This window comes from Urocitellus parryii, chromosome 1 (genome assembly GCF_045843805.1).
Source record: "Urocitellus parryii isolate mUroPar1 chromosome 1, mUroPar1.hap1, whole genome shotgun sequence".
NCBI lineage: Eukaryota > Metazoa > Chordata > Mammalia > Rodentia > Sciuridae > Urocitellus > Urocitellus parryii.
The window spans coordinates 42,587,601-42,659,689 of record NC_135531.1 but is presented as its reverse complement, the minus strand read 5'-3'; the positions used below and the strand labels follow the sequence as shown (position 1 = coordinate 42,659,689).

Sequence of the window (72,089 nt, the reverse complement as noted above, 5' to 3'; positions counted from 1 at the left end):
TTCACTGAGCTCACAGCCATTGTCTCAAAGACATTGGCTTCAACTCAAACATTTGTTAATGAGTCTGGGAGTAGGGTAGGGAGAATTCTTAGCATTTCTGGACAGACCTCTTACCATGGCGAATACAAATCCCCATCCATAACTCAGATCTATGTGAATGATAACATTATTTTCAACAATCAATCTGATGACTCTATGCCTTGTTCTGCTGAGTGTCTACACCTTCATCTTGGTCTCCTCAGTGTTTCCCCTTCTCATCTTCCAACAGGCTGAAAAGTAAAGGATTTCCTGGGTTGGGGGACGGGACAACTTGGGTTCAGCGATGACAGGCCCTAAAGAAAGTCAGAGCTCATGAAAGTAACCCAAATCCCCACATCTAGATTAATGAGCTCCAGGAAGACAGTAAGACCCAGAAGAGAAAACACCTCTGTGGTGAGTGTTGGTATCCAGGCTCAGAGAGTGTTCCCATGTTGGGGTGGGATTCAAAGGTTAGGGTTAGAGTTAGCATTTAAAGTGGTTTGAGAGAAGTGGAAAAGGTCACTCAGAGAGCGATGAGGCTGTCTCTACAGAGTCTGCATGGACAGACTCTCAAAGACCAAATGGGCGAGGGATATCTCATTGGGTACCTGAGGGTGAATGTGTCCTACAGCAGAGAATTGGCACATCCCTTCTCCAGTCCCCCCTAATGTCTTGACACCACCTAAATTCCACTGAATTTCAACATAACTTGGCAGAGGGGATGCAGGAGAGAAACCCTCAGTTGACTGGCATGTAGATTTGTATTCACAGCAGATTTAGAGAAATCAAGTTGAGTTTTGGAAAAACAGAGAAAGTCATACTTTGTGCACACCTGAATCTGTACACTAGAGTTGCATACCAACTCTAGTAAAGTGTGGTTATTGAAAGAACCCAAAAGAATCTCAAGGAAACAAATTTGTAAGGCGCATCTGAGAATGAGAGCCAACAAGAAGCTCCTGTCTGCTGCTCTGTCTCTTGCAATCAGTTTTTCTCTCAGATGTGGTGCCAATCTCCTCTTGCTAAAGGCCGAGACAGTAGCCAGTAGATTTCTTTGCTGATGCATGGTCCTTGGTGGACATGGGTCTCAGCTGGTGCTCATGAAGGGGTCATCTCCACCTCACTTATTGGTCCTGTGACTACCACCAAATAATGCCATTCCTTGATCTTTGGTTGAAAGTTTTGAGAAGGGATCAACTTTGACACTCTTGATCTGCAGAGTCATGCTCCTTTAGATCTAGAATCCACATTGGCCTGATCATGTAGGACCAGAGAGTGGGAGGTCATGTAAATCTGATGTGATTGCTCAAGTTGGTGACATTCATCAATGTACATGTTTTGGATAGTTCCGTGACAGAGTTTTGGGCTTAAAGACATGACTTGATTTCTAAATCACCTTTGGTAAAATTACTCTTGTACCTGGCTTATACTCCTCTACATATTGTAATTCTTTGAAAGCAGAGGATTTAATTGATCTCTGTATGCACTGTGACATCTTTTGTGTACCTTTTGCACTTAGAATAGTTCAATGAGAATTTGTGGAATAATGAACATCCTTATTTTGTTCTGTGTTCTCACCATTTCTGGGGTGAACAGTAATTCAGGCCAGTAGCTAAACAGAATAATTGCTTTTGTTAGTGCCAGTCAAAATGACTAGAGTGTGATCATTATGTGGGTGGGTTTCCTGACCAGACATTATAAAAAAAAGCCTTGAAGTCACCATGAACAAAGGATTTTATTAACAAGTGAGCATCTTAATTTCTCATTTATTCTACAGTCATCTTAAATGCCATGGAAAATGACCAGAGACCACATTCAATCTTTGAAGCATTTACATGATAAATTAGAAGTAATTTTAAAAAAAGGAGAAAATGGTGCTCCACAGGGCGATAATTCCTAGTCTTCTCTTTTTGACACTTTGAACAATTTTTCTAATTAAAAACTTCAAGTATATTAGCAATCACTGCCTTGGTTTATGTAAAGAAATCCAAACATTTAAAATCTCCCTATGTGCTAATTAAAAGGGCACTTTTAAAATGGGGGAGTTATCCTAATACCAATGATAATTAAAATCATAAAATGTTGAGTCTGAAATGAATTTATGCATCATCTCATCCATCCCTTTCATTTTACAGGGCAAAAAACAGGCTAGTGCAGGGTGTGTAACTCATACATCTAGGACCAGAACAACAGCTCCCTCCTAGCTCTAACCCCAGAAAACCAACACTACTGTGGGCAGCTGGAGGATGCTACAGATTACTAACACGGATAACTTGATAAGTTTCGGTAGGTATGGCTAAGTCCATGAAAGGAAAATAAAACAGTTCTTCTCTGTCCTTCAGGATAGAGAAGAACCTGGCCACTGGCTTTGCATCTCAGACTTACCTCAGTGTCTGAGGTGAGGTCAAGTCCCTTAGCTTCTCTGGGCCTCAATACCATGCCTGCTGCACAATTTCTTTTCTTTTTTTTCAAAATGGACATAATGACGGCTCCATCCTCAAAGGTTGGGGGGGTTAGTTAAGATTTTTTTTTGAATGGAGCCCAAAAGATAACCAAAAGGGTACAGAAACTTCATTTTTAGAAGGGTGTGTCTAAGGATGTCTAGGGTGTCTAGGGAAGCTGAGAGGCTGGCAGAGGATCCCCATAGGCCTGTCAGGGCTCTCAGGTACAATAGTGCCCAGAACATTCTTTTCCATGAGTCAGGTACCACGTTCAATACTTAATCCTCATGAGTTTGCTAAACCACATAACCCACATTATGAAGTTAGCACAATTTTCTTCATTCATAGAGAATAATTGGGACATTTAAGTGATATGTGCAAGGTCATATACCAGTGTCACTTGTTAGGATCTGCACTAGGATTTGAGATAGGATTTGCACTAGGTTTTTTAGGACACTAAGCCCATTTTCTTAGCCCTAGATGATATTTGAATAGAAGCCCCTTTGGGAGACATTGGTGACAGGCTGGGCCTCTCCAGGAATCTTGTTCTATGTTGCCTGTGCTTTTAGATTTATGTGGACACCTGATCTTGCCAGGAGGAATTCCTCATGCCTAGATTAGCATGAGCTGAACTGGTCTCTTTTCCCTGGGCTGACCTTATCACAATCTGTACCTCTAGCGATTGGTAGGACAGAGTCAGCCTGGGGTGGGGCCAGCTTCTGTGCTTAATTCTAAATATAAACTTTAAAATGCTAAAACTGGAAGGACTCTAGAGATCTGGTGTGATCACTATGTTTTAAGAAGGAAGAAACAGAAGCTCAGTTTGTGTTTGATCTATGTTGAGCTATAAATGGTGGGAAACCACAGTAGCTAAGAGTAACAGATTTGCATGGAGCCTGGAAAATCTAATTTGTCTTGCGTGGTGGTTCTCCTTTTAACTGCTTATTGGCCAGCTGATTACTCATTTCTTGCCTTTTGGTCAAGAAATGAGTAATCAGCTGGCCAATAAGATGACACTGATAAAGTACACAACCTTTGGAGGTAGGGGAAAGGACTCAAAGGAATTAGAAGACAAGAGCGAGCATGGGAAGGATAGGGTAGAATTCCAGCTGTCCTGAAAGTATTAAGGATTCTTACCAGGGGTCTAGGGACCCCTAGGTAGACTCTTTAATAAAGTTACTCTGAAATCCTGTTATACTTTGGTTTGAAGCTCTTTAGCTGCTATGACTGTCCTTGAAACCCAGAGAAGAAAATGGAGTTATATAATTTGAGGGAGCTGGACTTACCTACATTAGACACAAAATCATCAAAGATCTTAATAGGATTTCTCTACCTTTTTGGGTCCATTCAAAAAAATCTTAACTAATCCTCACAACTTTTGAGGAAAGAGCCATCATTATGTCCATTTTGAAAAAAGAAAAGAAATCTTGTGGTAAGCATGGTATTGAGGCCCAGAGAAGCCAAGGGACTTGACCTCACCTTAGGAACTGAGTATGTGTGGGATGCAAAGCCAGGGGCCAGGTTCTTAATCACCACACTGCTGCTTCCAGATCAGTCCCAGAGGCTCCTTCCAAACACAATGTTTTCTGGTTTGTTGACTGAGTAAGGAAGTGATTCCGCTATGCACCCACATTGATAAGCAGATTACTGCTATGGGCAATTAGAGCTCCATCCTCTAAGAGACTGTTTAGAATCCACTTTGGAGTTGTCCAATCCCAGGGTGAGGAAGCTTAGATATTTATGCATCAACTCTCTTCACTGGTAGTCAGGGGCTGCTCCTGTATTTATTTCTGCTATGCATTGGGTATATATGGGTCAAGCAAGCCTTGCAGGGAACTGAAGTTGCTTGCAGGAGAAAGTAAACAACATGTAAGTGCCACAGGGGTCTGGACTAGGGATACAGTGTCCACAACATGCACGCTACAGTCTTCAGATTCAACATCTGTTCCTTTGTTTCAGGGCTTGCAAATGTGTGGCCTGCAGAACACAAATCAGAGTGAGCAAAATTTAAATCATGCTTGGATTAAAGTTGAGAGGGTTCTTTGGAGACACATAGGGAACCCAATCTGAATTAGCTTAGGTTAAGAGGTAACTTGACTGACTCATGTAAACAATCCCAGAAAAGATGAGGGTACATGAGGTCTCTGGGATGAATGGAGATGATAGATCCCAGGCCCATACTGCAAACTTGTATTTCTGCTCTCTTCTAATTGTGTGTTAACTTCTTTGAAAAGGCAGAGAGCTTGCATACTATAGCTTCCCTGCACCTTCTCCAGACAGGAGTGGATCCTATTCCCTTAGAAGCCTTTTCTGAAATTCTTCAGGTTGGAACTGACTGGCCCTGCTTGGGTCAATTGTATACTCCCTGACCCGCCACTGTGACTGGAAAGGTCATGAAGGAGGATGCCAGCCTCCATTTCCCCCATATGGTGGGGTTGGGAGTGTTTCCCAAAAGAGGAAGGGTGAGGTTCCCATGAGAATAGAGGGCTGCTGGGTAGAAAAAAAACACATCTGCTCAGAACTAAAACAGTGGTTTGCAGATTATCTGCAGGGGAAAAGTTGAATATATGATTATGTGCTTAAAGAGCACTTTATTACAGAACTGAAAAAAGAAATGAAGGGAAATGAAGTCAACACTTATTTTATTAGGAACTAAGTACCACTAGCAGTGATTGTCTTGGTAGCATATTAATTGATATTTTGACTAAGACCAAAGTTGCAGAGAATAGAGCTGAAGAAATGTAGCTGGGGAAGATAGTTTTAGACAGTCCTGGGTTTCTCTTCCTAAAACTACCTCTTTAGGCCCTGCTTAAGTCAGTTTTTACCAGAAGTCCAGGATATGGGTAAAGGCTTTTCTTCTCCATGATCTGTGGTCATGCATCCAAAAGCAGGAGGTGACAGCCACCACCCTTTGATTCTTAGGACTTGATTAATTCTTCCCATACATAGTTCAAAAACTCAGTGATCTAATCTTTAGGGACTGTATTTTTTTTTTTTTTAAGTTTCACATTTAAGAAGGAATGATTAGGTTGCCCTCTCCTCTCCCATTCTCATTCATCTAACACATTTACAAACGTTTGTGTACAAGGCATACCCTGGGGAAAACAGCAAACAGGAAAGCCACCCTCTCTCCTCCTGTAGCACAACCTGCTCAAGGGAACCAGCTCCTTCAAGGCTGGGCTAGGATCCCACCTCCCACAGGAATCCTTCTCCCTCCCACTAACTCCTCCAGCTGGCGCCTCCTCCTCACTCTGTCACCTGTTGACACAAGCACACTTAACTCCGTGGCAGAACCGCGGGCAGGGCGAGGGGCCACCTACTCCCTGCCCCCTTTGCCATGGATCCCACCCCAGCCGCGGTAGATTTAACCAATCGTGGAGGGGGGAGGACCGGGGAGGACCCCTGCCGCCCCGCGGAGCCTGGAGTTGGGGCCTGCGCTCTGATGGGGCCCAGCAGCTGAGGGTTGCAGGAGGCTCTCCCCGCCCCCGTCCAGCCCCCGCGCGGTAGGAGGCGGGTCCCCAGCCAGGCTCCGCTCGCAGGGGCCGGCGGGGAGGGGTCGTGCAGGTAGCTTGGCCTCTGCCTGGGAGTGAGCGCCGGCCGCCGCGGCGGGATGGGGCGGCTCGGGGCCCGCCGCCTTGTCCTGCTCGCCGCCTGCCTGGGGCTCTGCGGGGCGCGCGGGGCGCTCGGAGGTACGCGCCCCCACTTCCCTTCCCGGCCCGCTGCGCGCGTGAGCCCGTGCGGAGAGGGTGGCCGAGCAGGGGCGGCGCGGGGCGGAGAGCCCGTTGCGGTGCTCGGGAGCCCCGGGAAGTCCCTCAGCAACCCCGACTTCGACTCTGGGGCCGCATTCCAGAGCTGGGCGGCTCGGGGAGGAGACGGCTGGGCCCCGCTTTGTGGCCTCGGCGCCACCGCGGAAAACTTTCAGCTCTGCGCCCCTCACTGCTGGGCGGGTTCAGGGCGATCCCAGTCGGGGTCTGTTCCTCACCTCCCCGAGGTCGACCCCTAGGATTTGGGTTTTAGAGTGGGCCTCCGGGTGCACTTGAACAAGCAGAAGGAGCGACTCCTGCATTTCTCCTTTGATCCTTTTTAGTTCTGCCCTTCCCCAGCGCTGGCCAGAGTGACTGGGCTGCACGTGACCCTCGGGGCTTTGTGGGCCTTGAAACTTCCCAGAATTCTTTGTTCACTGGGTCATTGTCCCAGAAGCCCCCCCCACCCCCATATAGAGATTAAACTTTGGGGGCCAATGAGGTAGACCGGCCTTATATTTCTATGGCGCTTCTAATAAGAACATATTTAGATTTTTTTTTTTTTATGTGATTGCGCCTCTGTACTTGGGCCTTCTTGCCCTCCACGAATCTTTGAAATCGAATTCAGTTCAACAAAAGACTCTGGACTTTTTATTTAAAGAGAACACTTTCAAAAAAAAAAAAAAAGAAAAAGAAAAAAAGACTTGTATCTCTGTAGTATTTGGATTAAAACCTGAAGACTTACACTCTATTTTAGGCTTAGCCAAATAGTATCCTTGCTGCCCACAATTGCTTGATAGTTTTCTAAGTAGCTTTAGAGAAGTGTTCCAGCCATGACCCAAGTAGAGGACTCCTCACCCTTCTTGTTGAGGGACGATTCTTTCCCCAGTTCTGCTCCTTCCTTTCTAGGTCTCCTTTTCCCCTTCTTCTGCTCTTTCCTGCCTGGTTCCCAGGGTAGATAGGCCAAGGGACTTGGGGCTGATGTGACTGTGGCTTTGGTGGGAAAGATTTGGTTATAGGAAATCCTATAGGAGATCCTGGAGGGCAGTTAGTGACCTCTGGGGACAGATTGGTGGTGGGTGGGCAGTGTAGGGTGATGGGAAGGCCATGGTGTTGGAGTCATATGGTCTAGGATTTTAATCCTGGTGTTGTCTTATATTTTTGGTGACTTTGGGCGAGTTACTGTACTTCTCCCGGTCTTGATTTTGCCTCTATAAAATTGAGATGATAATAGCTTCTTGAGAGAGGCTTGAATATAATACTGTGAAAGACGGACTGACAGCCTGAGAACATTCAATAAACACTCATTTCCATTCTTTCTTACTCATTAGCCTCCATTCCTGCCTTTCCATGCAATTAAACTGAGGAAGAGCCAATAGGTTAGAGATCCAGTTAGAGGGAAAGAATGTAGATTAGGAGCTTTACTGAATAAAGAATTTCACAGTATAAACTTTAGCATATATATTCTTCATCTATGGCTCTGATCACGTGACAAATATATGCCAAAGTCTTACCAACGTCTGCTTTGGGGTACTTGGAAGAATATTTTCTTGAGTAGGCAGATGTGTGGTCTGAATTTAGTTTTCTTGCTTATTCCACAGCTTTGATGAGCTCTGCTCTCAGTCTTTGAAGGACACAAACTGCTCTATCTTCAGCTTGGCAAGTCTCTATGTCAGGAAGCCACCTGTCTGGCAAATAGATGTCTCAGTAAAAATATCTGTATCACAAACCCACTGTATGTCTGTTTGTAAATCAATACATTGTCACTAGCCACTTTCTGAAGGTACAGTATACACAGAGTGCTGGATCCATATTACCAGTAGTTCAGTAATTTCTGATTTTGACTACTTTCCTATCAGATCTCATTAGGATATTACTACTTTTGCTTTGTAACAGGCTGAAAAGGATTTTGACCAGGAAGAAAACTGCCAGCACTGCCCATTCTTTTGCATTACTGTTCCTTATGTTATTTGAATATATCTTAAGATTTGTATGCAGGAATTTTAAAAGCACCTTGTATTAGTCTGTTTTTGCTATAACAGAATATACAAGGCTGGATACTTTATAAAGAAAAGAGATTTGTTTAGCTCACAGTTTTGGAGGCTGAAATTTCAAAGATTGTGGTGCTGACTCTGATGAGGGCTTCATGGCAGTTGGCATCATGGGAGAGCATGTCGGAGAGTAAGAGATTATATGGTGAGAGAGGAAATCAGAGAGAAATTGGTGAGGGGCCTGTCTTGTTCTTTCATAACAATTTTCTGTCCACAACTAACTGGGGTCCCACAAAGACTACCTTTATCTCTTCAGATGGTCATGCCTTCAATGACCTAATGACCTCTTTTTAGGCCCCACTTCTGAGGACACAGCTTCTAAACCATGAAACCTTGGGGACAAATACACCCAGACCATAGCAAACCTGAGCATTTTTGTGCAGAGTGGTTTAGTCACAGGGAGATAATGTAGTTGTGAGTCCCAGTTAACCAGGCAAGCATGCAGGTTTTGTGTCACCTTGCTTTGTGGAGCTCCATCTTCCCTTGGGAGACTTGCATTACTGCAGGTGAGACAGATGGTCACTTCACATGCCAGACTAGCTGGGACACTAATTTGTTTGTAAATTAGAGATTAAAAAAACTTAAGTTCTTGGTTATTTATTTATTTATTGAACTCAGAGGCACTTTATAACTGAGCTACATCCCCAGCCCTTTTTAATTTATTTTTAATTTTTTCGTATTTTTTATTTTTTTTAGTCAGGGTCTCTTCTAGTTGCTGAAGATCTCACTAAGTTGCTGAAGCTGGCCTTGAACTTGTGATCCTTCTACCTCAGCTTCCTGAGATACTGGGATGACAGATGTGCACCACTGTGCCTGGCCAAGTTCTTGTGTTTGTTTGTTGTTTGTTTGTTTTTTTAGAAGTCCTAATGATTTCTTTTGGCTCTGAAGTAAATATATCATCACCTCCTTTATCATCTGTGCCCTAAAGCTGTGAGTGCCCAAATCCAAATGCTTGCAGGAGCCAGTGAGTCATAGTGAGCCATGTGAGCTGGTGTGGCAGAGGTGACACAGAGGGGTGGGGACTTGTGGTTAGAGCATCCACAGCACATGTGTGGCTGCTGTGCCTTGAAGCTTAATGAGTCCTAGAGTGGCCTGACTGATTTTTCTAGCCAAAATGTTCAGATTTTTATTTTAAATATGGTTTAATTATTTTCCTTTTAAACAGGGTTGTATAGGGCATACAAAACAGAAAACCCCACAACCTTTGGTCCTGTGGCCCTTTACCAACAATCCTGCCCTACTGATATCTGTATTCCCAGCACTTACTCCAGTAACCTACAAAAAACAGTAACCTCAATAAAATAGGTGACTGGCAGAATGCCTCTAGGGAGTGTGGGAGGCCCAAACCTCCCTGCCCTGCCACAGATGTTCATTTCCTAATTCCCAAAGTGTGTGAATGTGCTGTATTATGTGGCAAAGGGACTTTGCATATGTAAATGAAATACAGATTCTGAGATGGAGAGATTTTCGTAGGATTATCTGGAAGGGACTTAAATGTAATTAGAGGAGTGGAGACAAGGAAAGCGGAGGTTGGAGGTTGGACTGGTGTGATTGCTAATGGGAGGCTGCAAACCAAGACATGCAGGTGCCTTCTAGGAGCTGGAAAAGAGGAAACAACAGATTCTCCTCAAGAGCTTTCAGAAGGAAGGCAGACTGCTTAGTGAGACCTATCCCAGACTTTAGGACCTTGTACAATTGTAAATGTGTACTTTTTTTTAAAACTTTTATTTATTTATTTATTTATTTATTTATTTATTTATTTATTTATTTTTATGTGGTGCTGAGGCTTGAATGCAGCACCTTGCGCATGCTAGGCAAGCACTCTACTGCTGAGCCACAACCCCAGCCCCATAAATATGTATTCTTTTGAATTACTAAATTTGCAGTTATTTGTTATAGCAATAGCAATAGGAAACTTACTCAGGGAGTTTTTGTACTAGTCAAAGATAATATAGGGGCCATGTAACTCTGACAGGGGCCTACGATGGCAGCTGCCATCAGAAATGAATCAGGGGTGGGAATATTTGTCATCTTCAGTCTGAGTACTTCAGGGAAGTTTCTCTCCCTAAAGAGTCTGGCTCCAGCACTGACATCCATGCTTGAGCCTGGAACCTGAAAAACTCCCATCCTATCAGGGGAATCAACATAGAGACATACAAACACTGCACATGGAGCATCCAGGAGAGGACACTGGCTCTGCAGCTCTAAGGGAGAAGTTGTCAGTTCAAGCAGGACAGGCTGGGCACCAGGACTGCTTCCCTGACAACCCCAGGGGGTGCTGCTAGCATCAGACTATAGTAATAGCGCCCCCTGGAGTTGTGCTGGGAACAGTCTGCATGGCCATTCACAGTGCTCTGGGGAATCCTCCATTGAGAGAGGGTAAGGAATGGGTGACTGCTACTTTTACAACCTGAGGTCCTAACCCAGAGCAGTTGGGTGGAGGTTTTTATTTGGATAATGAAGGGATAATTGAGAGCCTGGTGGGTTGTTCTTTAGTAGCAGGAAGTCCAGGGCTATAGATTGCTCTGGTTCTATCTGGAAACTCAAGATTTGCATCCTCAAAGTGGGCCTTGGCCTGCTATCCTCCACATTCTGCCCTCCTTCAGTAAAGGGATGTAGTGCCAGAGCTGCCCCTCACTCCAGCCCACTGAACCTCCGGCCAACTACTTGCCCTGGGGCATGGAGCAAATGTATCTTGGTTCATTGACTTTCTACCCTGACTTAAATGTAAAGGACCTAAGTTTTGGGGCAAGGACTTTTAGAAATTTTCTTTTTGCAGTTAACTTTTGATGAATAAAGGAGGGTGAGTCTCCCAGAGCATATTGAATGTTTGTGCTAAGTTATTTCTTCCATGTAGGTTTCTACTTTCTTGGAGGTTCAGGATAATGTTAATGATCTCTTGAGTAAATACTCAACTTCAGTTGGTTAGCATACAATCCTGACACCATAATAAAATACTCTGCCAAGCCTTAAGAATATATTTGTAGGGCAAAATGTGATTTTCTTTTCCAAGTGACATTGTGAATCTCAACTGCTTGTGTGAGAGCTGTTTTCTAAGTAAGTTCTCTTAAAACTTTGCATAATGCAAATAGTGTAGCAGAGAAGTTTTGTGCTTGTTCTTTTTGATTTTAAAAATAAGCTTTTATACTTGTAATATCCCTATAACATATTTGGAAGATTGAGAATGCATAAAGAGGCACAATATAAATTTTATAATATAAATATTATATTATCTTTTTCCATAAAAGCAAATTGTTCTGAAATATTTTTCAAAAAAAACTTCCTGAATTGTTTTCTTCCCACTCCTTTTTTTTTCCCCTTGAGCAACCACCAGACAGATTTTTCTAAAACCTACAACTGACTTGTCTCTCTCCAGTTGAAAGCTATTTAATGCTTTCAGTTATGTGCATAGCAGGATTCAGCCTCCTTAAGGCCCTCTGTGAGTAGCCCTCTGCCCATAGGAATCTTGTTGGTGAATGAGTAGGTAGTTTCCCAAACTTTCATTGAGAATTTCTTGTCATATATGCATTGAAAATCAAATAAAAACAGAACCAAAGCTTCTCTTCCCAGCTTCCCCATCTTGTAAGTGGATATCAAGCCTGAAATTTGGAAATCAGTTTGGATTGCCCCCTTTCCCTCCTCTACAGTCCTACTTTCTACATATCTCTTGATCTTACCCTGTTCTGCTCTGTTTCCTTGCAACCTGTCATTCCTTTGAGTCTGGTTTTAGCCACAGTCATCTCCTAACTTGCGATCTGATTGTGGCATTTACCTGTTGGTTCCTTCCTGGACCTCTTTGCAGAGTCCACACTCTTTCACCTAGTTTCCAAGGCCATATTTATTGACATGTGCAGAACACTGTTCTAGACAGAGAATTAAGTGGTGACCAAGACTGGCGAGATCCTGCCGACCTCGGGATCTTACATTCACTTTGGGGTGAGGTGGTACTGAGGCTGGATATTAAACAAGAAAGCCAATAAAGAAAACAGGGATTATAAGGGGTGTGAATTGAGTAGCCAGCTGCTGCATTTGTGTGTGTGTGTGTGTGTGTGTGTGTGTGTGTATGTGTGTGTGTGTAAGCGCCCCCTCCTCATACTGTGTTCTGTGGACCAGACCTTCAGTTCCTCCTGTTCACCTGTCTCTCTTCTCTCTTTTCTCTCTCCTCTCTTATCGGCTCCACCCACCTAGGTCTTCTCAGTAGCCACTGTCCTGCTGACATCCCCTCATTCCACCCCGCTTGACTAGGTAGGCCTAGTACTTCTGCTGCTGTCTACATTTCCCAATTAATTACCAAGCAGCTGTAATTGCTGGATTAACAGTCTCTTGTGTTCACTTTTAAACCCTTAGTACAAACTGCTCAGCCTCATTTGTGGACAAAATAACCTGTACCTGGGAGGGAGTACTTCAGCCTGCCTGGGAGAGCTGCTAGACATTTCCATTGCTCCCTGCCTGATACCCTAGCTGGCCCCAAATGAGCTCCTCTTATCAACTCCCTGACTTTACTTAGGTGCACTCTTCTTTATGAGCAGTGTTCTCTGATAGAAAGCAAGCCTCTTTGTTTGATTAATTCTGTACCTGAGTTCCTGACAATACCTACACATAGTAAGTGCTCAATGAATAGTAAATCAAAAGCCAAAACAAATGTAAAACTCGAATAAAACAAAAACCCAGAGAGATCTAGTTTGGAAGAAGGAATGAGAACCAATTCTAAGGTGAATATAATGAACAAAAGAACCACCCTCCTGGGAGAAACTGTAGGTCAATATGAACGTTCACCTTCCTGTAAAAGTATTTTACCTACCTTGCTACAAACTCTAGTTTCCATCCAGCCATTCCACCTTTTGTTTCAGCACTGTACCAGGATGCCATCTCTGATTTCTGTTCAGCCTGATTTGTTCCACTGGTACTGAAGCCACACTCTTTCCTTCATTGGAGGTGGGGATCACCTTTCTTTTCCCAGGAGCCAATTTCACCTGTGTTTGTATTTCTCCTTTATTGTTATTTTGAGATACATATTAGAGGCTGCAAATTAGGGTCAACTTGGAAGTATTGTGAGTGGAGTGACTTCAGGCTGTCAAACCAGAAGTTTTTAATCTACTTCCTTGTTTTTCTCCTGAAGCAATGGAAATTTCTGGCCACCAGCTGGGACTGGAGTTGATTTAGTGCCAGAGAGGTGAAACGTGGGAAAATATAGGGATATTGTTTGTTAATGTTACTTATTCATTCTCAGCAGTAGGTTTTATGATTTAGAAAACATTTCCTGGTTTTGAACACTTAACAATACAGTCTCTAAGCATGTCAAACATTGAGGTGGGGAGATTTGCTATGGGAAGGCCAAGAGGATAAACTCAGATGGTGGGTTTGTAATTGCTTGCTTTTTTCTTTAATGATCTTAGCTTTTCATTCTAACTTTAATGAGCTTAATCGTTAATGGCTTTATTTATTAAGATTGACTTTTAAATTTTTGTTGACTATTCTAGGTTAATTGCACATTAATAGGGTTCAATATATTTTAATACATGCATACAGCATGCACTGATGAAATTCAGCCTCCTTCATCCACCCTCCTCCCCTCTTTTGAGTGTCTAGTCATCATTATTCTACATTCAGGTTGACTTTTTTTTTTTTTAACTTCTATATATGAGAGAGAACATGTGATACTTATCTTTCTGTGTCTTCCTTCACATGATGTCCTCCAATTCCACCCATTTTGCTGCAAAATAATATTCCATCCTTTCTGTCTGAATAATACTTCACATTTTTCTTTATCCATCTGTTGATGAGCACCTAGGTTGATTCCATATCTTAGCTATTGTGAACAATGCTGCAATATGTGTGATGTGCAGGTATCTCTTTGGTGTGCCCATTTCGTTTTCTTTCTATATAAGTGGGATAGTTGGATAACATGGTAGATCTATTTTTAGTTTTTTTTGAGGAATTTCATACTGTTCTTCATAATGGTTGTACTAATTTATATCCCCACTAACAGTCCTCACCAGCATTTGTTAGTTTTTGATAATAACCTTTCTAACTGGGATGAGATAAGGTATATCATTGTAATTTTGATTTGCATTTCCCTGTTGGTTAATGATTTTGAGAATTTTTTCATCTATTTATTGGCCATTTGTATTTCTTCTGAATAATAGAATAAAGTGTCTATTCAGATCATTTGCTCATTTTTGGGTTACTAGTTGTTTCGTTGCTAAGGTTTTTGAGTTTCTTGTATTCTGGATAGTAATTCTTGGTCAGATTGCCAAATAGTTGGCAAATATTTTTTCCCAATCTGTGGATTGTCTCTTCCTTCTGTTAATTGTTTCCTTTGTACAGAAGCTTTTTAGTTTGGTATAATCCTACTAGTCTATTTTTGTTTTGGTTTCCTATGATTTGGGGGTCAAAATTTTATATCAATGTCTTGAAGAAGTGTTTCCCCAATGTTTTCTTCTAGTACTTTCAGATTTACATTTAGGTCTTTTATCCATATAAGCTTATTTTTCTACAGGGTGAGAGATAGGGGGTCAAATCTCAATCTTCTGTGTATGGGCATCCAGTTTCTCCAGCACCTTTCCTCAGAGACTGTCCTTTGTCCAACGTATGATTCTGGTGATTTTTTAAAAAATCAGTTGGTTGTAGATGCCTACATTTAGTCCTGGGTTCTCCTTTCTGTTCCACTGAGTCTGTGTCATGGTATTTATGTGAATACTATAGACCATAGTATGTTTTGAAATCAGGTATGGTAGCACCTCTAGATTTTTTCTTTTTGTTCAAGATTGCTTTGGCTATTTGGGATCTTTTTTGCTCCCTTATGAATTTCAAGACTTCTTCTTTTTTTAGTTCTGTGAAGAATATCATTGGTATTTTGAAGGAGATTGTATTGAATTGGTAAATAGCTTTGGATAGTATGGACATTTTAACAATATGGTTTATTCCAATCCATTAACATGGGAGATGATTTCTTTCCTCTTCAACTTCTCACATTAGTGTTTTGTGGTTAAAATTACAGGGGTCTTTCACTCCCTTAGTTAAAGTCATTCATAGTGTGTGTGTGTGGGGGGGTAGCTATTTTGAGTGGGATGGCTTTCATGATTTCTTTCTTAGAAAATTTGTTGTTGTTTTACAAAAATGCTACTGAATTTCTTTGTATGTTGATTTTGTATCCTGCAACATTACTGAGTTCATTTGTCAATTCTAATACTCTATATTTTTAAATATATAATATAATATCATTTGCAAACAAGATTGTTTGAATTCCTCTTTTCCCAATCATATGCCCTTTAATTCTCTCTCTTATCTAATTGCTCTGGTTAAAACTTCCATCACTATATTGAATAAGAGCAGTGAGAGTGCATGCCTTTAGCTTATTCTAGATCTTAGAGAAAACACATCCAGTTTTCCCCATTCTGTATGATGTTGACTGTGGATTTGTTATATATAGCATTTATTATATGGGGTGTGGTCCTCTATACCTAATCTGTTCAGGATTTTTATCATGAAGGAATGTGAACCTTATCAAATGCTTTTACTGCATCTAAAGATGGTGATTGTATGATTCTCATCTTTTATTTTGTGATATGATGTATTACATTTGTTGGTTTGAATATGTTGAATAATCCTTGCAGCCTGGGATAAACAGCTGGGTCATGGTGAATGATCATTTTGATGTGTTACTGGATCTGGCTTGCTAGTACTTTGTTGAGATTTTTTTGCATTATTGTTCTTGGGATATTGATTTATAGTTTTCTTTTGCTGCTGTTGTTATATCCTTACCTGGTGTGATATCAGGGTAATGCTTGCCTTATAGAATAAGTGTGGAAGGCTCCCCTCCTTTCAATGCTTTGAATAGAAAGGCAAACATATACCTAGGATATGTGTCTGTTTTTGTCAAAATGAACCACTGGCCATGCCAAGGAGAAAGGTTTGATTGCAGTGAACTTGCCACCCAGTGAACAATTGATCTCCTCAAGAACTGGAGACATCTTGGGAACTCAGTGTTAGTCTTTGTGGAGGTACATTGGATATTCAGCAGTAGCAGTAGGTAGGAAAGCTTTGACAAGAGGGAGCCCATAAAGCAGGGTGCATATATAGACCCCACTCTTGCCTCCACTATTTCATTATGCATCCATTGCACCTACTTTGGGGTGGCATAATGGCTGGGTGATGTCGACAGGCCAGGTCACTTTTTCTGCCTGGTTGTTCAATACAAATTGTGTAGTAGGCATTTTCTGGTGGGCATTACCATGCAATATAAAACTCTTCCTGCATCATGCTCATATCTATTTCAGCCCTTCTTGTTCCTGATCTTTCACTCTTTCTCATTTTAGGCTCCTGACCATGTGGCTGGTTCAGTTGCCACTATTGATGAGTCTGTATATTCTAACTTCTGAACATTTCTTGTTCCATAGTAAATGGACACTTAGGTGTACCATTCACTTCTATTTATTTGGAGGAATTTTCCTACTAGAATTTTTCATGGCTGCTCTGAAAGGAGCTGTAGTGCAGCTAGAGCCCATTTTTTTTTTTTTTTGCTTTTGTCTGTAAGATGAAGCTGACTCATTCAAAGCCAAGTGTTTTGCTCCTTCGTTAGCTGGTAGTGAGGAATCTTTCTATGCAGCTATGTGAGCGGAGAGAAGGGTACAGGCACAAAACTGGTGGATGACATAAGATCTGGGGAACCATCTGGTGTGATTTGCTTATGACTTCTGGTCCTCTACATGCTTGATCTAGGATGCACCACTTTCATCCCTATAATCTCTTCTCCCACCATATGCCCTGACAATGCTATGTCTATCTCATTTATAATGGTCCACTGCATTTTTCATGCTTCTAGGAGCCATCTTAGCATGAGTTCACATCATTTCAAGGAGACTTTGCCAGGGTGTTATATGTTGTACCTCATGTCTGTCAAGAGTGCTTCAAAATCTAAAAACTTTCCCTTATCAACCTTATACTCCTGTTCCTTGTCAGATACATTCAGCCCCATGTGTATTCCACCCTCCTCTACTCCTACCCCCATACTAGAAGTTCATTTTGAGTAGGTCTTGCATCTCCTTTAGGAGCTCACCTATTGTGCATCAAGTCTAACATGTCCCCACCCAGGTTGCATTGCAAATTCACCACCTATCCCTGGTGTTTGGTCTAGTGGCCAGGAGGAGAGAAATAGGTTATTATCTTTGCAGGTCACATGTTGTTTTGTGAAGAGAGTCTTCTGCATCCTCTTTAAGTGGGGAGTACTGGCCCCAATAGGGAAATGGGCCACTTCTTCAGACTCAAAGGGTACAAGAGGGCCTAGGGACTCAAAATGATTGAATGCAGCAACCCATATGTTCCCATTCCTTGTGTCAGGGTCCCATTTCTTCCTAACTAGTGACTTGCCTTGTCAGAACAAGCCTGTCCCATTTGGGACTTTAACTGTATCTGGTGTCAATTCCTGGGTCTGAGTTTCTCCTTTCTCTGCCCTCCTGCTGTAGATGAGAAGGACATTGAATTTTCCCATCGACACCTTCTGGATTTCACACTTAACTAGTAATTGTAACTAATCTGTTTTAGCTTTTCCTTATCTTTCCCCAAAGTTTTATTCAAATTTGTTGGGAAGCAACCACTTCCATTGTCCTCATAGTTATTATTTGCTCTATATTTTTCATAGCTTGACATTTTATAGCTGGGCTAATGTGTTCCCTTACACTCTTACACCATACCAGTATAATTGCCACCAGTGAAATTATATCATTGCCAGGGCTCTCTGTGATTCACCTGTCCCTGGTGATAGAGTCCTAATCACCATTTGGGTGTGGGTGCTTCAGCTCCAAATCCCATTCCAGCATCTGCTTTCTCTGGCTACTTCCAATCCCAATGGCCACAAGTCAGGTTCCTGGAGAAGAAGAATATGAGATGGAACTTAGTATGTGGGAAGTTTATTAGCCAGAGCTCTTAGAATCAATCTTCGTGGAGGGGAAGCTTCTTGGATAGAGGGAGAAGCTGAATTACAGTTTATTTGCAGTGGAGGCTTTGGCTGCTCCTCTTGAGAGTTCTGAAGAAGAAATGACCTGTGGCATTGTCCTGAGTTAGGGTAGGAGAATAATAAGTAATGAACACTTTATACACCCTTGTTGGGTCTGTGGGCCACCCCAGAAAACCCTGGTGGCCTTGGGCAAGGCAGCTTTCTTTAGGGATGATTGCATACTGTAAAATAGTCATTGTGTAATAAATTTACTAACTTATGCTTTTTTCCCCCATAGCATCTTTTTATGGTGAAAGCTATGTGGAGCTCAACATCCTAGAAGTTTCCTCTGAGCTATCTCTTGAATTAAAATTTCAAACCAGCAAGCCACAGGGGTTACTTTTTCTTGCAGCTGGAAAAAATGACTATTGTGTAATAGAACTTCTAGCAGGAACCTTACGGGTATGGTTTAAAAAATATATCCTTAAAATATAGATTACTGGAGAGAGAGAAAAGTGAAAGAGAAAGAGAAAAATCTATCTATATTTGTCGATTAATTGCTATCAACTCACTAGAACAAAGTGAGATATTTGTATAGAGGGAAATCTTCTTCAGTGTTGTCAGTATGTCCTAAATATTCTGATTCTAAAATTTTCAAACTTCAATATGAAATCTACAAGTGTAGGAAGAGTTTTCAAATCTCTCTCTCCTTCTCTCTCTCTCTCTCTCTCTCTCTCTCTCTCTCTCTCTCTCTCTTTCTCTTGGTGTGAGGACCCTTAGTTCATTTCCTGTTGCCATATCAAAATACCTGCACTTTTGGCTCATGGTTCTAGAGGTGCAAGGACGGGGTTCTGGCATCTGCTCTGCTTCTGGTGAGGGCCTCATGGTGAAAGGGATACATGGTGAGAGGGAAAGCAAGAGATCCAGCTGAGGAGTTGAGCTTGCTTTTTAACAACCGCCCCCCCACCCCCAATTTGCAACTTGTTCTAACAATCTGTTCTTACAATACCTAATCCAGTTCCATAAGAGTGAGGACTCATTCCCTTGAGAAAAGCATTAATCCCTCTTCATGACTTAATCACTTCTTAAAATCCCCAACAACTTTCTCTACTGCTGTATTGGGGACTTAAACTCCATGAGTTTTGGTGGAGACAAACCATATTCAAACCATAGCCCAGTCCCATTCTCTTTTCTTTTATTTTCTTTTGTTTTAATGTGTTTTTATTTATTAGAATTGTGTGAAGTTGTGTTCCATCACCCATGGAACACACAGTAACAAATATCTGATACAAAAATAACTAATTCTAATATTGAACACAGAATAGTTCTATTTCTATTAATAATAAAAAACCAAAACTAAGTTTTTATTGGAAATTTTAAATTCAGGCCATTATTTCACAATTTCAAAATCAGAGTAATCCAATTTCAAGATGATTTTCTCATGGTTGAAATTTGCTTTGTCAATGTGCGATTTGGGACTTCCTGTTGTCTCAAGCCATTCCTGCATGTGACGCACCTTAAAGATAGGACCTTGAAATTGTCCTTGCACTGTGCTCCAGTCAGTGTTCTGGACCCAGCCTGCCAATCCTAGCTTTTTACCCTCAGCCTGAGTGTACTTGTGGTAAACCACCCCTTGCACCTTCCTCAAAATTTTGTAATCCACTGATACCAAGGTGTCCCCTTCTGCCATGCTGAAACCTCTTAGTTTTCCCCACAAGGGGCCGAATTACACCAGCAACCACAAAGCCAACTGCCCCCAGCCACACAAATGACTACTCCCGGAAGTTTAGGGTGCCAGTCCTATTTTCATAATAAAATACTTTGGAGAAATGAGATGAGATTTATTAATCATGATTCTTTCTCTTTCAGGTGAGAATGCATTTGGGTGCAGGTGAACAAGTGCTCCTTTCTGAGCAAAGAGTTCATATGGACAACTTGGTTTGGCATTTGGTGGAACTGTACTATGTTAAGGATCATGTTTTCTTGGTTATTGACAAACATTATGAGACAACTAGCCAAATGTCTGGTGGGGTGCATAATTTGAATTTTCACCATGGAATCTACATAGGAGGCCACGGGGGGCTCAATGTGCCTTACCTAGATGGAAATCTTCCTAACTTCCGCGGATGTATGGAGGATGTCATATTGAACCAGCGGGAGATCCTTATGTCCCTTAGATCTTATCCTGGTTTTAAGAAGGTTTATGAGGTCTCACTAGGATGCAATGATGAGTTTTTTGCAGGAGAGGATGAAGCCATCAATTTCTTTAGCTCTAGATCCTATGTCACCTTTCCAGAATGGAAGGTTCAAGGGGAAGGGCTATTGGAATTTGCTTTGCAAACTGGAACCCAACAAGCCTTGCTTTTATTTCAGCCAGGTAGAGAAGGGGATTTTGTCGCCTTGGAAATACATGAGAGTCTACTGAAGGCGTATGGAGGAAGAAATGAAAGCAAAATTCAGCTTTCTTCTTTTAACTTAGTTAGTGACAACAAGTGGCATGTTATTCAACTCAAACTCAGGGAAAGGTATATGGACTTAGTGGTAGATGCACAAAGGGTGAGGACTTTGCTGCCTTTTCAAAGCAAACCATTTGTGTCCAAAGGCCCCCTCTTGGTGGGGGGTCTTGATACTCGAATGTGGGAAAAAGTGAAGAGGTTAGAACTGGCCTCTGTGCCTAGAAAATCTGCTCGAGGAATCTCTTTGAAAGGGTGCATAAGAGACTTGAAAACCAACTCAGAAAAGAGAGCATTAAGGGACGCCCTTATTTCCAAAGATATTTCTGCTGGGTGCAAAATCAAGAGTATTGATAATGCTAATCCTTCTACCACAGTGACGGAAACCCTGCTTCAGTCAGAAGTTTCCCATTCCACTGCAGTGCCTGGGACTAACTTCCAAGATGAAAGTAGCCACTCTTTGGTTGTGAGTAACTTGGAGGTCCAAGAAGGTGGACGAGCCCTTTTGGAACCACAGCATGTAGACGTAAATGAAGAATTTAAGGATTTGGACATCAATTATTCTCAATTACTGTTTAAAATAGAAGAAATGCCTGTTCATGGATTCATTCAATTAGATGTTTCCCCTGAACCAGAAATGGAGAAGACTTTTACTCTGTTAGATTTGTGGCAAGAAAAAGTGTGGTATGTGCATGATGGTTCAGAGCAACCTACGGATCGTTTCACATTTTCCATCTCTTTCCATAGCAAGAAGGAAATCCCGTCATACCTGCAGAACCATGTTCCACGTGTGTTTAACATTATTGTCATTCCAGTGAATGATCCCCCATACCTGAAGCTCCAGGAAGGAAATCTGCTGGTCCTGTTTGAGAACTCGAAGAAACAACTGACCCCAAATGTAATACAGGTGTCAGACCCTGACACAGTGTCTTCAAGTCTTAGTTTTTCAGTTCTTGGCAGCTTCAATTCAGATGCTGGATTTTTAGAAAATGCCAATGATCCTGGGAGACCCATTAATAGCTTTACACATGAGGATTTAAGAGATGGCAACATTTTCTATGTGCACAGGGGTCACCGCAACTCGCGGATTGTTCTGAGAGCAAGTGATGGTGAGCTGGTTAGCAATACAGCTGTGTTACGGGTCATGGCTGTTCCTTGGGACTTTGAAGTGGTCAATAGGACTGGTGTGATTGTATCACAAGGGGGCTCTGTTCTGATCACAGGGAGTAACTTGTCAGTGGAAATTAATGGTGAACGACATGAGATGGAGGCTCGCTATGACATCACTCACCCACCTCAGTTTGGCCAGATTCAGCGTAGAGGGTTGAGTGGAGAATGGAAACAAGTTAGGACCTTTTCTCAGCGTTCCATAGATCGGGGTAGGGTCCGGTACCATAGTACATTCCAAGAACTGCAGCAAGAAAATATTACCGATCACTTTAAATTTAAAGTTAGCATAGAAGGAAAAGTCAGCAAAGAGCTCATATTTCCTGTGACCATACAATGGCTGAAAATTGTACTTTTGAAAAATGTTCCCCTAGAGGTCAGTAACATAAACCAGCAAATATTGAATTCTGATCATTTGCAGGCTGCAGCATGGGGTGTGGAAGTAGCCAAGAGGGAGCTACTTTTTAAGTTACTGACCCCACCTAAGAAAGGAAAATTGCTACATGGCGATAAAGTTCTCAAAACAAACTCAACCTTCAGCCAAAAAGATATTACTGACTCCAAGATAAGTTATGAACCTCAGGAGAGGCCAAGGGAAGACTCCCAGGATACTTTTAGGTTTTTGATTATTGCAAAACACATAGAATCAAATGACTATACTTTCAGAATAAACTTTAAAACAGATAGGACACACATTATTTTAACAAACAAGGGATTGCTTGTAAAAGAAGGAGAAGGCAAGTTAATCACGAAATCTGAATTATTTGTTCGAACCTTGGACAATCAGATCTTCCAATACAAAGTTACCAAGGGTCCTCAACATGGAAAGCTGAAATTGATTAGCTTTCCAGATTCTCTGGAAAGTAATGACAGTATCACTACATTCACTGATCAAGACATAGTGGGTGAACGGCTGATGTATATTCATGATGACTCTGAGACCCAGTATGACGAATTCTTTCTTGTGGCCTCTGCCAAAGGTTCAGGCCAAGAGGGAGTAGCCAGGGATCTTGACTCAGAGCAAATGTCTACAGAAATCAAAGTCACTGTTGCAGTGGAGTTAAAGAATGATGAGAGGCCAGTGCGCATGGTAGATAAGGTCTTCCATGTCGTGCGGAATGGCCAGCGCTTGTTGACCTTGGAAGATCTCTGTTACCATGACCCCGACTTAGATTTTGATGATGGGCAGTTGCTCTACACCCGGCGGGGCATCCCAAATGGGGATTTGGTACGAACCAAGGACCCCACTCAGAAACTCTACCAGTTCAGGCAGGAAGACCTGCGGGAAGGACATGTGCTCTTCAGGCACAGGGGAGCGGACTCTGCCCGCTTCGTGCTGTTTGTAACTGATGGTGTCCATTACACATCGTCCCTTCTTGAGGTCAGTGTGTCAGACCCCTATGTTCAGATAGCCAACAACACAGGGCTGCTTGTACAGAGAGGAAAGGACAGCTGCCTCACCACAGCCAACCTGAGTGTCACCACAAACCAAGATGTCAGAACAGATCTCGAGGTTGAATTCCATATTGTGCGGCCCCCAAAACATGGCAGAGTCCTGGTCAACAATTCTGTGTCCTACTCGTTTTCCCAGCATGACCTGAAGCGAGGACAAGTGGTTTACAGGCATCATGGCAGTGGCAACCTTGACGTGTTCAACCTGACAGTGAAAGTGAAAGATACACACTTAGAAGTGGGTGTCTGTGTCCAGGTGTGCTCAGAAGGTCAGCCGCCTCACACCCAGGTCCTGCACAGAAACACCCTTGTAGTTGAAGAAGGAAAACCAGTGAAACTGAGTAGAAGAAGGCTCCAGGTGGGTGTCATCTAAACACCAAGTATTCTTATTCTCCTAGGACCACAGGGGTGGATATTCTGTTTACTTCTGAAAGCTATTTTTATGTAGATTTATCTCCTGTTAATGAAGGGAAATTAATTATAAAATCTGAGTTATTTTTCAGACCTTGGGCAATCAGATCTTTCAATGCAAAAATCACCAAGAGTCCTCAACATGGGAAGTTGAAATTGATTAACTTTACAGATTCTATGGAAAGTAATGACACGTCACTATATTTGCAGATTGAGACATAGTGGGTGGGTGGGTGACTTTAAAAAAATGCAAAGAAGCCGTTAAGAAGAAAAGCTGAGTGGTTTCATGACTTTGATGCTGCCAATTTCTTTTAGTTGGAAATGGGACATAAGCTTATTTTGAAGCTACGTACACATGTATTCATGTGCTTGTGTAAATTTAGAATAGTATGAACTGGGAATAAGGGAGGGATGTATATATTATGGCCAACTACCTTTGTTTAATTTGACCTGAGTAATTTTATGATGTAGTAATTTAAAAAATATAAAAAGGAGTCCTAAAACAGCAGAGGATATTATATTACACAATTTATTTCCTTAGTTTGGAATGTGGCCTTGTTTAGATTCTGAAGATGAATAGATAAAACTGGCTAAGACCAGTGGAATACCAGGGCTCAGGCCACAGCCTTCCCATTTCTTCAGGCTCCTATTTGGAAACTTCCAGGGGGCCCGCCCTGTTCATCAGAGTTAGAGGAAGTGTTCTTCTGAAGGTGTCCTGTAGAAAGTGTATGGGAGAATGAGCTGTGATTAATGATAATTGGCCACAAGTGCAGGCTTCTCTTAATCTGACTTCAGGACTGTAAAAAAATTACAAATGCAACCAATAATACAAAATAGAAGTGAGTTGAAGTGAAAAATCAGTTTTCTACATAAGATGTTCTGACTAAGGGAATATAGGACCCCTCCTAGCTTTTCTCAAATTTTTATCAAGAGCTCAGGGTGTTAATATATATGTTCCACCACAAGGGGGCATGTGCACTTCAGTGACTGTAAATAAGTTGCAGTCATAGTATTGAGATGGATTTTGCTGAATCAATAAATTAAAAATGTATGGAAAATGCTGAGCTGGTTAAAGTGGGGTAGGAAAAAAAAACTTTTCTCTAAGGTCTTGCAATTTTAGTGATCCCACTACTGTTTCTTCCATAGTCATTTATTCTTTCTCATAGAATTTATTTCTTTCACTTAAACCTTCTAAATCCTGTTTTTTTCCTGCTATGTGTAATGATCTGTTAGTACATTTGTAGCTACTCTAGATTGTTCACTATTATTTTTCTTTGTGATCAGGGCTGATCTTCAAAATATTGGCATAGGTAATAGATCAGATTTAGGTTTAACTGTGTATGAACCCTGAATGTAACTTAAACCATTTGTGGACATGAATAAAAAAGATTAGGGTCATCAATAGTCTTGACTCTTACACACAGTAACATGTTTTTTTTGTTTGTTTGTTTTGTTTTTGTGGGTGTGTTTGTGTGTGGTGTGTTGACTCAAGGCTGGAAATGAAGCCAGTATTCCTCCAGAGGCAGAGTTCATAGTCAGTTCTCCATCAAGGCATGGATATCTCCAAATATCTGAACCAGAAGGTGGCAGCTTGGGTGCAGATGAAAAGTCCACTTTGAGATTCACACACCGGGATCTTGATGATGGCAGGGTTCTTTATGTGCAGACAGCGCCCGACCAACAGCAGGATCGTTTTTCCCTAGACGTGATAAATGATTCCCAAGTGGTGAGTGCAGTGGAAATTCTGCTGGATATCATCCCTAAGTGGATTCCTCTGGAGGTACAGAATTTCACAGTTCAAGAAGGTGGATCCAAAGCACTTCTGGAGGATGACCTCAAAATTCCAAGCAAGTATTTTGAGGGACTTGACTGTGAATTTATTCTACTCGAATCACCAAAACATGGTTATGTTCAAAATTCTGATTTTCCAAGAGTAAAGCTAATGAAATTTACCAGGAAACAGGTAATAACTCTAATATATTTGGTCATGTTAGATAAAATTTGACTGTTTATCATTTATACACATGGGCTTTGGAGGATGATGGGACCTTGGAGGGGCTCTGGTCTGACCTCCCATCAGATGCTAGGGACTTTTCTACAGTATCCCCCATAGAGAGGGGTCCAACTGGTACTTGAACATCTTCAGTGATGGGGAACTTAATACTTCCTGAGATGGGTTCTTCTACTCTAAAAGCTTGCCAACTTTAGTTCTTTGGGCTGAGCTGAAATCTGCCACTTAGAAACTTCTTGGATCCTGATTCCAGTATCCTACAGAATAAATCATTACTCTCTTCATGAAAGTTCTTTGACTATTTGAAAGAAACATTAATCAAATTCCCTGGAATTTTATCTTCTTTAGGTTAAACATCTCTATTCCTCCAACTTGTGCTTATATGCCCTGAGTTTCCTGCATCACCCTGGCTTCCCAGTTCTAAATGAGCAAAATACTTCTGTCCCTCTCAGGATATCAGGGCAACACAGAGGTTCTAAGCATGGGCAGATATTTTGGAGTCATTGTTCCTTTGTTCAACCAACAGATGCTTTCAGAGTATATACTCAGTGCTGTGCTCTGTGCCAAGCCCAAGACTATCATGTTCAAAGTTCCCAGTCCTTGCAATCAGGGAACTGGACCTAACTGTCAATCTGGCATCCAGTCAGGATAAAATCACCAAGGTCAACTCCCGGCTGCTATCAGGTTTCTTTGCTTTGAGCTCAAATGGTGTTATTGTCAGATTTGCTTTCTCTTCCTGCCTCTCCCATTGCATCTTCACAGTGGTGCGATGGGAGGACAGAACTGGTACATTTGATTCTAAGTGAAGGGCAGAGGGAAGAGCATAAGGAAGCCTTCAGGAAGGAGTGATGTTTCACCTAGACTTTGAGGAGAGGAGGAATGAGGAGATAACAGAGGATGAACCAGAGGCTGGCATTGCAACAAGGTAGCCTTGTGGCACAGGGCATGGAGGCCTTGAAGGGAAGGGTGATCTGGGAGCACAAGGAGTCTTCCACAGGCTGAGGAGTGGCAGAGATTTCTTGGGGATGGAGTGTGGGGAGCCCTCACCCCTGTCCATAGGAGATGTCACCTAAATTGCATGTCAGGAGGGCTAGATTTTTCAGGTGGCATTAGGAAGCCCTGGGGGAATCAGAGAATGCTGAGGGCTGTCAAAGCTCTTATACATCAGATCAGGGAGGGCAATTCTTCAGTGACCTCCTCAGGGATCTCTCAATCATGGCTTCCCTTTCGAAGGCTAGACCAACCCCCTGCATACTAACCACCTGCTCTAGGATGAATTGAATTAATACTTTGCACTTCATGTACTCTAGGTGAGAGCCCAAGCACTATATTTTGGTACCATTTTGGTCAATTCAGTGATGGACTGTGCTTCACAGGAGGTGTGTTTTTAAGGATGGTTGATTGAAATCTGTGTACTGAGATATAAGCATTCCCTGAGGCGCCTATGTCATCATGCAGCTTGTTCACAGTGGAGAGCCAAGGTCACAAGTCTGTGTGTCCAGATGACCTCTTCATCCAGTCCCTTTCTCTGTGACTCCTGAGTTCTCCAGCTTTTGAGATCATCATTTCCTCTTAAAGTGACACTAGTCCCTGACTCTAGCTGTTAATGGCTTGGATAAGGAGTTCCTGCTCAAATTTGCCCTTTATTCATTCAGAAAGTATTTTTGAGTTTGTTATGAGTCTGGGATGCCAGGACTAGGTACTGGGGATAAAGTGGTGAACTAAGGCAGCAATCCTACTCCAATGGAACTTTGTTCCAATTGGGGGGGAAGTGGGAGGCAGGGAGAGACAATAAATAAAATAAATGTGAGACAAATGGCATGTCGAATGAAAGTTAGTACTCTAGAGAAAAATAAAGCAGGAAAGGATCTGGGAAGTGCTGGGGCATTTACTGATGTGTGGGTTGTGAGTATGCATGTTTGGGCATGTTGATGTTCAGTTTCTAATACAGTCAGGGAAGGCCCGTTGAGAGGGTGGCACATGGCAGATACTAGGAGGAGGTGAGTCAGAGAAGCCTAATGTATCAGAAAGAGCTTTCAGGCAGAGGGAGGAACAAGTGCATGGACTCCCAGGTGAGGAGCAGTGTGTGGTCCAGCACCGTGGGAGCCACGTGCTGGTGGGGAAGAGATCTGACTTTTGACCTGAAGTGAGAAGTGAGATCTGGAGCAATAGGGGATAGCAAGGTGTGAGCAGAGGAAAAACTCAGTATACCCCTGAACAGGATCGGTGACAGGGGACCATAGACTCTCAATATTTTCTGGAAATTTGTTGCATCCTTTAATTTTAGGTCATATTTTTCTAGTTTTCAGTCTAGGAATTTACAAATCCCTAACACATCCCATCCTGGATTTCAGGTTAATGTTATGAAATGACATGTAATTTGGGGAAGTGATACTCCACTGAAGAAACGATGTATTTCTCTAGGAAGAATACCTCAGAGATGATTGTTATGTAAATGCTGGGATCCTGAAATGCCTTAAGTTGAGACTTCTCTCATCTTGTGATCAGTGTCACCTTCCATGTTTGTTTTAAAGTAACTTAAAACAGCATGTTCCAGGAACCCATGGTCAGGCCTGTGATCTGGAATTCCTCTGCTCACGGAGCTCCAAAGAAATTCTTATAGCACCTGTGTATGAGTGACAACTCTCCCTTGAGACCCTTCCTGAACTTTTCAACCCATGTCAGAAACACCTCTGAGAGATCAAAAGACTTTGCTCAAAGGAAGTGCGCCACAGGAATGGGCGAAGTTGAACTGCTAAAAATTTTGGCTTTATTTTATCAAAACAAACACAACCTTAGAGACCTTTTCAGAAGTTTAACAACTCCATTTGGGATTTGGAAGTTCTCTGCCATTGTCTATTTGGGTCACAGACTCATTGAAGCTTTAAAATTCTCTTGGTCTCTAATTTTGATCCTGGGCTTTTTATCGTCTTCTACCTGAATCTTAGATACATGAGAGGCATTCTGATCAAAATTTTGGTTATTATAAATTGAAAAGGAAAAACTAAGTCATTGGATGACTGCCTCAGAATTAATTAAAAATATGTAATCTTATAGGATAAAAGTAAATATTTGCAATTTGATAGAATAATTTGACTCCAATGTATTTCATGATAGGAGATGCATTTTAGCTCATCATTGGTAGCACCCCTTAAGAGATGAACACACACAAAAAAAATTATTCTGAAGGAGAAGGAATAGGATTAGGAGGTAGCAGGTATAACCTCACATACAAAGAATAATTAAAGGACCAATGCATACTTGGCTTACAAATGAGAAATTTGAGAGAACTTAATAGTTGCCCTGGTCCATATGTCTCCAAAGAGGAAATATCTGGCCAATGGGGAGAAATTTCATTGTTTTATGAAACAATAAGCAACTTCAGAAATTAGTCATTCTAAATATGCAAGTACTGTCTGTATTTGATTGTGTTTTTCCACTGGTGGGAAGGCTGTATATGTCCCTCCCACCACACTTGGGTATTAGAAATAGCATTTGATTTCAGGGTTTCTAATTACCAGTCCAGCATTCTCTTTGTATATCACATTATTCAATTGCTCTTTTTTCTCCTTAAACTTATTTCTAGGATAAAGTATTAATTTAAAAAATATATCATCCAGCACAATTTGCTGATTGTTGGACTTAAACTTCATGGGATGAGGACATGTTTTTGTGCTTTAGCAAGATATTTAAAATCAGAATTTCTTTTATAGCAATTTATTCATATCTTGAAAGTCACATTTGAGCAAGTTAGTGATTTTGTTGTTTGTTGGTTATAGGTGGAAAAGGAACTGATTTACTATGTTCATGATGATAGTGAGGAGCTTCTTGATAATTTCACCATCTTTGCAAATAGCTCAGAGCTTGGAAAACAGAGTTTGCCCAAAACCCTTTTTGTGACTGTTGAATCTGTAAATGACAAAGCTCCAGTAATAACAGCCAATAAGATCCTCCAGGTAAGTGCTACATGCTTTTGACTTCACATGAGAACCTTAGGGCTTCCAAATTGTTTTTCTATTTTATTATTTCTAATGTTAAATAAGAAGGCATATGAATACACACACACACACACACATATATTTGATATAATCCCATGGTTTTAAATAAATATTAGTTATTACCAGGACATTCTGTTGGGTGCCATTCGGAAAATATAAATAATCCCAATGAATCTGGTGTGATGCTCCCTTAGGCTTGGTCTTTGGAGGCAGGTTAGGAAGGTGTCTGCCCATGGACAGCCACTGCTAGGCGGGTAGTAGGTTTTGTAGCCAACATATCTGGGAGGAAGCCCTGGCTGCCCACTACTAGCTATGTGACCTTGAGCAAGTTATTTGGTTCCCTAGTTTGTCCTCATTAGGATGAAGGATTAAATAAGAGTGAGAGGATTAAATAAGATGATGTTAGGTTCTCACACAGTGCTTCCATGTAGTTAGCACTCAATAAACAGTAGCTATTATTTCTAAAAATTACCAGTTGGGTAAAAGAAGTCATGTGACAGTATTTTGCTGATCTGGGAACTTTGCTCCCTTTCACTGTCCTGGAAAATCCCCCAGGGGTAGCTCTCAATCACTCTCAGGTATTTCATCTCTCAGCTGGTGGGGTGTAAGCCATTTTGTTTCTGTTCTTTTGTGGAGATTGCCCTGAGGTAGCATCTCTATGTGGTTTCTGCTGCCTACACAAAGGGGCTGATGTGCCAGAAGCCTCCTGGCATGGACCGCACATTTCCTGCCACACAGCAACATAGGTGCTGGTGAACTCATTGATGCCAGTTTATACTGAAGCATCTCAAAAATTCCATTTAATAGATTCTCTCAGGTTTAACTTATACTTTCTTTATATTCCTTCTTCTAAGGATTTTATTATATGTACATGTGCATATAAACATGTAAATATTGTATACATGTCAATGCATCCAAACATTTAAATATTGTATCCCTTACTTACCTGGTTCTACAGAGGAGAAAACTAAAGCCCAGGGAGCAATCAGGGTCCTCAGAACAGTAGCTTGTAGGTTCTTTTGATGTCTATTCCAAGAATTCTTCCATCCTACTTTCTTCATCATGCTTTTTTTAGAGGGGTATTTAAAAAAAATAAACCACTTTAACTAACAAAATTGTGGTTGTTGTTGATGCTAGTCTAACCCAATATATCTTAAAGGATTTTTGAGGAGAGGGGTGGTGCTGGTGATCGATCCCACATAGCCAGGCAAGCACTCTACCACTGAGCTACACCCTCGGCTCTAAAGCTTATTTTCTAAGTGGTCTAAAGACCACCAAGCCACAGAATGGTGCAGCAGATGCAGCATCAATGGATGGAAGTGTCTTTGGTGAGCGTGGAGGCCAGCTAGGTCTCAGGGAGGGACAGGAAGAAAGTAAGGCAAATGGCAGTAAAACATGAAGCATTAACCTCTGCCCTTAATTTTTGAAACACCCTAAGGCCAATTAAATGATAGTGCAGGCATACCCAGGAGCCCACCAAGGGCTAATCTAATGAACAAATGTTACATTGTAAAAGATCACTGGGGTTTTAATGTTTATCTATTCAAAATAATTAGCTCTAGGAATAGACTTTTGAGCTCTTTTAGTGATCTTAAAACTCGATTCATTTTTCTATGTCTTCATTTTATGTGAAAAATTAATAGTGTTAATTAAAATTAATAATATGCCTTTGGAACTTGTGGCTTTGGAGTTTGCTTCACAGACACCATCCAGGTAGCCCAGGAATGGTATGTGCCAACTGGTTAAGCTCCTCTGTTTCAGTCACTTTTCTTATGCTTTCCACACAACTTTGGCTATGATTCCTACTGAGGTCACTCTCTGCAAAGTCATCTGAGAAGCAGGCTGTTGGCTAGAGTGAGGAATCTTAGCTGTCAATCACCAGTGAACAATTATAAAAGTTTATATCTCATGTGTTTTTACAGAGGACTGGGGGTCTTCAGTAACTAGTGTCATTCCCATAGCCCTTCAGAGGAACTGCTGAGATTATTAACCTTATTTGTAAAGTGGGAACATTGAGGTGCAGAGTGGTCACGAGGGAGGGGAGTGGACTTGAAACTAATCTGTCCACATCCCACACTCTCATCATCAATGCTCTGCCACATTCCCCTGTTACTTTTGTCTCACTCTGGCTCTTTTAATATATCATGTTATCAAGGGATAGTTTTGTTTTGTTTTGTTTGGTTTGTTTGTTTTCGGTAAGGAAAAAAAAAAAAAGGCTGCAGAGCTGCTCTTGCTCTTACTGCAGTGGTTTTTATGCCACCACCTCTACAGCAGTTGTATTGACAAGAGTGGGTTTGCCCAGGAAAAGTAGTAGAGGGTTTGGTTGTGTTGCTGCATGATGCAGAACTGTAGAAAGTAAAAGATCCAGAAGAGGCAATAGGGCGGTCAGGATCTAGAGAGCTATGGGAGAAGGGCTGGAGTCAACTGAAGAAAGGGAGAACCAAGGAAGGAGATGGTCAATGCTTAGGCCTTCTTATGAAAAGAAATTTAAACCTCATGTCCAGCTCAGCTTTGAGCTCCAAGTTGCCCTCAGTTATAAGATGCAATATCAACTTAATCACATCTTTGTCATACCAAATGCATCTGCCAATCTAAGATGTTCAGAAATATTAAAATGTGAGGGAGAAAAAGCATACCCTAGACTTTGTTTCTGTCCTCCTCTAAAATTAGGGAAATACAGTCTGTGGGGTTGTTCTAGTGGTCTGCCCACACTGCCTCCCCCAACCTTGACTCAAAAGTGTTTTATCTCAAGGGGTTGGGGGGAGAATGAGGAGTAGCAGGGGCAAGGATCATTTTCTTCATTCTTACCTTATCCCTGATAGTCTGGATCCAGGCCAGTTTTGACTGGTATGCCATTCGACTCCGATTCTTTCTGAGTTTATTCATTTATTTGCCTGTAAAAGAAACTTGTTCTGTGTTTTGAAGTTTTCAGATTAAAATTAGGAGACTGGAGTTGAAGGTTTGTAAACTGGCCACTTGAACTTCAGGAACACTTACTAGCAAAACTGTAGGGAGAAGTTGTTTTGCTTGGTGATCTCAGTTCCTCCCAATTTGAATCCTCTGATTATATGACTGTAAAACTTACATGAGGTGCTCTGGTCTTGTTTGGCTGGACTTGGACGGATGGAGAAACTGTAGCATTGCAATTTTATATTGGTTTGATTCAATCTAGTCTGGATTAAGTGGACATTTTACATTTTAAAACCATTAAACCTTTTCTCCTCTTTTTGGCTGAGAAACATAAACAGTTTTGGATTTAAAGTCAGTGTTTCTACCATCTGAAAGTGACCAGGTACACTGTAGGATATGCTAACTAATTATTTAAAGATGTAGAAATAGTTTTAGCAGGACAAGCTTGGCTTAAAATGGAAGAAACCTCAAGAATTTGTTTTCTTCACTTGTAGTCAGTAATCTTGGTGCACTGTTCAGTGAAAGTTATTCTATATCAAAGGGCTTTGGTTCATTTGTCAAATAAGATTTTTCCTTTGTTTGACTTATAACTATTACAAATAGAATCTATTGGGATTTTGTTGATTTCCAGCTATATGATACAGAATTTAGTTAAAGGGCTTCTCTGTAATGGTTTTGTCTATGAAAAGGATGTGTTACTGCTCCCAGGAATCTGATTGGACTATGGCAACCCAGGCTTCTAGCTGGGAATGTTCTCAAAGAGACCTTTCCTAATCATCACAGGCAAAATAGCACTAGGCTGTTTTCTGTTTTGGGATCCTACTTTTTTCTTATTTTTAGTGCCCATTACTCTCTGATATTAAACAAATAAACAATCCATTGTCTGTCTCCTCACATAAATCTAATCTCCCTTTGGAAGGGACTTCACCTGTATTTGTCCTGTTGTATCCTCAGAGTATGACACAGCATCTGGCACATTATAGGGGCAATAAATATTAAATGGATGAATGCCTTCATGAAGCTTAGAGTCGGTGGAAAAGTCAATTAAATAATTATAAATGGAGTGATGATCTGCTATATATATATATATATATATATATATATAGAGAGAGAGAGAGAGAGAGAGAGAGAGAAAATATAACATATATATATTTGCAAAGTATTTAAGGAGATAGAGAATGGTTTGGGGTTGGAGAATACTGATATTTCAGAGAGGATGGTCTGGGAAGGTCTCTCTGTGGAGGGAACATTTGTTGTGAGGCTTGTATGTCAGGGGCCCCAAGACCTCCCTAAGGTTCATCGATTTGCAGGACTTGGTATACTAATGACTACCACTTATCACAGTGAAAACTATAAAGCAAAATCAGCAAAGGAAAAAGGCACATGGGGTGAAGTCCAGAGGAAACTAGGTCGAGCTCTGAGTGGTTTTCCAGTGAAGTCACACAGGATGCACTTAATTGCTCCAGTAAGTTGTGAGCTTCTACCAGGGAAGCTCAATGGATACTGAATGCCCAAGATTTTTACAGAAGGCTGGTCAGGTAGGTGCCCTCTGCCTACTATGTACCCAAATCCCAGACTCCAGAGGAAAGCCAGTGTCCAGAATAAACCACATTGTTTGTACAAACAGTTTAGACACATTGACCCCTGTTGTCCCTCAGGGAAAATTTACTATCAGTGTAGAACACTGCTCAACTGTCAAGTTCCCAGATGCCAGCTGAGGGCCAACCTTACATGCAGACCATCCTAGAGAAAGGCAATCTTTAAGAAATTTTTAAATTTATAATTTTTAATTATATATAACATCCAGATATATCTGACATCATCAGTCCCCAGCACCCTCCCCCACGTCCCCTTCTCTACTTCACCAATCCCTCTTCAATCCATTTAAAGTTTACTTTTTTTTTCTTTTTCTAATTAGTGTCCTGTGGATACACCTGATGCCAGGACCCACCAACCACATCCACGCATGCACATAGGAAAACTCGGTCAGATTCATTCTACTATTCTTCCCTTTTCCAATCCTTAAAGGAAGGCAGTCTTAAGCCTGCTATTAACTATTTTCTAAATAAAAGTGGGGTGGGGGATTGGGGTGTTCAGATGATTCATTTATATGAATATTATAGAGGAGAGAATTCCTGGAAAAGGATTATCCCAGAACAAAGGTAGCAGGTCCGTAGTGAGCCTGCCATTTCTGAAGGCATGAAAAACTTGGAGCAAGTAGAGCAGATGGAGAGAAAAGGAGAGTGAGAGACATTAAGTTCCCTGGTGAGAGTTGATTTCTGGCCAGAAGGACCTCCCAGTGTCTCCCTGAACCACACAATTTTGTTCCATCAAGTTTCCAGGGATGATAATGGGGAAGCAGCCATCATCTTTCAAGTCCCTGCTTGAGTCAAGCTGAGTTCTAAAAGGATGACATAAATGATGAAATGAATTCTTATTTAATTTTCTCAATGACTCTTGAATCAAATGAGATTGCAGTTGATTTGGGACACAGACAGACTAAGTCACTTGGCCAAGATTGTGCAGTTAATAGAAAAGTGGAATTTAAGCCCAGGTGGTCTGAGCAGAGCAGCCACACTCTGCAATCCATAGTGGGAGTATTCTTAAACTGTGTTTTACAAGCACAGGTTACAACCTATGAGTCAGGACCAATATTTTAAAAACAAATTACATTGAACAAAATAAAACAGGTAGCTTCAAAGTGCACTGTGATTACTGAAAGTAAGTATTATTTTGTGACACTTTTGCTACAATTATAGATAAAACACACACACACAAATATAGGTGTATGTACTAGGTTGCTGCATAAATATATTCCTTATTTTGGATGTTAATCAAAAATCATGTGAGCCATTGATCCAGCAAAGCTAGATAATTTTATATGGATGAATCTTTTTTTCCCCCATCCCTTTTCCTGTTTCTGGGATAACCTTCATGGATTGAATCAAATCCACTGAACTCCTTGTATTCACCAGGACACCTAGAAACTAGTGCTCTAAGGCTATAATGGAGTTGATAGAACCTTGAACAACCCACACCTGGCTCCTCAAATACGCCATCAGGGTAGTTTACCACATGTAAGGAGTCTCTGTGTTCTAGGCAGGGGTCAGATTGTTGCCTTTAGTTTTGAAGTCTCCCTGCAACTTCCCATCATAGCCCTGCCTGCCTATCACCCTGAACAGCGGCTGTATTCTCTTCAGCAGTAAAGGAGGTTGGGATGGAAGGGACAGGTACATTGTCTACACACCTGGCTGATTCACTTTATGGACTGCTGTCATGGTCCAAAGATCATGGCAATGAAGGAAAAAAAGAAATAATAAAGTTTTAAATATTCTAAGACAAAGGAATATATATGAGGGCTTATAATCATATCACTTTTCTAATGTATATCATGTAATGTGAATGAATTTGCCTTGAGGATTTTCAAATAATGTCATCTGTGCACTGGAATTTTATAAAATAGGCATTGTGATTATGCTATAATCAACATAATTTTCACTTGATGGAAAAGAGCCCAGAAGAAGCTAGGAATTGGCCTCGCTAATTTTGAAAGGCTGTGTAGGAAATGGATGACATGTAAGATATCCTTTTACTTTCTTCCCTTACTATTATTGTTTTTTTTTTTTTTACATTGGAGTTTCATATCTCTGTCTTAACCACCAGACTAAAGAATAATAATGGCAAATAAGCATAGACAACTTCCTGGAAAGACTGGGTGTATTTGTTATATTTCGGGGAGTTTTCATGAATTGATATCCTTGAATACGACTAAAGTGGTCAGATTTGTTAACATTTTACTGAAAGCTGATGCATAAAGCATATGCATTTTTTTTTCGCCAAAATAGTAGAACTGTGAGAGTGCATTTTTCCAATAACCAATAGTCTCTCCAAAGCTATGGTTACTAGTTACTTCTATCCAGGCAAAGTTTCTATCCTGTGGCATTTCTTATTGTAGAGCAATTTGTCAGTGATAATAAAACCATCTGCAAAGTCACATTGGTAGCTAATACTGACTCAGCACATACCCTGGGCTTGCCATTGTTCTTAGCACTTCATGTGAATCCTCAACATCTCTATGTGATATTATTTTTTATTTTAAAGATGAGGAATCTGTAGCACTGGGAGGGTTAGACACTTGGCCAAAGTCAAAAGAGTGAGAGCTTCTGGGAGTAAGCAGCAGTTAGGATGGGAGTCTGAACTCAGCCACAGTGCTCTGCTCCTTCCTCCTTCACAGTTACTGTGAAGGAGCCCAAGGACCAGAGGAAGCAGATAAAGCCAGTGTTGCTCTTATTCCCATTTTAAGAAGTCAGAATTAAAGCTCAAGAGATTGACAGAGGCTGGAGATGTTGCTCAGTGGTAGAGCACTTGCCTAGCATGTGCAAAACCTTGGTTGAGAGAGAGAGAGAGAGAGAGAGAGAGAGAGAGAGAGAGAGAGAGAGAGATCTTAAGATTTGCCTAAAATAGCAGAATTAAACAGAGGCAGGAGTATCTGCGGCAAAGGCCATTTCGAAAATACAGATCCCATAAAGCCTCTAGATACTGTGCTGTCCCTGACTTGGACCCAGCATTTCCTCAAGTTCATCATATGATCTTTCACGGCCATTTGCTGTCCTTGCTTATCATGAGGACCTGGGGGAGGTTGTGAGAAAGTCAACCTGCAGTCTACCTGAGGGTAGGAGATGGCAGTGTGGGGGATAGAGCCCCTGATGGCATCTCAGACTCTGATGGGAGTTCAAAGCCAGACCTGAGTGTGAACTTATCAGTTCCAGCGTTTCATTTCTACTTCTGCTGAAGTAGAAAACAACATTTCCTTAAACCTCAGGACTGTCTGCTGATCTGTAAAGCCATTCAGTGAGACAGGGAATCGTCTGTGTCCTGACAAACTGAAATTAGGAAATGAACTTAGACCATCTTGTGTGAATCCTTTGCCTTTTACTCTGAAATATATTTTACTAAATACTTTTGTATTCAAATGTGATCAGTGATTTTTTTTAAAGCATATTTGATAGAAGATATGTGTGTCCACAAGGGGGCTTCATTTTCCTAGTTTTCAAGTTTCTCTTCCTATGATAAATACTATGTATTTCGTCTTCTTGTTTATACATTGAAACTAGAACCATTTGCTTTTTCTTGTTTCTTTCTTCCTTTCTTTTTTTTTTTTTTTTTTGTTGTTGTTGTTGCTGGGGATTAAACCCCAGGGCCTGGCACATGCTTGACATGAGTTCTACTACTGAGCTGCACTCCCTAGCCCTACTTGCTTTTGATAAATACTAAAAAGAGCTTCAAGAACTAGGCGTAGTTGAAAAATTGGAGCTGCAAAATTTGAAATGACAGCTGAAGTCCTGAGGGGGTCAAATGGTGGGATAATGAATTCAGGAACATTTTACATCCTTCATATGAAACTCAAAAGAAAGGTCTGAGTCTTTAAATATTAAGATCATAATTTGGATTAAATTAATAAATTCCACTAACCTCTTAGAGCTATGTTTAAAAAATTTTTTTCCAAGTTGATTATTTCATGGGCTTCAGATTGTTTTTAAATTTGAGCTCAAGTTCGGATTCATTGTTGTTCTTCTCCCCACCTAACTGAAGTTTCTGTTACCAAGCATGGGGCGCTAATCAGGTCTTCCCTGAAACAATGGTGCTGTTAGTTGAAGTGAATTTGATTTTATAAGTGAAGACATGAGGGTGCTAGCTCTTGTTCCGAGTGGCAGGTTTTCCATTTGTTTTGCAAGATGGTATATTCCAGAGCGGGGAGGAGAAAGCAGCTTTCCCCTGTAGAGGAACTGCCGTGGAAAACATGCTTCCTCCTGCTCTTCTGCGCCTGGTGTTGGAAACAACGAGTGTTTACAAGTTACAGAGGAGAAGTGGTAGTACATTGCCAAGTCAGTTTGAGTTCCTAAACAAATGAGAATAAGACATGTAAAAATATTTTTTTAAGTGTAAAAAGTGAAAAAGTGGAATGAGTGGGTTTGGCATTTTGTTGAACAAGCCAACTTGTATATTTTATACAGACTATAGCCGTTCAAAGGGTAAAATGAAGGCTAAAACCTTATAATTTGAACATTAAGTTGATTAGCATTTCTGGTAGCTGTTAAAAAATTGATGTCCTAGAGCTTAATGCTGAAAATCTTTAGTGGTCATATTCTAAAAGGCAAGGTATAAGAGCATCTGCTGATATAACAGTCATTAAAAAGATAAACTAATTATCTTATTGTGGATGCTATAGAATTAAACAAAATCTTCAGACAGTGTTCTAGAATAGCCTCAGTGGTAGTAATCTTCACAATCAGAAGGACTTTTAAATGACATTGGTATTGATATTAAATGATATTCAAAAAATCACATCTGGGCTGGGGTCATAGTAAATGGTATGGTAAATAGCATTTGGCTAGCATTCAAGAGACCCTGGAAATAAAACATAACAAAACAAACCCATTAACATCTATCCTCAGAGCCAAATCTGATGTAGAAGATGGGTAACAACATAAAGCTGACATTTATTGAAGGCTTACTATGTGCCAGGAAAAGTTGTTCTAATACATCATTTAGATCAAATTGCTCAGGATACATAATAGCTCCAATCATTCCTACTTTGCTGATGAGGAAAAGAAGACACAGAGAAATGAATAAATGTGGCTAAGTTTACATAGCTGATAAGTAACTGGAACCCCATCAGTCACCAGACAAAACAAAATAACATGTTCTTGAAACACCTGAAAATAATTTCAAAATATTCTGAGCAGTGCCCTTGTTATTGACATGTGTTGTTTTTCTACACAGTCACCTTGAAGAGGGAAACGCTCATTTGGATGTGTAAATTACAGTGTGTATGCACACGTGTGTGCGTGTGTATGCCTGCATGCATATGTGAAGAGTGCGAACTTTTATTTATACACAATTACTTTGTATATACTTTTGAAAGCTCAGCTGTTAGCTTTCAAAAATGTTAGGGACGATTCACAAAGTAGTTTTTCTGTGCCATCAGTAGATGGAGCATTAGAAAGAATCAGTAAGGGTTTTTATCTTTTAGCTCCATCATGCCTGATATAAAGACATGGGGATCTAATATACTTTCTGATCTCTATGTCTCAAATTTTGCTTAAATAGTTACAAGGTGATTAGTGGGCATGGACTGAGTTATTTCATAAACTGCTTGCTTTACCGAGGAAAATGTTTCCCTTTAACCAGAAAGTTTAGCCATTAAATGGCTTAGGACTGAAGTTTTAAACATGTTGGTAAAAAACATAGAAGAAGATTAAGTTCTAGTCAGAGAGCAAAGAATGCTCAGGAATGTGCTCATAGTGTTTCTGTGGGTAAGAAAAAAATACACTTTAGTGATAAAACTACTTGTTTTTAGTCTTAGTGAAATATGGAATGCAGGATTGCGGAAACCCAGAACAGCCTGATTCCATCAGATGTGATCCAAGGTCCAAATTAAGCATCTTAAACTCCACACATTCAAAACTGAACTCCTGATCTTACTCCCCAAGTCCACTCCACCTGCAGTCTTCTCACTTCAGGGCTGGGAACTCCTCCTCCTAGCTGTTGCCACCCTAACCATGCGTCATTCCGTCTTCCCCACCTCCCCACTTGTAGCTCCTCAGACCCTGTTGGCCTTACCCTCAGTGGACACCCAGAACTGGACTACTTCCCACCACTTCTGCAATGTCTTTCATCCCTCTGTGGGATTATTGTAGTCACCCATTGCCAGGTCTCCCTGCTTCTCCCGTGCCCAGTCTGTTCTTGACCCAGAAGCCAAAGGTTTGCATATTTTCTATACTAGGTCCCTCCTTGCCAAGGGCCCTAGATGGATTTACCGTAGCACTCAGGGACAAGCTGATCCATCCCCTTTTACTCCTCATCTTGCTCATTCTGCTCCTGCCTCATTGACCTCTTCCTGCTTCTCTTAGAAAGGAGGCCACTCCCAGCCCAGGGCTATTTGTCCTGCCTGGAGGGACCTTTCCTGAGTATTTACATGTTGACAGGCCCCCTCCTTCACCTCCTTCCAGTATTTTCTCCAAGAAGCCTCCTATTTACCATTTTCTCCATTCCTGAACCTTTTATCTCATTTATTTTTTCCATAAAGTTGTGAATTCTAAAACAATACATAATTTATTTTCTTATGCCCATTATTTTTTCTCTGTGTCCCTTTTTCTCCTCCATTGAAATGCAGACTCCAAGAGGTCAGGACCAAGTTTGTTTATCAATATTTTATATGCAGCCCCATGTTTATATGATATGTCAAAATCCATTCTACTGTCATATATTTAGTTAAAAATATAGTCATATTTTTAGTTAAAAAGAATAAATAAAAAAAGAAAAGAAAACATTTTATATGTACCCAGAACATTGCCTGGGACATAGTAGATGCTCAATAAATGTTTGATGACTTGTTGAATTAAAATGTTTGGGAAATGAAAATAGTTTTAAATATAAGTGCAAAACAGCAAGTTATTCAGATATAGTTGTAGATGTGAGCTATCAGTACAACAAACATTATAAGGACAAAGGAACCAGATATTTGTTTTCCTATAAAATATGTAGAATAAAGGGGAATTTGAATTGTTCAGGGGGTTTGTTTTCCCCTCAACAATTTAAAAGCAGACTGAATAATTTGCTTCTTAAAGAGAAACCTTTAAACCAGCCTGATGGGGTAGGTTCTGTATTATCTGAGATGACACATACAGTATTTAGCATATGCTTGGCACTCGAAAGCTGCTTAGTAACTATCAGCTTTTATGATCATTACATTTTATGTAAGTTCATATGCATTTTAAATAATCAACTTTGAATAATTTTGAATACTATTTTTATTAAAACCTCATAAATTACATGCCTTGAATGTCATCTGGCTTTATATGTCTGTTTTGAATTAAGAACACTCATTCTTTAAAAACTCTGGCGAATAGGTATAGTTTTTAAATCCTTGTACAGGGGCCTGAGTGTCCTGCCTATCCTGTTTACTAATGTGATGAGATCAGAATGAATCCTCAAAAGCTTGTGGGCCTCTTCTTTTTCAGGTATGGGTGAATTCTGTCACAGAGGTGACCAGAGGTGAACTCTGTGCAGAAGATGAGGACTCCTCCCCACAGGACCTGGTCTACTGGGTCACTCCACCCAGCAATGGCCATCTGGCTGACAAGTCCTTTCCTGGAAGAAGCATCCAGAACTTCACCCAGGCTCAAATCAACAAGGGCCAGCTAGTGTTTGTACACTCTGGTAAGTCACAGAGCAGAGCAGAGCAGGGTAAAGCTGAAATGTGTTTCAATCAGTGGTTAATATGGTAGTCAGAGTCATTGGCTGAAAACCACAGATCTGGGAGTTTTCTAAACTCTGCAACTTTTTTTTTTAAGTGACAAATTTAATAAGGCTAACAATAGCAAACATGAGAGAGTAACCCTGACTCCTCCTACATGGCTTATTTCAATGTCATATTACATCTATAACCTTCTTAACCACTCACTAACATAGCATGTCTTCTCTGTCACTCTCCATCTTCTTCCCTCACTGTCTGGCATAATGTGGGTTAATTTGGACATTTATTTGTTGCCTGTCTTCCTTATATAATCACGGTAAGGGCAGGACCTCTTGAATCCACACTTCCTAGAACAGTAACACATAGTAGGTGTTCAATAAATAAAAAATTGCTGAAAGAATGAAATAATATTGAACACCTATTATATACCAGAAATAATATTCTGGATGCTAAGGATGCACTGGCAAGCAAAGCAGATATTTGTTCAAGGAACAAATGAATGAATGAATGTAACTGATTTCTAAAAGGCCCTGATACTGAAAGACCTTTTCTGTTTCTCCTTATTCATCAATCAATCAATATGCCAAATGGATCCTGGAAGTCTGCAGAAAGGGTGGCCCAAGCACTTTGCAAGGGCATCCTGGCTTTGTTTCCAGGCTGCTGCGTCAGTGGACTGAGAGAGGCAACAGAGGACAGGGCGGGGCTTGGGGGGGTGGCTTGTGTGGTTTGTGAGGAAGCATGAGCCAGGAGGACACAATCAGAAAGCTAAGATGTCATATTTATTCTGGTATTTTGAATTATCTTCTTTGAAGATGCAGTAAAGAAAATAAAGATAAGACACCTTCTAAATATAAATGTAGTAATATCTTGGTTACTTTTGAATTTAATGCAAAAGATTCCCAAAGAATCTGAAAATAAGCTGGGCATGGTGGTGCATGCCTGTAATCCCAGCGGTTTGGGAAGCTGAGGCAGGAGGATCTAGAGTTCAAAGCCAGCCTCAGCAACAGTGAAGCACTAAGCAACTCAGTGAGACCTTGTCTCTAAATAAAAAATACAACACAAAGGACCAGGGATGAGGCTCAATGGTCGAGTGCCCCTGAGTTCAATCCCCGCTATCCCTCTCTCCAAAAAGAGAATCTGAAAATAATTTACTCTGTGAATTATTACTCTCTCACCTAGTGCTTCCAAACTTAAGCCTGGGATGCTTTGGTGTTAGATTTATTGACTGTGCCAGGTCCACCCACATTCATGGCAAAACATTGCTTCTAGACTGGATGATGTTTTTCCAAATATGTATTTCCATTTTTAAAATATGTACAGATGTGCTGTTTAATAAAATACAATTCATTTAAAGAGGCACTGAGTTGGTAGGAGGTTTCTTCCAGTGACATATTTTTTTTGAGAGTGGATACCAAAAGTCCAAATATTATTATGTAAGGGCTTAGAAATATTTTTTCCTTTTATGAAAGGATTGCCTTATTTTTGGAATGGAGAGAACTTCTCTAGAGACTTGTGGGTGGGGGGCAGGGTTGAATTTCTAAAGTTTTCCAGTCTACACTGGGAAGCAGTCAGTGATTCTCTACTACCTTCAGAAACCCTCTGAGCAGTAGAGAGTAATGATCTAATTCATTTTCAGGATGAAGAAACTGAAGTTTAGAAAGATTAAATTGGTCTCACCCTAAAACTGGGCTCTCTCTGCCAGCTCCAGCCCACTGAAGAGCAGAGTGGGTTGAAGAACTGAAGTTACTCTCTGCAATGAAGGATTAAAACAAAATTTAGCTCTCTGGGCTAATTGAGTTGTCATTTACTGGGTCAATATTTGCTTTTGAGAGTAGAGAAAATAATTTCTCCTAGATAAGCAGGAAGCAGAATTAAAGGCAAAGTTGATGTGAGAGCCATTACATTTCCTAAATGGACTTTGAGGCAAGCTAATAACTCTCAAAATGTCCAGAGCCCAGCTACAGATGAATCTGTTGCTGAAACCAGCTGGCTCTCTCTAGCACATCTGTCCATCATCAGTCCCAAACAAAGACTTAGGTTTAATTAGTCTCTCTTAGCATTTTATATGTGCAAAGTGCTCCACCATTAATCTAATTACCTATTCCACATAACAACCTAAGTAGGTTGACAAAACCAAGACGTGAGAGGCTAAGTGATTCACTTAAGGTTGACCTTCTGGAAGTACTGTCTGGAAAAATCTGAGCTCATACAATAGTAGATCCACAGTTCAACCCTGTTTTCACGTCTCCTTCTTTATCTTTCCTTGGTCTTAATTAGTCTATTAGGGCACCCCTCAAATGTTATTTCACATTTATTTTGGCATACATCCTTTGATTCCATCTTCATTTTGTTTCTGGATTCATGAAATATTCGAAGTACCCCCATTCTCTCCTTAATTTTGTGTTTCATTTCAAAGTGCTGTTTCTAAAAAAAAAATGCAAAACAACATTTGGTTGTGGACTTTGATTATGAAATAGGCAGATTCAGAATCTGCCCCCCGCCCATGGTGACTTTTGAGTGTTTGGGGAAATTTTTAACAATCTGCAGCCATTTTTTTTTTTTTTTTTTGGTGAGGAACTCTCATTGTTTGCTTAGATAACAGAGACCCAAAAGCCTGTCAAACGAACCACCTATCTTTTATTAAATTGCGTTATAAAGGCAGCACTGGTACCTAATTGCAGAGTCTGACCATGTCTCCCTCGGTACATGATGTAAAGACCTGTGGGTCTCCAAATTTACTGCAGGATAAATATTTTCAAAGAGTGATAGGGATATGAATATCGGGCTCTCCATGGTGATCTTGCCTGGTGCTTTGTGAGTCAGATTAGTAAATCACTCCTGGGATCTGGATCGATGAGAGTCCATCTCAATTTCACTTATGCATATAAGTTAATTTTTAACTTTACTCATATCACTCATCCCTTGACAGACGTGTCAGAGTGTAATTCTCTCCTTTCAGAAATTTAACGAAAGCAAGGCTGGGTCTTTCCTTTCCCTCCCCTTCCCACTCTTGGCAGAATACAGCTAACTTGACATAGATACATAATTAAAAGTGTAATGGGGCAATAAGTGTTATTTAATTAACCCCAGTTTTTAATTTTCAGTATTATCAATTAAGTATGATACATATTTACTAGGGTGTGTTTGTGTAGGTGTGTGTGTGTGTGTGTGTGTGTGTGTGTGTGTGTGTGTAGGGGCATGGGTGTGATGTTGCAGCCTTGCATCACTGTACTGGTATAAATTGATTCCAAAATAATAAAATGCAGGTGATGAATTACTTTTAAATTCAAAAAATTTCTCCGAGATAATATCTTTGCTTTGTTTCAGTGTGTTATGGGGTGGGAGAGTCCGCATTTTAGACCTTCATGGATACATTTTAACTCTATGTCTTTGGCAACACAGTCATGCATCACTTAACAACGGGGACATGGGCTGAGAAATGAGTGCCCGGGAGGTTTTGTCCCTGTGCAAACATCTTATATTGTCCTTACACAACTAAGATGGCTACACCGCCTCTGGTGATCTAATCTCATGGCACCACTGTTCCCTATGCAGTCTCTTGTCTGAAGCATGGTTAGGTGACACATGATGCGTTTGATTTGGTGAAGTCAGTGGCTGTATTAGCTTACTTACAAATTGATGGGTTTTTTTTCAGGATCCCTTGGGGGGTGAGAGTGAAACTGGGTGCCTTTTGCAGCACAACAAAGTTGACCAGACTGTCATTTCTTCTTTTGAAGGAGCAATGTCAGGAGGCTTTAGTTTTCAGGTTACCGATGGTCTGAACTTTGCACCTCGGCAAATCTTTAGTATCACTGCTCGTGCTTTGGTCATTAGCTTAGAAGTCAACAGAGGACTGAGCGTCTTTCCAGGTAAGATTTCATCTTGGGCAAGGGTTGTTTTGGTTTAAGTGTTTTGCCATTTGTTTAGAGAGTTCCACCAGCATGGTATAAAGTATCATCTTTACCTGTAGATTGCTATAACAACATTTATAAAGTTCTAGAAACAATTCTCTGCAGAAATTTAGCTGAAGCATACACAGCCCTTCTGTCTTTCCCCTTTCTTCTTCCTCAGAAGAGGGTACGCTGGTGAAGGGCAGTGGGGAGGAGTCATAGAAGCAGCCTTCTTTATGGTCCCTGTATGTTTTTCCTACTCTTATTAGAGTCCTTACAGAAGCATGGAGAGCCAAGCTGTGCAGTGCTCATCTGGTTTTATTTTCCTGGGATTTTTGTATTTTGGTTTTGGTTTTGGTTTTGCAGTACCAGGGATTGAACCCAGGGTCCTGCACATGCTAGGCAAGCACTCTATCACTGAACTACACCTCCAGTGGAATTTTCGTATTTTGAATATAACAACCCTTGCAGCAGGAAGAGACTGTCAGTGGTTTCAGAGAGCCCTTGCTTTGGGTCCTGCAGCCTCTGAATGGCTGTTTGCCAGGAGTCTCAGCCTGCCTGGCCTAGCAGGAGCTAAGAAGCCCTCTCTGGCCCAACACCCTCATTACAGGGAGGAGGAAAGTTTTACCCAATGGCAGCAGCAATAAAAAAAGGAGAAAAAAGTTGAATTTGTTATTTCCAAAAATAAAAAGCACCAAGGTGGAAATATAGGAGATAATAAAATTTTAATATCTAGAATATTGAAGAAGAAAAAAAACCCAAAGCAACTATACACATTATGGCTTATTTAAATAACATGCATTACCAGTGAAACATAAATATTCAAGAAAGACAGGAATAATTTTATTAGTTATGGTCATCCTAGCCAGTTGTTTTAACTACTGTTAAGATTTTAAAAACAGTGATGCCTGGGCTTCACCTCACACCAGTTGAAAGGGTCTCTGGAATGGGGTTTGGCATCATTTTTTAAGAACCATTTGGTCCTAAGTGGAGCCAGGAATCTGGTCCTTAAATTCCTACAATGACACAAGATAGATGACATTCTCCTGGGAAACTGGCAGGCTTTGGGGCTTAAGGGAAGACTCTATCTTGGCCTGTAAGCCAGTAAGGGGTGGAGGGAGCTCACATACTTCTGTAGTAGACTTAAAGGAAAATGTCTTTCAGTTTATAATTATTTAAAAATACAACCAAATACTTTTAGGAAAAAAATTTTGAAATTTTTAGTTTTGTCTTCAGCATTTGAATCCATAAAAACAAACCCTTTCAAAATGCAACAAAAGATATGTTAACCAAGATTCTTCTATTCTAAAACATTTTCTAATTTTTCTCTGAGAATAAGTAAAATGCTTTGATCATTTTTTTCAAGTTTGCCATTTAGTGTTTTCAAAAACAGGCATTCTGAAAAATACTACATTTCCCAGTAATCTGAAAAACATGGCAATATATTTCTAAAAAGTTCAAAAATCAAGGTAAATCTGGTTGCTGTAAAAGATTAAGTACCTTTCATCTATTCAGGGTAAACGGATTCTGGTTTAATAATTGAAGACAGTTATATTAAGAGAGACAGAATCATTATAGTTTAGAAATGAAAAAGTTCCTGGTGCCTGTTTTACTGAATATTAGTTTGACAGGAAAAATATATTTAAAATGTACAGAATGCCCTTCTCTTCTTTATAGAATTATGCAAAACATTCAGTTGCATAATTCTCTGCTTAATATTTGGGCACAGCCCTGAGCGGCTGTCTTCTTTCCTTTTCCAACAAGCCTCACATCTTCCCGGCCCTTGCTTCTGTGTGTTGGAGAACTCACTCCTTGTATATTATCCTCAAATCCCAAAGTGTGTTGCTCCTTTCTCCAAGCTCCTCCTAACACATTAGCTCTGTGCATGTTCTTGGTTTCTGTGTCAGCCCCTGTCCCCACACTGTGACTTATTTCCTGCTCCAACTCCTGGTCAGACAGAAGGAAGATGAATTTTCACACACATTTCCACTGGCTGCTCTTTTATTTGATAAAATCTCCACTTGGAAGAACTTGGAAATGAGAACTATGGAATCACAGATCTTAGAGTTGGGTAGACTTACGGATCATTCAGTTCACTTTTCTTGGTGTTTTTCTACCCTAAAATCCTTGAGTAACAGTGACCCACCCCCTTCTGTATCAGAATCCCCTAGTGTGAGCATCCAGGTGAGTCTTGCTGCCACACTAGTAGCCACTCAAGGACTGTTGGTCCCTGATGCTGTGTCAGCATCATGGGGTGATAATGACAGATACTCCACTGCTTCTTCCCTTAGGCCTCCCCAGCACCCACCTCTTCAAATTGTCATGCTAAGGGAAGGAAAGCAAGCTGTGTCTCACCTCAGCATGTGATTTAAGATGTCATTTGTCAGTTGTTGCTGATCTATGTGTTCAGCACCTATATGTTCTAAAATATCAGGGAAAATCTATTCTTTTTATAGGACTATCATTTTTTTAGAACTATTATAGGAGTAGAAAATCTATTCCAATTATATGTTGGACATTTGGATTTGTTGATGCTTTGTGTTTTTATACTGTTTGTGTCTTTAATCTACTACTTGGGTTATTCTAAGGATTTAAATGAAATAATGTTTGTAAATACAACTTTTGATCCATCTCTATTTGGCAGAGAAAAAAACCTTTTTAAAAGTCTATGTTCATACCAAGCAGCCCGCTTCCTTTCCCTTTATGTGTGGGCCTGTGTTCCCTGGGCTGTCGCTATGTAGAGTGTCAGATCCCTGAGAATGGAGCCACTGTGATAAATGTTTGTTTTGCCTCTTTCTTAATGTTATTGATGTGTTGACATGCACAACCAGGAAAACATGCATAGCAATTTAATAAAAAGCAACAATTATGTAGAAATGTATATTTCACTCTCTTTGGTTAGGGAAATATTTCAAGATAGCATTAGTTAACAAGAAAAAAAATTAAATTTACATTGGTCCCATACCATTTGGACTTTTTCTGCTAGCTCGTCAGACTCCGGCTATTTCTGTTTTGGCTCTTTTATACACTCAGTTTTAAAAAATGGCCTTGGCTTGAGACTTGTAGGAATTTGCATGGTAAGCCAAAATAATTATTAGAATATGTAGCATAGTGAATGCTTTAAGGTTAATCGTGACTTCTTTCCCTTGCCAAATTGGAAAATAAGTTTTTGACTCAATTATTTTAAAGTAGGAAGGACGCTAGTTCTTAATGAAATTATTTTTCTGTGAAGTAAAGAAAGAAATCTACCCAGAGTATATTTCCATTGTGTTATTTTTAGTTTATTTCACTTTATATATATTTGTGTATTATAGATAATACATGCAGATATTTATATGTATTACACGTGTAATACATACACATACATATACATTTTTCTCTTTTCTTCCTTCCTTCCTTTCTTTCTTTCTTTCTTTCTTTCTTTCTTCTTTCTTTCTTTTTCACCAGAGATTGAACCCAGGGCACCTAACCACTGAGTTACATCCCTAGCCCTTTTTATTTTTTATTTTGAGACAGGATCTTGCTAAGTTGCTTAGGGCTTTGATAAATTGTTGAATCTGACTTTGAACTTGAGATTCTCCTGCCTCAGCTTCCTGAGCACTGGGATTACAGCATGCACCATCTTGTCTAACTTATTATATATATTTTGAATATGAATGTGCAGGAATTTCTGTACAATATATGTACATATATGTTTGTACAATATGTACAATATATGTACATATAGTGTGAATGCATACATGTGTACATATTTTGTACATATGTGTATATATATACATATATGTGTGTGTGTGTATATATATATATATATATATATTTAAAACAAGTTCTGTTTCTTTGTGAAAAGTTTGTTTCCCAGAAAAAAAAAATTATAACCATTTTTTTCACATTGAATAATGCCACTGAGTTTATCTTTAGTGGTGGCATGTTGGAATATACTCTGACCTTAGAATCTAGGTTTTCTGTGTATCCAAGTTGTACATGGCTCTTTTTCAAGAGTGCGGTCTTGAGTGTTAGAGGGATTGACTTTGAGAGTTTTGCTACAACGATTTAGAATATAAAGTTACATTGATGCAGAGTTAAGCAGCCCATCAGTAAAAGGTCTTCCTGGTAAACTCTGTGTCTTCAGTCCCTGGTCTTTATAGAAAGGGAATGATATCTCATCAACAGGCCCATCTATCCTCTGTGTTAGGAATTAAGGGAGAGGAAAAAGGAGAAAGGACTTATTGTGTGTTGCTGTAGGGTTTAGAGCACAGATTCATAAAATCTTTTCAATCAGTGGATCTTGAAACACTGAATATTGTAAGACTTAGAGATAACCAAGAATTGTAAGAAAAGATTCTCCATTCTTAAGTAAATAATTAGAGGCTTGTTAATTGGTGAAATAAGAACCCCTACTTAGGAGTGTAGTACTCATGCAAAGTATATCATGGTTAGTTGTAGTGAATGGCACACATGGAGTGGGCTGCATGGGTTCAGAGAAGGGGAATTTTCCATTGACTGGGAGAGCTTCTTCCTCAAGGCACACCTTGACCTGCCCCTGCAGAATGAGCAGGCCAGGGAGGGTAGCAGGCTGCAAAGTATAGAATAAAGAAGAGAAGGACGGGTTTGGAAGGTGGAGAGAACCATCTCTCAGAGAGAGTGACTGCTTAATTACAGGATTTCCTAAGTTAGATATCATTTCACCCACTGAGTTCAAAGTAGAACTATTTAGGCAACACAGTGTTGAGTGTATAAATTATACTCACTTCTGAGTCAATTGTAAGTGGATTTACGAGTTGCTTAGTCTCCCCAAGCTTATCAACTACACGTTTCTTACAATTATCTAAAAGAAAGGGCAGGAACTGTGTCCGTGCTGTTTCTTGATGCAAGTTGACTCTCACTTATCTGAAATACTTGGGACCAGAAGTGTTTTAGATTTTAAGGACTTTGGTATATTGACACATACATAATGAGCTACCTTGAGGATGGGCCCTAAGTTTAAACATGAAATTCATTTATATTTTATAGACATCTTATATTCATGGCTTGAAGATAATTTTATACAACATCTTTAATGTACCTCTATTTTGACCATAGTTCATTACATGAGATCAGGTGTGGAATTTTATGCTTGTGGGGTCATGTTGATGCTCAAAATTTTTGGAGCATTTCAGATATTGGATTTCAGATTAGAGATATACAGATTAGACTGGTGTATCTCTGTTCCCTGTTGTAGGGCTTTTTACATTTAGATATTTGAGATATTTGTGGAAGAAATATGTAAAACCTCTAAGTCTAGTGATCTGTTTTGGTGGTGGTTAGTTTATTTAATGAAACAAAGAACTGGGGTACAAGTGTTGTTTGAGAAATGCTGTGTTTAAAAGGAGGAGAAAACAGATTTCTTTACTCTGAGGTTTCCCAGAGGTGATAACATGCTGATTTGCTTTTCCTATCTCCAAGAAGTACGAGGGGAGTAAGGACTTGCCACAGCAGTGCCAGAGAGCACTGTTAGGATCCTACCCCTTGTGGGACTGTTATTCTGTGGATAAAGATTTATGTGGAAATCCTTCCCAAAGTAAGTGCCTGGAACTCCATGATGGAAATATCAAATATGCATATGAAATAAGGCAGGTGGGGGAAATAATGCTTGGCTTTGGGTGAGTTGAGCTGAGCAGTAAGAAACACTTACCTGGCAGTTTTGGCATGGGGCAAACTGTTGTTGACTTAAGCCTCAGTGTCCTCCTGGGTTAGGTAGCTGGAGAAGACAATGAGAGGTTGACGTGCCCTGGCTGAGAGAAAGCCATCTTGGTATGAAACAGCACCGGTGAGTCTTCTACTCCAAAAGGCTACGATGAGTGAAATAATGCTTTTTAAATTGATTTGTTAGTGAACGGATAATAATTATACATTTTATGGGATACAGTGTGATGCCTTGGCACGTTTACACATTATGTAATGATCAACGCAGGATACTTTGGTTATCTATCATCTAAAATGTGTACCATTTTTTTTTTGTGATGAAAACACCCAAAATCGTCTCTTCTAGGGATTTTTAATTATATAACATCAAATTATTTTCTTTAATCACCCTTCTGTGTAATAATATACCAGAACTTATTCTTGTACCTGGCTCTAACCATTCTGTCCCCATCTCCCCATCCTTCCCGTCTTCTCTTAGGGCTGAATAGTATTCTGTTGTGTATATGTGCCACATTTTCTTTATCCATTCATCAAGTGATAGGCAATTATGTTAATTCCATATCTTGACATATTTTGAAGAGCAATAAACATGGGGTGTAAATACCTTTTGCCATACTGATTTCATATCCTTTTGTACGGAAAAATAACTTTTTTCAGAAAAAAGATTATTGTTAACTTTGCCCCTGCCTCAGAGGTAATGCTGAGGGTAAAGGAACAAGGGAATTATAAGCTAGGATCCTTTATAAGAAGATAGTAATGAAAAGGGCATCGTGGGAAATTTTTGCAAGGAAAAACTGAGGATGGAGAAGTTGGATATTGGAGTGCACAGAACCCACACATGTAGGGACATAATCTATTTGATAGGAAGGACCCCACATTGACAGGAAACAGAGGAAGGGACCCAGTAGAGCTTTATAACACTGACCAGGGACACAGAGACTCCTCTTGGCTTGCCTGATCTTGGCTCCAGAAACCAGGAAGTGGCAATGACTGCAAAAATGTCAGCAGCATGAAGTACGAGGGATGTGGGAGACAGTTACAAACATCACATGATGCTTTCTGTAAAGACCGAACTTGTGCCAAGGCAGACCTAAACTTGTGGTGGAACTATGTTCCTGAGGCTGGCTTTCACAGACTCACCTACCCTCATCCCCAGGAACCCTATGACCTAGTGCTTATCTCAAGGGGCTGAGGTAATTTAAATGGAGCCTCCAGGGCTGGGATCATGGCTCAGCAATACAGCGGTTGCCTCGCACGTGCAAGGCCCTGGGTTCGACCCTCAGCACCACGTAAAAATAAATGAAATAAAGGTATTATGTCCAACTATAACTAAAAAATAAATATTTTTTTTAAATTAAAAAAAGAAAAAAGAAATAAATGGACCCTCCAAACTGAGGGCTCAAAACAATCCTTGCAAATTTGGAAGCTATCCTGACTCTGAACTGACTTCCTGCAAATGCCTAATGTGGTTTAAACACTACATTTGGTGGCCCTTGTCTCTAAGATTATAAAGGCTAAATAAAGAAAGCAAAAAAAAAAAAAAAAGATGTCATTCAGGAAGCTTGGTTACTACTGGAAGATCGATTCAACTTCATAAATTATAAAGGGCCTTCTCAGAGGGCTAATGCTAAAAAAAAAAAAAACCCTTTAGCAAGGGCTAAAACAGAAGAGATGAGGTAAGATTCTGGCCAGAAGAATGATGTAAATCTGGTTTCTACCTCTTCTCCTATAAGGTTGGGATGTTCTCTAAATCACTGCAAAGTAATGGGAAATACACTCAGACTCTGCTCTTCCAAGTGTGGTCTGTGGATGTTCTAGTCTGTGAGCAAATAAGAATGAAAAGCAAAAGGAAGTGTTTAGAAATTTTTATAGCAATGTGACATTTTTTATTGTATTTTATAAAATTATTGGAATGGGAAGAAAATGTTGATCCTTTACCACAAATCATTGAAAAACCACTGTTGTAGCCTGAGTGTTCCCAAGCCTCTCTGGCCAATGGTTACCAATGAGGTATAATAGCATCAAAACCCATGTGTCACCAGTTCTTCCCAGTTGGCTTTCACACAGCCCTTTGCTCATGCATGGACACTTCTGGTGTTTAATCCCGAGCCAACTCCTCCTTCTGGTATCAGCAGATGGAGGACACTCCATTGAGCACCTGCAGCTCCATCAGACTGGGACCCCTGCACCCTGCCAGGGGAGGTGCTGTCTCTTATGTTCTCAGCACCACACAATCTGCTTTTCCTTCACATATGTTGAGCCAAGGGGCCATCCGGGCCCTGGCATTGATTTCTTTCTCTAGGGATCAGTTGGACACCGAGGCTGGGCTGAGGGAGGGGAGAGGAGAAGCTGATTTCTCCTGGGTCCCCAGTAGCCACTCATGCCCATGAATAGATGCCTCAAGGATCACTAGCCCCTTGCAACTCAATTTCAAGCTGAATTCCTCAGTCCTTCTTTTATAATCATATGCTCTTGAAAGAGATGTCAGGGGTCTGTAAAGACTATTTCATTATTCCTATGTTTTATACTTGCACTCATGTTTTAATCTTTATTTAGGTTCTGTGAAGCCTCTTTCACCTCGTGACCTGAAAGCTGTGACCAATGATGTAGACAACGCAGGAAACAGATCTATTACTTTCACAGTTGTAAGTTCCCCTAGACTTGGGAGGTTGCTGAGAATGAACTCTGACAACAGCACAGAGAAGGTTTCCATTTTTACCCAATATCTGGTGAGTTCTGAAGTCTGTGCTAGGAGCAGGGCTTAGCGTGGATGCAGGGTGGGCCTCTCATTTGTCTTCATCCCACTAATCCAAGCAGACATGCCCTTCTGCCCAGGCCATTACTCATTGTAGCTGTGAAACCAGACACTTTGTAAGGAGTACAAGAAGAGACATAATTGTCAGAAAACACTACTCACTTAAACTCTGAGTCTAACAAATAAAAAGGAATCCTTTTGGGGCAGAGGTTGTGGCTCAGTGGTAGAAAGTTCGCCTAGCATGGGTAAGGCACTGGGTTCAATCCTCAGCACCACGTAAAAATAAATAAATAAAAATAAAGGCATTGTGTCCACCTACAACTAAAAAAAAATTTTTTTTTAAAGGGGATCCTTTTATCATTAAAGACTAACTTAAAAGGAAATTCAAAGTGTAGTTACTGGAGTAAATCCCAGAGGATATATGTATGTGTACATTTATAATTAATATATGATATTACATACATTACATAATTTAATGTGTACATGAGCATATAAATATGTGTGTTTTTTATTTTTAGTTATATATGACATAGAATGTATTTTGACATATCATACATACATGGAGTGTAACTTCCCTTTCTTGTGTTTGTACACAACATGGAGTTTCACTGGTCATGTATTCATATATGAACATAGAAAAGTTATGTCTGATTCATTCCACTGTCTTTCCTCTTCCCATTCCCCCTCCCTTCCCTTCATTCCCCTTTGTCTAATCCAATGGGAGTGTTGTGTTTGTAATCTGCATCTAGAGCTATTTCGAACTTTACTGCACTTTATCACCAGTATTAGCATCCACATATCTTCTTTACCTTCTTATTAAAATGGATAAGCCTTCAAATGCTAGTTTTTTTTTTCTTTCATATTCCATCCAAGAACTGGATTGACCAGACATATTTTCTTTATGTTAATTCATTCTCTGAAAGTCTATGTTTCCAAAATAGAATTCTTGACTATAACCATTCTCCTTGTTTGTTCTTCAACTTTCTTTTCCCATTCTGAAACAGTGTACACATGGATCTGACAGTCGATTTGGCTATAGATTTACATGATTAAAGAATAAAAATATCCACAATCCAGTTTAGAGGAAACAGCAAGAGTAAAGTGTAGGTCTTTTGTTAACCTTTGAGCCTTTTCTCTCCAGCACAATGTGGCAGGATTGAATTTGGCTTTTGCTTTGCAGTTGCCTTTGTCTGGGATGCATTTAAAGGAATAGGTCATGAGGCTAGCAAAAGCTCTGAATGTGCTGCTAAAAAGAGGAAGTATGATTTCTCTGGTTCACAGATGCACTCTGGGAGAGGGAAAAAAAGGATTAGGATGAAAATTACACTGTGTAGGGGACCTGAATGTGCCCAGAGGCATCAAAACATGCCCCATGCCTGAGGTCAGTTTGCATTTTGAATACTATTAAGAATTATATCAATTATGTAGAGATGCCTTGGCTCTGGTCCTGATTTCTTTATTTTTTTTTAAATTTTGATTATGAGCATTGCAAGCATTATTTTCAATGACTTCTGATTGCAAAAATATACTATTTTTGATTTAATATATGGTATTTTAGTCAAAATAGGCTTTAGTAGTTATAGTAGCCAGGATCCACTAGATTTTGCTATAATACCGAACAACTTCCAAATCTTATTGACTTACAGTAATAAAAATATATATCCTTCTTGTATTATGGTTGGTTGTGGGTCTGCTGTACTATCTTTTTTTGTTCCAGGACCTGAGTTAAAGGAACAGCCTCTCTCTTGAACATTACTGTACTTGTGGCAGAGAGAAAAAAGTAATGGTGGAACCATGTGATGATTTACAGCTTGTGACCGAAAGTGTCAGCTGTTCTCACGTTTCATTGGCTAAAGAAAGCCACATGAGCTAACCTGATGTCAACGGGATGTAGAAATTTAATCTTATAGGGAAGGGGCACTGAATGATTGGGATAGTAAGACAATCTCCCTCAGTAGACTAGCCTGGTAATCCGAAACTGTTTATAATAATGGAAGGCAGAGTACATTTTCCTGTGAAAATAAACCACCTTTAACAGTACAATATATTGGTACACAGGAAATTAATACCTCAAGCTAGATAGAAGGCCTCAGGATAAGCAAACTTTTGATTGATTAAAATGTCATTACATGATGGTCTCATATTTTTCTCCTTGTCATTTCTTCTCTTTTACGAACAAAGAGGCAAGTAACCAGAAAAACACAGCAAGGACAGGTATTGGCCAGAACTGTTGTAGCGTCCTGCTGGGGCTCCTGAAATGAAGGGCCCTGTGGAGACAGGAGCAGGCTCCAGCTCAAAGCACAACTTGACCACCCTGCAAGTCAGGGGTGGTGAGAGAGGAGTTCCACCCTCCTTCCCTAATAAACCGGCTTCTGACTGCACAGCCCTTTCCTCTTCTGAGCAGACACAGCCACACAGTGCCTGGTCCAGTGTTTTGACTCAAAAGACAAAGGAGAGATTGTTGTGTTGTATGCAGGGTTGGGCACAAAGACTGTGTATCAGGCTTTTTACACAAGGCACACTCTGGATATGACAATTCCTTTTTCACTAAAACAATATATCATATGTATTTGCAGTCTATAGAAATACAGCACAGCAGCTCATGCTTTCTGCATTTTGGGCACGTGGTATGTAGAGAGAGCTTCTAATTTCAAAATCTGGCACCTATTAGATGTTTACTGTTGACAACTAATGACTGAGCACTATGAGTGACTGACCTTTAAAGTCAGAAAATCTAGATTAGCTCTTGACGTAGGGCAAATTACATATCTTTTAAACCTCAGTTTTCTCATCTGTTAAATGGGAAATATAATAGTAATGATCATTGAAACCATTTTGATCATTCACTATGCACTAAGCAATGTTCTAAGCTTTCTAATGTATTGCTTCCCCATTGAGAGACTCAGATTGTAAACCACAAGAAGTTTACACAACTTGCCCACAGGTACATAGTTTTTAAGCAGCAGAGACAGGATTTGAACTCAGGGACCCAACTCTAAGTCAAGCTACTGTCAACAAAGCCCTGCTTTCCTCCTGGTGTTTAAGTGTGGAATAAGACAGGTAATAGATGTGTTAGGGTCTTTAAATGGAGAGCACCTCTCCCATCATTAGGAGAGATACTAGATGGAAATAGAAATTTTATTACTTATAGGTCCTGGGGAGTATATGGCACACCCAGAAGCTATATATGCAAAAAACTCACGAAGAAGGAAAAGGACCCCAATGCTTCTGCTATGTTCAGAGTCCTCCAGACAGGTTTCCTAAGGGAATTTTGATTGGTGGGTTTAAAGCAGGCAGATGTAAATTCTAAGAGGTCACAGAGTGACTGAAAAGTGGTTACCGTGGCATATTTTCTCAGTCTATGTGGGGCATAAGGTCCAGTGGGGTAGTCATGCAGGCTGCATTAAAGGAACAGCCTGTCTCTTGGTTACCAGCGAGCATTTGTATAAGGTGGATAGCTAGATCGACCACACGGATCAGCTGGGGCAGCGGGTAAAACTAGAGACTCTGTCTATGGTGTCTCAGCCCTGCTTCTGGTATGAGAAAGTCCAACTGATAATAAAAATGAATGGTAATATAAAATTATGAGAATTGCAAACACTAATTAAATGGTAGCTAAGGATGATGTTATTATCTTTTTGTTCTTGGAAGTATGAAAAGTCCCTTTTTTCTCCTAGTAGCTAAAAGCCTAATTTCCCAAGGGAAGGCAATTTTCTGGGACGCTGGATTGGCCAGTGTGTTTACTTTAATGTGCTACAGTAATTTAGTGAATGGAAATGAGGTTGTCAGAGGAGAATAACATTTGCTTCACCTTATAACCCATTTATTGTTTCCTTTTGGGGAGAGTACCTGGTTGTTCTTGAATTCATGTCCCCAAGGGATGATGAGAGGAGAGGGCTCAGAAATACCTAAGAGGCCCCGTGCAGGGATTGTACACTCCATCTTTGCATGGTGCACAGGTTGGAGGAGGAATAAGGCTTGGGGCCGGGAGAGCTCCACAGTGGTGGTCAGAGAAAAAAAGGCATGGTGGAAGGACTCTTCATAGGAATAACCAAGAGCTGCTGCTGCCAAGTTGAGTCATTTTAACAGGATGTGTTTTGTTAACTTTATCTGCATGTCACTGGAAAACCCTGACTCTCTTCCCACTTCGGCCATCCTAAAAAACATAGGTAATGTGCGTAGGGGAGAGAATACGCAGAGAGAATTCTGGAGGGATAGAAAACAAAATGTAAAACTCTGACTCCTTCAGGGTAGTGGCTCATTTTGATGTTTCAGCATGTGCATTGTTTTCTAATATAAAAATATAATACATGCTTATTATTAAAAATAAAATGAGAAAGTATTAAAACATTAAATTCCTGGCAAAAGCAGATCATCACCTGAAAATATAGCACAACGAGTGCTGATCTGAAGGCATTTCCAGTTCTGGTTGGCTGGTGTGGTCAAAAATGGACATTTTTATTTGTGACTTGGGAAGAGGAAGACATTTCTTGTCTTCCTGGTGTTGCCCTTTCTAGATCCTGTCTCCGTTTTCACAGGCATGTGGGATGTGTTATCTTTTCCTGAAGTCTGCAGTTTTATGTCTTCTGTCAGTATGACCCAGATTAGCTCCCAACCATTTTATGATGACTCAGATTTATTACCCAGACAATTTGGGGAAATAAAAGAAGGGATGTAGGCTGGGCACTGTGGTGCACACATGTAATCCCAGTGGCTCTGGAGCATGAGGCAGAAGGATCATGAGTTCAAAGCCAACCTCAGCAAAAGTGAGGCACTAAGAAACTCAGTGAGACCCTGTCTCTAAATAAAATACAAAATAGTTCTGGGGATGCAGCTCAGTGGGCAAGTGCCCCTATGTTCAATCCCTGGTACTCACACCCCCCCTCCCCCCAAAAAATAAAGAATTGATGGAGACAGGTTATGGAGGTAGTGAAGAGGATCAAATGCTTTTTTCTTGAGTTGGAGACCATAGCTCAGAGGTAGATCACTGGCCCAGGATGTATGAGGCTCTAGGTTCCATCCCCAGCCCTGGAGGTGATAGGGGTACTTTTCTCCAAAATATTCAATGAAGATACTTATTAACACACGTTAATGTACTATGCACTTTCATAACTTCTTCAGTCTTTTTGGCAAAAAAAGGGGAGTGCTTGGGAACCAATTAAATATATGATAAGTTCAGCTCTGAAAGTGTTAAGTTATCAAATGGATTTGATTTAGGTTTGGCTTCCTAGGCCAGTTTTTCTAATCACAAGAGCCAATTGCGGGAGTGTTTTAGGCGACTGATGGTTGCATGCTCTTTCACACCTGTCCCTGAGACATTAAATTGTTCCCATTTCTCCATGTGTCCCCTCCAGTAGGGGAGGCAAAACTACTCTTTCTTGCTTATGATGGATAATTGAAAATGAACATTTTAATCAGTGACTTTGGATAGAAATAACTTATGAAAGAAATTTTGGCTCTAGTATGCTTAATATCATACTTTGGCAAAACAATCAGGAGGAAAAATTTTGTTATGTTATTGCTCAAAAATATTTTCTTACTCCAGAATAAATTCACCATTTTTTAAAAACCATACCATGTCAGCCTACCAAGATATATAAGTAACCTTCCTGCTATTTGCCATATTATATCTGTCTAGATGGAAATAAGATAAACCACAGAAACTTTTGCTGAAAATCTGCTGCTGAAGGATTAAACATGAGCATTCCAAGAGAGTAAATCATCAGATTTTAAAATTAAATGACAGCTTTTTAAAAAAACAGATTTAGAGAAATGATTGTTCCTTTTAAAGGGTATATGGACAAAATAAGAATCTAATTTTATAAAGCACTGAGCTCTTCCAAGTAGAGCTGTAAGCTAATTGAGTGATTTTCATTCCAGTGCTTGTTGAGATAATTTAGAGTCATTAAAAAGCAAAGTGTTCCGGGGTTGACGTTTATGATGCCTGGCCTCTTTCCACAAAGCCAGTAATTGCATTTTGGTTATTGTGCTGTTGTGGATGGGAGCTCATCCATCTTAGTCTCTGCCTACTGCTGCCACACAGATACAGGTTCCCAGAGCCACATTTAGAAAATTATACAATCATTTCTGGGTCTAAATATGTCTAAATTACTTCTCCCAGAACCTGGGTGTATTGCTCCAGACAACATTTAAAATTTTTAAGAAATGGTGAACACCTTCCCATGGGATAGAAATTAATTTATTACTATGTAATGGTGAATGCAATCAACTTAATGGCTCATTAAGATTTGGTCCCTGAATTTGCTTATCGGGGAGGGATCAGTGTCTCCTGTTATTAATTAATCTATCTCACCCCTACCTCTGCTTAATGGGGACCCCTAGCTCAATGGCGCTAGACTCAGTAGTCATTGTGGACATTTTCTGCCAGTTTTTTGTTGTTGTAGTTGTTGTTTCAGCAATCTTGTTTTTGCCATTACAAGTCACTGAATTACACAGAGAGTGTTTTTCCATGTGTAATAATTATTGTGCTGTTACCTAGTCACCTGCTCATTGTTCGAACTGGAAATAACTGCTGGGTCTTGGCCCAAAGACTTTGAATAACCAGAGATGATTCTGTCTGTTAGAATTGTTGGCTTTGAGAAGAGAGATAGAACCATTTAGGAACTCAGGTTTCCTGAGGTAGAAGCCTCAGGAACTCAGGCTTCTACCCATTCCCAGTGGTGTAATCACTCCTGGGTCTTAACCCAGCCTGAGTTATTTAACCTGATACCTGGGAACTCTCTAACCCTTGGCACCCTGAGCTGTCCTGGACTTCTGATCTCTTCTGGAAACTTTGTGACTAGGCTGTTTTCTGCAGCCACAAGGGGCCAGTTCTGGTGGAAAAGAGAAAGAGCACACAGAGGGGAGTCATCCTCTGAGCTCACCTTTCAGGAGCACAGGATCTTGGTGCCTTCAGGGGGATAGCTTTTAGGGTTTTCTTTTGTTAATCCTCACAGAACCTTAGAGGCCTTATCTTCTTGAATTGTTTGGCTTTCTGTAGTTTCTTTTCCCTATGAACACCTGCCCAAGGGACTGGGGTTGTGGCTCAGTGGTTAGAGCACTCACCTAGCACAAGCAGGGTGCTGGGTTTGATCCTCAGCACCACATAAAAGTAAAATAAAAGTATTGTGTCCAACTACAACATTAAAAAAAATAAAAGAAAGAAAACCTGCCCAAGATAGAAATTTGGGGATCAGTCCTCTTTCCTTTGCTTCTTCTGGCCAGACACTATCCTACCCAGAGACACGGACTTTGGGTAAAGCCGTTGTGTTGTGGAACCAAGTGGGTGGATTCTGTCTCCATCTCTCCCTCCCCATCCCCAGACTGACCCTGAGATAATTTGGTTACTCTGTTTGCCAATTGGAATTTCAAAGCTATGTTTGACATTTAAGCCCCACTATGGGAAGAATCAGTATAAAAGAACTGTGCTCTGGTTTTCTTATCAGGATCCTGAGGAGCTATATTTAGAAAGACCCTCAGAGTGAAGATATTCTCTTGAGTATTCCAACCCTGTCTTTTGGCCATGTTTGACTATTCCATTCTTCTACATTCGGTCCTGTCCACGTGTACTTATTATGGACCTATAAAATGTCTTTAGGAAAAAAGAAAAACATTGTCAAGCCAGGTGCTAGAAGCCCAGCACCTCAGGGGGCTGGGGCAGAAGGATCACAAGTTTGAGGCTGCTCCCACAACTTAGTGAGACCTTGTCTAAAAATAAAAGTTAGGGGCTGGGGATATAGCTTAGGAGTAGAGCATCTCTGGGTTCAATCCCCAGTATCACCCAAAATAAAAGAAATTATCAGATTCCATGACACGATGACTCCAGCACGCATGGTGTATCTGAGCTCCTGTTGCTCACTGGATTCATCCAAGGACAATCACATGACCTTAGCTCTCTGGATTCAGGTTTAAAACACTTAGCCTCCTGCACACAGGTATCTGCTAGGTACCTAGATGGCCTTGAAACAGGAATGATCCCCAGTGAAAAAAATCCTTTTCCTTCCACCCCACCCTTTTCCTCCTTGTGTCTTCTGATTTAAAAAATGGCCCTCTTGTAGAAGAACTGGAATGCTACCTTTCTTTAATTTTGCCACTTATAACAAACACAGTCTATAGAATGAACTATTTCTTTGAATCTTTACAAGTCTGGACAACCTCTGGCTGATACTGACTGTTCTGGCCAGGCCAGACCACAAAGTAGTATTTGTCTGCCTTCCTCATCCTTACCCACTGACTTTCCCAATTACTAGTCTCCTTGAAGTCCGAGAGCTTATCTTGGGAAGTTATTTTTTGCCTAAAAGCTCACTGACTGTGAATGCAACTCTTAGTGGGAAAAGGATGAACTCTGGAGTTACATAGGACTAGGTTCAAAACTAGGCTGTCCCATTTATTGTTTATTTACATTTTCTGAGCCTTTTCCAATCTGTGAAGTGGGCCCTAACAAATAAAATTTAGAAAGGGGCTGGGGATATATTTCAGTGGTAGAGTATCTATGGGCTCAATCACCAGTATCACCCAAAAGAAAAGAAATAAAATAAAATGAGTTACGTTAAGTGCCTTGTAGAATGCCTGGACTTTGTATTTAGGGTTCAATAAAACTTAGGTATTTTCATGTGTTTTTGTTAATTTTTCCATGTGTAAGAAATATCCTGGATTGCCTTATTTCCACTGCTTAATGATTATAAATGTACATACTTTCTAATTAAATTTTATAAAATGTTATAAAAAGTAGTTTATTTTTTTATTAAACAAATATTTATTGAAATGCCCAGTAGTAGAATGGTAAACAAATACTTAATTACAAAGGAGCTAGAACTAAGCTTCCAGATATGTGCCAACAACTTCAGCCTACAAATTCTACCAATTCTCATTATTATGAGAAAAAAATATTTATTTTATTAGACATGTTTTAGGACTTTCAGATTGCCTAATATCTTCATGCAGGGATTCACTACAAAAAAAATGAGTATAGCCTTCCATCTTAACTAGAATCTCCCCCATGTCCCAGTGAGCAACTAACTGGTCAGTGAGGACTTAGACACTCTTTAGAAAGACCTAGAAGGCCCAAGGCCTGCCATTTTGAGCACTGATATTGTTATAAGCCCATTAGATTAAATGCACATCTGAAAGACATTATTCTGTATTTTAATGCACAGATGGAGGTCCAGAGAGGTTAAATGAGTGGCATGCAGACCACAGAGCTGAAAATTGCTTGCATTTACATTTGAATTCAACTCTCATTGATCCAAGGCTCAAAATCTACTACACTCTTCTGCTTTCATTTTCATATTAAGTGTCCTTTTCTTCCTTAGAGGAATAAGAGCAGTAATTCAAGCAGTTGGAGCCAAAGAGTTCCTCTCAGTAAAGTACTATACAAGAAAGCTCTCTTGAGTGCCTGGAGATGTGGGAGATGTGGCTTCTGTCCCCAGCTGTGCTACCAACCAGCCCTGCAATGGGGCAAGGGCAAGGGTCCATTCATTCCCAACTTCTTTAAACTTTCAGCAGCCTCTCAGATGTAAACTTTAACGCATCACAGAAAGTTCAGTAGGGCCCTGTCCTTAGAGTCAAATCCCTTTTTAATATCTGACAAAAGTTCTTTGTGGTTCCTTAGAAATCAACAATCTGAGATACAGAAGGTTTAGATCTCTGCCATCCATGGATCTTGTAATATTGTTCCTTCAAATAAAAGCATTACTCTGAGAAGTTCTAAGATTTGGAACCACATCTACCCATTCCTGGGTGACACAGGATGACAGCCTTGTTAAAGGCCCAAGTTTGAGGCTGTGGGAGTGGGAGGTAGTTTTGGGAGGAGGGAGATAGACTAACTCAGAATAGGAAAAAAATCACTTCTTGATTTTAGAGTCCCCAAGACATTGTGGGTTGGTCCCTGTCCCTCTGCATATGTGGGTCATCAGAGAATAGGGATTATTGGTCCTTTCTTGAAGCTGATATAGTAAAACACTACAGGATTTCCTTTAGAAATTACTTCTAAAAACAAGGTTTTCTCTGATATAACCACAGTATAATTTTCACAATTGTAAAATTAACATTGCTATAAATCTATTGTACAACTTATAGATCTTATTCAAATTTCCCAAATTGTTTTAGTAAGTGTCCTTTATAGCAAAAGAGAAATTACACACAGCATGAAACATAGCATTTAGTTGTCAAGTTTCTTTAGTCTCCTTTAATAAGTAGAAACACTTCTCAGTTCTATTATATTGTCTTTTATGATCTTGCCTTTTTAAAAAATTTTTTAAAGGCTACAGGCCAGTTCTCTGCAGAATGCCCTTGAGTTTGATCTTATCTGATATTTTATCTGATGTTTCCTTGTGATCACATTCAGCGTGTGCATTCTGGGCAGGAATGCCATGGGAGCTGTTGGTTCTTCTCAGAGTTTCCTATCAGCAGGCTTTGATGTTGGCTCTGTCAGGGAGTGAAGACATTTATTCATTGCTTGGTGGAGCACTGCCTTTTGGGTTTCTCCATTGAGCAAGTGCTTTTCTCCCTATTGTGATAAATCAGTGTCTTGAGGAGACACTTTGTAACCATTTAACAATCCTCTTTCTCATCATGCTTTAGCCTATTTTAGCAATCATTTTAGGATCTTGCCTAAAACATTATGGCTGTTATAGTTGTCAAATGGTGATTTTTATCATATTGTTTTCCTACTATGTTTCTTAGTTGGAATTCTAAATTGGTTTTAATGTTATTCCAGAAAGACCTTTTCTCTAAAAGAGGAAAATATCTGGGCTAATGTAAATTCAGAGGATAAAAACCTCCCCTCCCCTTCTTAATCCCAGAGCTCAGGTATTCAGCTAAGTGGCTTATCCATCCATTTTTAATACAGTGGAAATATGTAGAGCTGTTGGAAGCTGTTCCTAAGGCCATTTTTCCATTTGAGGTGACAAAATCCCCAACCTTCTCTGAGATCCTTCTCTCCTCAGGTTCACTCCATTCTTTTTGTCTCATCAAATCCTGGCCTCCTTCTTTCTTTCTGGGCCCTTTCCAGGAACTGCTGTGGGGTTGAGTTGCTATTAGTACCACACACACACACACATACCCACCTGCAAACCTGCATGCTCACATACATAGCCCTTAGAATCCGGCTCCTGAAGCTGGAGAGGCTAAAACCCTCTTTGCAACATTAAAGACTCTATTCCCCTGCAGTCCTCCTTCAGGGTGTGACTGGCAAGTGGGAATCCCACAGTCACTCTTATTCCCCTTCACTTCAGCACTTTCTATCCAGTCTTAAAATCCCGATGCTCAAGATCCCTCTGATTCAATTCTCTCACTCTCCAGTGCAAAATGAGTCAACTGGTTTTTGACATTTCATTTCTCACTCTTGAAATGCTTCTTCAAAAATAGAATTTCAATGAGACTTCTCCTCCACTAGACTCTTGAAATATAAACCATGTCTAGGACTCTTCTCCAGTTATTTTTCCTTGGAACATTTTATTATTTCAATAAAAAAGTATATATATATATATATATATATATATATATATGTGTGTGTGTGTGTGTGTGTGTGTGTGTGTGTGTGTGTGTATTTAGGAAAGCTAATTGTTACTTACATCCAAGTACTAATGGACAAGAGTGACCAGTTTTCAAGAAAATCTAAGAAAATCTTTCCTCCTGGTTAAAATACTAGTTTACTTACAGTTATAAGAAATTGGACTTCTTGAGTTGGGATTGTGGCTCAGTGGTAGAGCGCTTGCCTAGCATGTGTGAGGCACTGGGTTCAATCCTCAGCACCACATAAAATAAATAAATAAAGGTATTGTGTCAATCTATAACTAAAAATATTTTTTAAAAATAAAGAAATTGGATTTCTTTTGCCTTATGAAGCAGAGCAGGGACCTTTTAGGAACATCCTCAGGTCCAAAATTCATGGCACAATCTCCTGTTTCTGGGAGGAGGAATATGTTTATGACCTTTTGTCACAAATCTGAAGCTAGGAATAGAAATGGTAGGACTGTTAAATCAAGAAGTCTCATTTTCCAGGAACTTCTGTGGAGCTGAGTTGCTATTACTACCAGAAATGACCATCTTTGAAGAAGATAATAGAGTTTCCAATTTCCAATCCAAATTGGATTTCTTTTAATCAGAGTAATTCAATTTCTCATAAGCAATCTGTTCCTTTCTGAGGAAATGTGGAGAGATGGTGATTTCTCATCCCCATTTAAAATCCCCCAATGACACCATCCTTGCCTCATCCTCGAATAGTGTAAGGAACAAGAATCTCCTCACCAACAGTTTTGGGGCACTCTGGGACAAGGAGCTTACCTTCCATAGACACTTCCTACAACTCTGGTTCTGTATATATCCACTAAACTAGCACTGAGCCAGAGCAATACATATTCAGAGAGCCAGACTTCTGTACTTCATATATTGACTGATGCAGTAGACTCAAAAGTTCTGTAAATTATATGATAGTTTATCCTGGGCAGTTTTGACCTGGGCACTAATGAGACCCACTTAAATTTAGAATCCCCTTGATTTGGAAAACAAGTTACCACCTTTTCTGTGTCCCTGCTTTACATGGATATGTGCAATTATTTGAGCCTGAATAGAGTAAGCCATGAGAAGATCTTATGTCCTCCAGGTAGGGTACATATTAATCCTTGCATCATCCTGGAAGCTAGGGGATAATTTTTCTTACTGTTTTTCTAGGTCAGTGAAGGCCTGATATTATACGAGCATGTGGATCGAGTGAACACAGGCTGGACTGCAGAAGACTCTTTCACATTCATAGCGTCCTCCCCACCAGCAGCAGCTCTAGGCCCCAAGGAGTTCCGCATTAGCATTTCATATGAAGTTCAGGAGCCTGGTCAGCAGAGTTGCCTGCTCGCAAACACAGGTAATGCTACAGGATATGGTCAGTACCTTACCTATATTAAAATAGGAACAATTGGGGAAGAAATCTTTCACTTTTGTCAATGCTATGATGCCAACCTTTGAAATAAAACTAATACAGTTATAACAATCTGTTATTTTGTTATATGTCCTCTTTCTCTGAGCCTCTTCTATTTCCTCTCATGACCTTAATGGCTGTATTGGGGAAAGGATGGCAACTTGGCTTTAAATAATTTTATTTGTACCTCTGAAAGGGGACTTCACAATGCCCGTGACTGAAAACTGTTGATAGGAAATGAAAATGACAATTTAGGTAAGTTTTTGAAAGGAAAGAGGTATTGAAAGCTGCATTTGTTTCCATAGCAAGAGAAAGTCCAGTAGTAGATAAGTTAGGAAATTACCACTTAGTAAGTGAATCTAAAGTTTTAGGGCATATTACTTGCCTGAAATGTTTTCCTAATTGTGTACCTGTGGGTTTGTATTTAAAATTCTTTTTTTTTTCACATGCCTTGGGTAGAAATGTTAATTTAGGTACATAAACAACCAAGTGTTTAGAATAATCTAGTAGGAGAAAGTGATTTACAGCCATCATCCGAATGTTCTAATGAGATGTCACTTTGTTCTTTATGTTTTAACAGGAGCTGCTGTAAAAGAGGGAGACAGAGTTCTAATTGACCAATCTAAGTTAGATGCTTCCAACCTCTTATTTAAACTACCTGAATCTCAGCGTTCTTCCTATGAAATTTGGTTCCAGATTATATCTCTTCCTTATCATGGAACCATTATGGTTGGAGAAAGAAATCTTACCAAAGGAAAACCTAATTTCTCCCAGTCTCTAATTAATAAACTTAGACTCACATACCTTCACGATGACTCTGAAACACTGGCTGATGGTTTCACCTTTGCTGTTTGGTCAAATGAAAAGCATAAGTCTGTCACCAAGCCGGAGGCTGACTTTATTGAGGAGATGTTTAACATCACCATCACTCCCGTGAATGACCAGGCACCAGAATTAAAGACAAAAGGACTTCGGTTGAAAGTTCTGCAAGGCAGTAGGGTGGCTGTGGGACCTGAAGTCCTAAAAGTGGAAGATCTAGACAGCCCTCCAGATGAGATCAGATATACAATCATCCGTCACCCCAGTAATGGCTTTTTGGCAATGACTTACCCTCCAGACACACTTGTTCATCAATTCACCCAAGCTGACATAGATAACTCTCAGGTGTGGTTTGCACAAGACGGAAGCCTATCCTCTGGAGTGTTTTACTTCAGTGTGACTGATGGTGAACACCGCCCTCTCTACAAGCTCTTCCACCTGGACGTCATTCCCATTTCCATCACCCTCATGAACCTCACAGACCTTTTTGTCCCACAAGGCCAGACAACGGTCCCCATCACTAATGCTCACCTGTCAGCAGTGACAAATGGAAGGAGCCCCCAGATCATTTACCGAATAACATGGCCTCTCCAACACGGGCACCTGCTGATTGGAAACCAGGTGGTCAGCAGCTTTGGACAGGAGGATTTGGATTCAGGAAGACTCTCCTACCACATGACAAACCTCACGGCCTCAGAGGACCAGTTACGGTTTTCACTGTTTACATCAGAATGCAACCTGACAGGACAAACCCTGGGTATCAGAGTGCAGCCGTTATTGAGGGTTACATCAAATCTGAAAATTGCCAACAGGGTGGCTCATCAGCTGAGAAGAAAGGACCTTGATGCTACTGAGCTTGCTAACATGACTAACAGTGATCCCAAATTTGAAGTGACAGAACCCCCTGTCCACGGAAGACTTATACGAAGAGTGATTCACAGCACTGTAATGGAAGATGCAACTCTATTCACTCAGAGGGACATTGACCAAGGGCTATTGATGCTCGATCCACATGCCAATCTATCAGGCACTGATATGCTGAATGATTCCTTCACTTTCTTGCTCAGGGCAGATCATGTACAGCCAGCAATCGGTCATCTCCCCTTCATCATCATGCCGCTTGACCCCTGGCTTTTGCAGACTCTTACATCAGATGTTCCTTTACTAGTTACTGGTGATAACCTCGTGACCTCAGTTCTCTTGCAGAAAAAGCCTGTGGTTTCTTCAGGACCCGTGGCACTGACACAGATGGAAACTCTGGGGAAGCTGACCCAGGCTAGATCACACAGAGCAGATCCCTGGGGACCCTTCAGTGGTGAAGAGCCAAGTTTGGATGACAAGGTCTCTCCTACCACTAGCATTTGGCCACCAGCTGCTACCAAAGCCAGCTCTGGGGCACCCACTCAGCTCAGAGAAAGCAGTTACCCGCTGATCGTCATTATACCCTTGGCTGCAGTATTCCTTCTGCTAATGTTGACTGTGGTGGCCTTGTGTGTCTGGCTGCTGGGCCAGAGGAAAGAAAAGGCAAAACCTCTTATCGAGCCCCAGGCCAACCTAGAACCCACAACCCCAAGTTGTAGGCCAGAAAGGAGTATAACAGTTCCTACCGTCACGGTGACACCCCTCATGAAAAGCTCCAGCAGTCCCCCAGCCAGTCTTTTCAGGGCTCCTCCATGTGGACAAATGGCCTCTCCAGTGGCTGAACCAACAGAAAGATGTGCTCCTTGGGAGACGTGGATGAACCTGGATCCCGACATGATCAAGCTCTGCCGACAAACCAACCCAACGCTGAAGCACAACCAGTACTGGGTCTAGATTGGGGGCTGTGTTTCTTATTGACCACCTACATGTACCAGGTACTAGGATAGGCACAAAAGAAAGAAAGAAAGAGAGAGGAAGGAAGGAAGGAAGAAGGAAGAAAACCAACCTGACCTTGCTAGCCACTCACTGTCATGACCCTAGGGTTGGTGGGTGTTTATTGGAACTTCTGAACAGCACTCATAGGCTTTCCATGGCAGGTTTTGTATGACCTCTGCTGGACATGATTCACCCAGTATTCATAAGCTTTTGTCAATATTTAAACCCTTTACCAAGGTGCTACTGAATGTATTGGCCCCACTGAAAAGCAGCAGTCTTAATGGGACATGGAGTTAAAGCTTTGAATATTTTTCATTGAGGATTCGCTCTGAGTGAGTCAGCAGGAAGTGCAAGAACCGCCTCAGCAGTAGGAGAGGCAATTTATCACCCCAGTGAGTCTGTTTATGTGGTGTTTTTCTGCAGTGCCTTCTCCATGGGGTCCCTAGTTTTGTTTTCCTATTGCAGAAAATGCGGTGATGATCCAGATAATGGATCTTCCTTTGAAGATATTCACTGCATGCTTTATATTTCACCAAAGATTTTATCTTTTCTGACTTGTGAAATCAAGCCTAACAGTAGTAGAAATACTATTGGAAGCTTCTAAGAGAAAAAAGTTTGTTAAATGCTTTTGTGGACCTTCAATTTGGCTTTACTTTTTAATGAATAGAAATAATGACAAATTTGTATTTGAATTCTCTAATTGCACTGACCAAATATTAGTTTCTGCAGTTGTAAAATGAAGATATTAGTACTTGTATGAGTACTTGCTTTGGATTTCCAATCACAAGACCTTCAATATAAGTGGTTTATGTTGGGGATTGGCAAATTTTTTTTCTGTAAAGAGTAACTTAATAAACATTTTGGTTTTGTGGGCCCCAATCAGTCTCTGTTATTCATTCACCTTTTTTTTTAAAATCAGCCTTTGAAAAATGTAAAAATAATCCTTAGTTCTTGAATTTTCCCTGTAGACCATAATATGCCAATATCTCAATTAGCGTTCTGGAAGTGTGTGGTCCAAGGCTGGCTCAGCAATTCAAGGTTGTTATCAAGGATGGAAGCTCTTTTGTTCCCTCTGCCCTACCTTCCTCAGCATCATTCCTTCCTTAGCATCTCACTCTTTTGTCCAATTCTTTGTCCTTGTCAGATGGCTGCCAAAACTCCAAGCAATACAGTCACATTCAAGACAAATCACAGTGGATAAGAGAAAGGACAAAATGACTTTTTCTTAGAGGCTCTTATTTTTTTTAAAATTTATTTATTTATTCTAATTTGTTATACATGACAGCAGAATACATTTCAATTCATAGTACACATATAGAGCACAATTTTTCATGACTCTGATTGTACACAGAGTCACACCATTTGTGTCTTCATACATGTACTTGGGATAATAATGTCCATCTCATTTCACCATCTTTTAGAGAGACTCCTATTTTACTTGTATTATTATTTTAATCTTACAAGGAGAATTCCTCCCTAATCATTTATTATTCTTTTTGTGGCACATTGCCTAGAATTCAGCAACATGATTTCCAACTCTCCACCAATCGTCCAAATACCAGCAAAAGGAAGTGAGATTCTCATGACTGATCATCTCTGGGCCTGAGAGAAGATCCACCACATCTGAGATCAGTGAATCACTAGCTCAGTCCATGGTGTAATTAGAGAAGGATGAAGGGGATCACAATTAGATTGGCAGTGAATTATGTCTATTAAAATACTTTTGGGGTATTAAAATACCCGAGAAACAAAAACTTTGATCATTCAAATTGGATTCTAATATTTCCTTTTCATTCAATACTTTTCTTGAAGCCAGAGGCTGGTATTCCAGGTGTGGGGCTGGAGGTGGAGTGGGCTATGATGGGGGTGAGTGTGAAGGAAGATATGTTCCCAAGGGTCATTTGGCAATGGCTGGGGACAATTTTGATTTCCAAAACTGCTGGGAAAGGGAACTTCTTGCATCTACTGAGTAGTGGCTCTAAATATCCAACGATGCACAAGACAGCAAAGAATGATCTGGCCCCAAAGGTCAAGGATGCCAAAACAAGAGATGCTGGCTTAAGTGATACTGAAGAGTTTCTTGCACACCCAGGGAAGGTTTAATAAGCTCATTATAGACTCTAGGCAAAAATTTTGCTTTAAAAACAATGAAGTGTGAAAATTCCACAGTAGGTTTTAAACTCTGGCTAATTGAACATTTTTTTAAAGAGGATGTCTTAAAAACCAAATAAAACCTGACAGCAGATTCATTTCTATATATCCTTTGTCCAAGGAAAAGATTTTGCCTATGTTAACAGGTCTGGAACACATCAGGAAGGGAAAAAAAGA

The 72,089-nt window shown here is 40.4% G+C and overlaps 2 protein-coding genes across 2 annotated transcripts; one reads left to right on the top strand and one right to left on the bottom strand.

The window, feature by feature from the left end:
- The first annotated feature begins 18,096 nt into the window (after nucleotides 1–18,096).
- Nucleotides 18,097–70,597, top strand: LOC113180809 (chondroitin sulfate proteoglycan 4-like). The gene is made up of 10 exons (XM_077799067.1): nucleotides 18,097–18,145; nucleotides 18,483–18,646; nucleotides 20,054–23,614; nucleotides 25,160–25,630; nucleotides 29,458–29,634; nucleotides 41,610–41,808; nucleotides 45,583–45,714; nucleotides 53,974–54,146; nucleotides 66,845–67,031; nucleotides 67,666–70,597. Exons 1-10 carry the CDS (start codon nucleotides 18,097–18,099, stop codon nucleotides 69,717–69,719), a joined length of 7,167 nt encoding a protein of 2,388 aa, XP_077655193.1. The 3' UTR covers nucleotides 69,720–70,597.
- LOC113180819 (acylphosphatase-1-like) lies at nucleotides 19,575–19,874 on the bottom strand. Its single transcript, XM_077795688.1, has one exon. The coding sequence runs from the start codon at nucleotides 19,872–19,874 to the stop codon at nucleotides 19,575–19,577; it is 300 nt and encodes a 99-aa protein (XP_077651814.1).
- Nucleotides 70,598–72,089: the final 1,492 nt, after the last annotated feature.

Bases quoted from the DNA above. Each gene is read 5' to 3' on its own strand.
- LOC113180819 (XM_077795688.1), bottom strand. From the start codon at position 19,874: ATGGCAGAAGGGGACACCTTGGTATCAGTGGATTACAAAATTTTGAGG.
- LOC113180809 (XM_077799067.1), top strand. From the start codon at position 18,097: ATGGCCACAAGTCAGGTTCCTGGAGAAGAAGAATATGAGATGGAACTT. The intron at 18,146-18,482 runs GTATGTGGGAAG...TTTCCCCCATAG, and splicing joins AGAATATGAGATGGAACTTA to CATCTTTTTATGGTGAAAGC. The intron at 45,715-53,973 runs GTAAGATTTCAT...ATCTTTATTTAG, and splicing joins AGGACTGAGCGTCTTTCCAG to GTTCTGTGAAGCCTCTTTCA.